At 40.8% G+C, this 72,089-nt stretch overlaps 3 protein-coding genes across 3 annotated transcripts; 1 reads left to right on the forward strand and 2 right to left on the reverse strand.

The window, feature by feature from the left end:
* Positions 1 to 24,353: 24,353 nt before the first annotated feature.
* LOC125197430 (S-adenosyl-L-methionine-dependent methyltransferases superfamily protein) lies at positions 24,354 to 27,926 on the reverse strand. Its single transcript, XM_048096167.2, has 8 exons — positions 27,610 to 27,926; positions 26,911 to 27,002; positions 26,681 to 26,821; positions 25,804 to 25,885; positions 25,367 to 25,560; positions 25,117 to 25,228; positions 24,830 to 24,934; positions 24,354 to 24,606 (listed from the first exon to the last, which is right to left on the reverse strand). The coding sequence occupies exons 1-8, from the start codon at positions 27,760 to 27,762 to the stop codon at positions 24,478 to 24,480; spliced, it is 1,008 nt and encodes a 335-aa protein (XP_047952124.1). The 5' UTR covers positions 27,763 to 27,926; the 3' UTR covers positions 24,354 to 24,477.
* Positions 27,927 to 48,320: 20,394 nt separating this feature from the next.
* On the reverse strand, positions 48,321 to 48,760 carry LOC148928584 (uncharacterized). The gene is made up of 2 exons (XM_089056714.1): positions 48,716 to 48,760; positions 48,321 to 48,629 (listed from the first exon to the last, which is right to left on the reverse strand). Exons 1-2 carry the CDS (start codon positions 48,758 to 48,760, stop codon positions 48,321 to 48,323), a joined length of 354 nt encoding a protein of 117 aa, XP_088912840.1.
* An 11,764-nt stretch (positions 48,761 to 60,524) lies between these two features.
* On the forward strand, positions 60,525 to 63,212 carry LOC148928585 (uncharacterized). Its single transcript, XM_089056715.1, has one exon. It carries the CDS (start codon positions 60,525 to 60,527, stop codon positions 63,210 to 63,212), a length of 2,688 nt encoding a protein of 895 aa, XP_088912841.1.
* Positions 63,213 to 72,089: the final 8,877 nt, after the last annotated feature.

A 72,089-nucleotide genomic window follows, 5' to 3' on the forward strand; every position in this document is an offset into this window, starting at 1 on the left:
AAACACACAACACAAAACCCTAGCCTCCACATTGGGAATTTTCGGCCCCCTCTCTTTATAGGAAATTCAAAAATTCCATTTTATGTGTTCTTGGTTTTCTTGTCTTCTCCTTCAAGATCCTTATAATTTCTAAGAGAGTCTTCCCACAAGGAATTTAGATCCATAGAATTAAGGGTCATAGGTTAGAAGATCCTTGGTCTTGCAATCACGTTCAAACATCAAGATCTTCACGTGGAGAAGTAGCAAGCCACTTCGATTCTTTGGAGAATCATACTTGTAAGTATTCAACATCATAATTTAATTTTAAATTATGTGATTAATTGCGCAATAATATGTCTCTACATGTTCAAGCATGAAATTGAATCGGTCCACATAATCACCTAAATAGATTCTTATATGGATTTATTTTATTTGCAATTTCTGCTGCGCCAATTCCCTAACATATGAAACATATCAAAATGACAAAATGACTCTATTATTATGGAACAGATGAAGTATATTATATAAGCACTACATGAATGTTATTGTAACATCCCGGATTTTAGAAACCTAATTTTTGAGCCCTAGAATTTATTGTTGATGACGTGGCATCGAGAATGCTTTTATTTCATGAGTTGATATGGTCAATTTGAGTTAGGGTTTGTGTTGAAAGTTTGAAAAGTCAAACCTATTTAATTTGATGATGTGGCATGTGATATACTAAGTTATGAGACTATGTGACAATTTAATTGTTTATGGGTGAGTGAGAATATTAGAGAAAATTTCCATAAATACTTGTCACCCCAATTCTTGCAATATTCGAACCCTAGACCCCTTGGAGGAAGAATTTCTATTTTTCCGGAATTTATTTAATCCTTGGGATATTTATCCAAATTAAATTCCAAGAGCCAATTATTTCCTTGTTTAGAGATGTAAAAATCGAGCCCCCTTGTTTTTCTAGTGATTTTCGAAAATCACTTAATTATGGGAAGGAAAGAATTATTTTATTTTAGTTAATCCCTTGTTTGATTCCTTCCATACCTAGAATTTAATTACTCTACCAAATCTTTCCATACTTCAAGAGATCTTGCCTTACTTTATTTTAGTCAATATTCAAGAAATCCATGCCTTATTTAAAGGGCATGAAATCGGCCCCTACCTTGTTTCATGGAGGATTTTCCTTATTTTTATTTTGCTCCATGATATTTTATTCTATATGGAAAAATACCAAAAATAAAACCATGGTTAATTACCTAGCCTAATTTTCAAAAATTAGGAGATATTGCCATGTTCTATTTTTGTTAATTCTTCTTCCCTACTTCACAATATTATTTTATTTTATTTAATTAATTGGGAGAATGAGATCTTACCAAATATCCTGTTCTAATTACCTAAAGATCTTGTTGAGTACTATAAATAAGAGAAACCCCTAAACCTAGCCCCCATATTTTCGGCCCCCTCACCCCTATTCAATCTCTCAATTTTTTTCCACTTTACTCCATAAATCCTTCATCTTTTGAGAAGAAACTGAAGTTTAATCCGAGGATATTGAAGAACCAAGTCTCTACTTTATTTCTACCGATTGATTTTCTCTAAAAAGATATTTTTTGCTTAAGAGTTATGTTGTTCTTCTTCTACCCCTTCTTTTCTTTTTCTTCCAACCGATTTAATCGGTGTTCTTGAACCTTCATGCATATTAATTGAGTGAAAAAGGGATAAGAAGGGATATGGGAACATGTGTGTGTGTGTGTGTGTGCGCCGAGAGTGTGTGAGGTGTGTGTGCCGTGTGTGTGTGTTATGTGTGTGAGTGTGTGTTGAAGTGTGTGTTGTGTAGTGTGTGCTTGATGGCTAAATACTTTTGTATGACATATGATGATAGATCTAGGGTTGAGATGCTAAGAAATATACGTATTCTAAGAGTGACTTGAAATTAGTAATTTATGATGAGTGTGACTTGAAATTTACAAGTTATGAAGATTAAGGTGAATCGATGGGAAAGAGGGAAGTAACGAGACATGCATAAGTTAAGAGTTATAGTTGAACCTAATTTGTGAATATGTGCCTATGTGAATTTAAAGGTGAAACCTCGGTTGCGAAGCCAGATAACGGAAAAACGAAACTACTTGAAATCTAAGCAGTCGAGGTGGGCTTTACTCTCAAAAACTCTCTTTTATTTTGTCAAAGATAATTATAGGAGCTATAAGGGTGGTTTAACTGTTATGCCATGCCTATGTTTGTTTTATTGTGAGATTGTGTGCCTGATGCCTAGTTTGTGAGTTCGCTCCATTGGGCTATGGATATGATATACGAATTCGGGTCTGAGTATGGGCCGCAAACCCTACCAGGCTGTGTACACGAGGGGATCGGGAGCCGTCCTAGCTAGTCGGCCGGTCTCGTGGGCGAAAAGCGTGGCCATGCTTTCGTCGCACCATGGAAAGATTGTGATATGTGATTGTGGAATTTGATGAGAAAATGTGGAGTTATTTTGACTGGCCAGTCTATGGAAAATATTTTGTGATACTCGTGATACTTCTCTTAACTGCTTAAAACTCGAGTTCACTTGGTAAGGGTGGCATAACTTTTGAATAAAATGTTTTGGCAACGAGCTCACTGAGTATTTCAAAATACTCAGCCCTGCATGTGTTTTTCCTATGTGCAGGTTGAATGATGACGAGCGGTGGCGGGTGTTGAGCAGCTCAATTAATTAATGGATATGTTGAACTCTAAGTGTAGTTGTGTCTCCATACATAGCTATGCTTTTTCTCTTGGTCGTTTTCCGCTAAGTTCTAATACTCTGATATTGATTTGGTTGATTGGCACCCTTCTTCGTTTTTGAGGCCTTATACTTTTCTCGTGACGTTATCTTGAAACCTATGTCATTCTCTTAAGTTTTGATCGTCATTTATAAAACTCCCTTTTGTTTACCTATTTAAGTTTCTAGGTTAAGTTGTTGCATTAAATACTCTGATATTCCTTCATTTCTTTGGTCACTACTCTTTAAATGAAACCCTAGCCTATGTTTACTTCTTCCGAGTCGGTTTTTGGGTAGCAGCCGCCGCATTTATTGTACCCTAGGAGGGCGGGCTGTTACAGTTGGTATCAGAGCCTCAGTTCTTTCCGCTCTGTACCCAAGAGTCTTTCTTCTTTTCGAACTTTAGGTTGTCCAGGTAGTCTTTTTGTGTAAGTGAACTAAATGTGGAAAGCTCAACACCGCAATTCGTCTCGTTCAACCGCAAAGAAAGAGGTACTAGATATTTTGTGACTTGTGCGTGAAACTTGATGCTTTTGGAAATATTGTGAATGAGAAGCGATGCTTCTTGAACGATGATTTGTGAAATATGAGAACTTGTGAAAAGCATGCCTTATGTGCTAGAAATATTATGAATGCGAAGCGATGCTTCTTGAATGATGAATTATTGAAAGTGTTGTGTGAGAACTTGTAAGAATTGTGAAATACGAATGTGTTTACGTGAAAGCATGTTGAAACGTTGCGATGCTTAGACTTGGACTTTTGGAACCTAGCATGACTTAGCTATACGATCACAACGCTTGTATTAACACTAGGAATGTGGAAGGACTAGGATAAGACCGTTAGTGTATGTGAGAATTCGGCGAAACGCGAACAGAAAACGCACGAGTAGTTGTTTTAGGGACGAGAACTTTGACGCGACACTACGCTTTGAACCATCACCCTTTGGACTTTTATACACTTTCGCAGCACCATTTGAGATCACACACTTTCCATTCTTTTCCACTTTTTGAGACGGTGCTGACTTGTTCCTTTTTCCCCTTTTCGTAGATGGTTCAACCCTATCACGCCCTTATGCGTCACCGCTATGCCAAGAATAGGAACTTTCCCGTGGAGCGCTTTAGAGAGATGGAGTGGGACGGAGAGCAGTTCCTTCTGAACTTCGTCACCGACTTCTATGGTCATTGGCTGGACGCCTACGCGTACGGAACTACCCATCACGAGGGAATCATGCGACTTATCCATATACTACCTTCCCCTTGGAGCGAGTGGACCGCTCAAGCCTCAGTATCCTACACTTGGTTTAGCCCTCCCAAATACACGCCTCGAGGAGACTTCGTCGGCCTAATGGGAGTTTTACTTCCGGCCATGTCTACCGCCGTTGATGGACCTCCACTTCACCCGCCTACGCAAAGGTACTCGCCAGGAGCAGCACGTCGAATGAAGTATCGCGATGACGAGGAACCGCACGTTGCTCGCGTTCCCCGTAAAAGAACCCTTAGGATGCGCGTATCAGCCCCTCGAGCAATCATAAGAGAGACCGAAGAGATGCTTGCTTCGATTCCGTCGCCCCTAAGCAACGAGGAGAAAGACGAGGAGATGAGAACGTTCGAGAGAGGAGAGAGTTCAAACGCGGAGAGTGTCGGAGAGTCGGGAGAACCCGAAGAGGACGAGGGCAGAGATGTCTAGTGCCCGAATAGGAATTTTGCTTTCCCTTTTCCCCACGTTTTGTTTTGAGTTCAGAAACTTCTATTTATGTTGTTGTTTTCCTTCCGCGATTGAATCGCTCTTTTCATTCTTTGTACCAATACCTTTTGGGATCGTTTTTGAAATTTTATGGGGAATTCACACCTTTCATTCTATTACATGGCAATGAAGCCGTCTTCACTCTTCTCTATCCTTATCGCATGAATATACTTGCTTGTCCCATTATCTTCCAACTGTTTTCCACCTTATCATACAACTTTATCGTGTTCTTCCATACACGACTGTTTTCCACCTTATCATACGATTTTATCGTGTTCTTCCATACACGACTGTTTTCCACCTTATCATACAATTTTATCGTGTTCTTCCATACACGACTGTTTTCCACCTTATGGTGCGATTTTACCGTGTTCTTCCACCCACGACTGTTTTTCCACCTTATGGTGCGATTTTACCGTGTTCTTTCACCCACGACTGTTTTTCCACCTTAGGGTGCAACCGTATTGTGTTCTCTGTCTACCTTACAACTGTTTTGCGTGGTCTTTCTTTAGACCCTAATTGTGAATGAGTTAAAGATTCCTTTTCCTTCTTTTCAAAAAGTACCCTATCACTGCCTTGAGTTTTAAATAAGTACGCTAACGATTCGAGTGTGATAAATCAGAATGCCGCCTAGACGCAACGTGAGGAACGAGGAACCTACCTCCCAGGCTTCGGTAGAAGAGAGTGTGACACAACCAAGACCGCCGTCGCCACCACCACCCCCACGAGTAGATAGGGAAGTCGTGAAGCTTTTCCTTGATCAAAAACCTCCTACCTTCGATGGGATGGGTGAGCCTACCAAGGCCGAAACTTGGATACGAGCCTTAGAACGCATCTTCCGAACCTTAGTGTGCAACGATGCGGAGAAGATGATCTGCGTGACGCATCAGCTGACTGGATCCGCCGATTTTTGGTGGGACACCAAACTGAAGACCATGTCCCAGGATCGCATAGACGAGATGACTTGGGAAGAATTCAAGACCGAGGTCTACAGCAAGTACGTACCCAAGAGCTACCGGAAGGCAAAAGCCGCTGAGTTTCACAACCTTACCCAAGGACGTCTGACCGTAGTCGAATACGACCGTGCACTCTGTGACATGACCCGTTATGCGCCGGAACAAACCGACACCGATGAGAAGCTGGCTGAGAAGTTTCGTGAGGGCCTTAGGCACGAGATTAGGATGGCGTTAGCAGTCCGCGGAACCCTTATGTACGCCGAGGCGCTAGCCCTCGCCCTAGATGTGGAGGCAGCGATGCCAAAGGAGAGGAGCGCGGGGAACACCGCAATGACATTACCCCCGCCACGTCCTAACCACGATAAGAGGGGATGGGAGGAGAATAGGGTCCCCTACGACAACAAGCGATACCGCCCCACTCAGAGCAGGCCGCCATACGGAGGAGGATAGACTTCGTACAACCCAAGGAACGACCCCCGTGCCAGACCGCCACAGTGTAACGTCTGCGCCAGATACCATTTCAGGGAGTGTAGAGGACCGAACCCGACTAGGTGCTTCAACTGCGGAGGGAACGGTCATTTCTCTAGGGAGTGTCCGAGTAGGAACGTAGGAACCGGGCCAAGGCAGAACCAACAGAGTTTCCGTCAGCAGCAGAGGGCGCCACCTACGGGCTCAGGAGCGAACCGGAACCAGCCACTGCGGCTACAACAGCCTGTCCGCCCCAGACTTCCCGCCCCGGCTAGAGCGTACGCTATAGAGCAGAAGCAGCCCAAGGTCAAACAAGGAAAGCCCGAGAGTGGAAATCTAGCAGGTATAGGCGAAATCCTTGATACCCCTATTGTTGTTTTGTTTGACACGGGCGCATCTCATTCGTTCATCTCTGAGTTATGTGTTCATACCCTTAGCTTGCCTACTAGAAAATGTGAACATAGGATGATGGTGTCCTCACCAGTAGGAGGACTAGTAGAGATTTCCCGCTTTTGCTTGAACATAGAAATCGTACTAGGAGAACTTAAGTTAGTTGCTCACGACCTGCGAGTTATGGCGATGAGAGACGTTGACGTAATCCTAGGAATGGATTGGTTAACTGCGAACTTTGCGACGATTAGTTGTAAGAAGCGACAGATAACCCTACAAACCCCGGGTGTGGAACCCGCCGTGTACCACGGAATCTCGATGAACCGACGAATCGCTGTAGTCTCTGCGTTACAAGCCACTGCTATGCTGAAGAAAGGACGCCCGGCCTACCTTGTCTATCTCCACGGAGAAGAAATGGAGGAAGCGAGGCTTGAAGACGTTGCTGTCGTACGAGATTTTCCCGATGTCTTTCCCGAGGAGTTACCTGGACCGCCGCCCAATAGGCAGTTAGATTTTACGATCGACCTTGAACTTGGAGCCGCACCCATATCAAAGGCGCCGTACCGCATGGCACCGAAGGAGTTGGAGGAGTTAAAGATCCAGCTGCTAGAGCTCATGGACTTAGGTTTCGTTAGGCCCAGTGTTTCGCCATGGGACGCACCGGTGCTCTTCATTAAGAAGAAAGATGGGTCAATGAGAATGTGTATCGACTATAGAGAGTTGAACAAATTGACCCTCAAGAACAAGTACCCTTTGCCGAGGATAGACGACCTATTCGATCAACTCCGAGGAGCCGGAGTGTTCTCTAAGATGGATCTGAAGTCAGGATACCACCAGCTGAAAGTGCGAAAGGAGGATATCCCTAAAACCGCGTTTCGTACCCGATATGGTCACTATGAGTTCGTCGTGATGCCGTTCAGTCTAACCAACGCCCCAGCCGTGTTTATGGACTTGATGAACCGCGTTTTCCACCCGTACCTAGATACGTTCGTTTTAGTGTTCATAGATGATATCTTAGTCTACTCGAAGGACGAAAAGGAGCACGCAGAGCACCTACGGATCGCGCTGGAGACGTTGAGGAAGGAGAAGCTGTACGCCAAATTCAGCAAGTGTGAGTTCTGGCTGAAGGAAGTCAACTTTTTAGGATACATCGTGTCAGCAGAAGGAATCCGAGTGGACCCCGCCAAGGTCGAAGCTGTGCAACAGTGGAAGTCACCCTCGACGCCGAACGAGATCCGAAGTTTCCTAGGTCTAGCAGGATACTACCGTAGGTTCATAGAAGGGTTTTCCAAGATCGCGAGGCCGATGACCCAACAGCTCAAGAAAGGAATCAAGGTGAACTGGACGCCGGAGGGTGAAGCGAGTTTCCAGTTTTTGAAGGAGAAACTGACCACAGCACCAGTGTTGGCCGTGCCGGAACCAGGAGCGAATTACGTAGTTACACCGACGCTTCGAAAGTCGGATTAGGATGTGTGTTGATGCAGAACAACAAAGTGATCGCTTACGCGTCGCGACAGTTGAAACCGCACGAGCTGAACTACCCTACCCACGATCTAGAGTTAGCTGCCGTAGTACATGCCCTAAAGATTTGGAGGCACCATCTCTACGGAGTAAGGTGTGAGATCTTTACGGATCATAAAAGTTTGAAGTACTTCTTCGAGCAGAAGGACCTGAACATGCGACAACGGAGGTGGCTCGAGCTGGTAAAGGACTACGATTGTGGTATCAACTACCACCCTGGCAAGGCAAACGTGGTAGCAGACGCTTTAAGCCGTAGGGACCATTCGCAACTCGCTGTTTTTCTAACGGAAGAGGAAGGTTTAGTGCGAGAGTTGAGTAAGTTGCGTATAGAGGTAGTTAGAACACCCGATACCGTGAAAGGTCGAATCGCCGCGTTAGTAGTAGAACCTGAACTAAGGACGGGGATCGTTGTAGCACAACGGCTAGATGAGAAATTAGAAGAGATTCGAGTCGAAGTGAGAACCGGTGAGTCCGGAAGTTTTAGCGAGGCTTCCGATAACGCTCTTACCTTCGAAGGGAGACTGTGCGTACCAAGCGACAAGGAACTGAGGAATGAGATCATGAGCGAAGCACACGAAACCCCATACACTGCACACCCCGGGAGCACAAAGATGTACCAAGATCTGAAGAAATCCTTTTGGTGGAACTGCATGAAGAGAGACGTCGCAGCTTTCGTGGAGCGCTGCTTAGCCTGTCAACAGGTGAAAGCCTTACACTAACGACCGTACGGGAAACTACAACCGCTAGAGATACCCGAGTGGAAATGGGAGCACATCGCCATGGACTTCGTGACGGCGTTACCAAGGACCCTCAAAGGGAACACCGCGATCTGGGTGATCATCGATCGACTTACCAAGAGCGCGCATTTCATACCAATCCCCGTAACCCACGGATCGGATAAGCTAGCTCGGATCTACATTCAAGAGATCGTGCGATTACATGGAGTCCCAGTGACGATTACGTCTGATCGTGACCCGAAGTTCACTTCGAAATTCTGGATTAGCCTACAACGCGAACTAGGAACTCGATTAAACTTTAGCACCGCTTTCCACCCACAGTCCGATGGACAATCCGAGAGGACGATACTAACTCTCGAGGACATGTTAAGAGCCGTGGTGCTCGACCGAGGCGGAAGTTGGGAGACCGCACTCCCATTGATTGAGTTCGCATACAACAACAGCTTCCAAGCAACGATCGGCATGGCGCCATATGAAGCACTCTATGGGAGAAGGTGTAGATCTCCACTCTACTGGGATGAAGTTGGCGAACGGAGAGCGCTCGGACTCGATGCAGTCGAAGAAATGGTCGGGATCGTTCGACAAATCCGCGCACGAATGAAGGAAGCCCAGGACAGACAGAAGTCGTACGCCGACGTTCGACGGACGGACCTACAGTTCCACGCTGGTGATAAAGTTTTCCTCAAGGTATCCCCGTCGAAAGGGATAACGCGTTTTGGAGTCAAAGGCAAACTGAAACCGCGATTTATCGGACCGTACGAAATTCTAGAAGGTGTAGGACCCGTAGCTTATCGTTTAGCGCTGCCGCCCAGCCTTGGGAACGTGCACAACGTCTTTCATGTGTCGCAGTTGCGAAAGTATGTGTTCGATCCGAAGCATGTGATTCGTTACGAGGATATTCCGAGGAGCAACCCCAGTTAGTCTTAGATCGAAAGGTCCAAACCTTGAGAAATAAAACCACTGCCTTTGTGAAAATCCAATGGAGAAACCACGGGCCCGAGGAAGCCACGTGGGAGCGTGAGGATAAGATGATAGAGCTTTACCCGGAACTCTTTCCGTAAAAGGTACCAAATTTTGGGACGAAATTTTTTTCTAAGTGAGGTAGGATGTAACATCCCGGATTTTAGAACCCTAATTTTTGAGCCCTAGAATTTATTGTTGATGACGTGGCATCTAGAATGCTTTTATTTCATGAGTTGATATGGTCAATTTGAGTTAGGGTTTGTGTTGAAAGTTTGAAAAGTCAAACCTATTTAATTTGATGATGTGGCATGTGATATACTAAGTTATGAGACTATGAGACAATTTAATTGTTTATGGGTGAGTGAGAATATTAGAGAAAATTTCCATAAATACTTGTCACCCCAATTCTTGCAATATTCGAACCCTAGACCCCTTGGAGGAAGAATTTCTATTTTTCCGAAATTTATTTAATCCTTGGGATATTTATCCAAATTAAATTCCAAGAGCCAATTATTTCCTTGTTTAGAGATGTAAAAATCGAGCCCCCTTGTTTTTCTAGTGATTTTCGAAAATCACTTAATTATGGGAAGGAAAGAATTATTTTATTTTAGTTAATCCCTTGTTTGATTCCTTCCATACCTAGAATTTAATTACTCTACCAAATCTTTCCATACTTCAAGAGATCTTGCCTTACTTTATTTTAGTCAATATTCAAGAAATCCATGCCTTATTTAAAGGGCATAGAAATCGGCCCCTACCTTGTTTCATGGAGGATTTTCCTTATTTTTATTTTGCTCCATGATATTTTATTCTATATGGAAAAATACCAAAAACAAAACCATGGCTAATTACCTAGCCTAATTTTCAAAAATTAGGAGATATTGCCATCTTCTAATTTTGTTAATTCTTCTTCCCTACTTCACAATATTATTTTATTTTATTTAATTAATTGGGAGAATGAGATCTTACCAAATATCCTGTTCTAATTACCTAAAGATCTTGTTGAGTACTATAAATAAGAGAAACCCCTAAACCTAGCCCCCATATTTTCGGCCCCCTCACCCCTATTCAATCTCTCAATTTTTTTCCACTTTACTCCATAAATCCTTCATCTTTTGAGAAGAAACCGAAGTTTAATCCGAGGATATTGAAGAACCAAGTCTCTACTTTATTTCTACCAATTGATTTTCTCTAAAAAGATATTTTTTGCTTAAGAGTTATGTAGTTCTTCTTCTACCCCTTCTTTTCTTTTTCTTCCAACCGATTTAATCGGTGTTCTTGAACCTTCATGCATATTAATTGAGTGAAAAAGGGATAAGAAGGGATATGGGAACATGTGTGTGTGTGTGTGTGTGTGCCGAGAGTGTGTGAGGTGTGTGTGCCGTGTGTGTGTGTTATGTGTGTGAGTGTGTGTTGAAGTGTGCGTTGTGTAGTGTGTGCTTGATGGCTAAATACTTTTGTATGACATATGATGATAGATCTAGGGTTGAGATGCTAAGAAATATACGTATTCTAAGCGTGACTTGAAATTAGTAATTTATGATTAGTGTGACTTGAAATTTACAAGTTATGAAGATTAAGTTGAATCGATGGGAAAGAGGGAAGTAACGAGACATGCATAAGTTAAGAGTTATAGTTGAACCTAATTTGTGAATATGTGCCTATGTGAATTTAAAGGTGAAACCTCGGTTGCGAAGCCAGATAACGGAAAAGCGAAACTACTTGAAATCTAAGCAGTCGAGGTGGGCTTTACTCTCAAAAACTCTCTTTTATTTTGTCAAAGATAATTATCGGAGCTATAAGGGTGGTTTAACTGTTATGCCATGCCTATGTTTGTTTTATTGTGAGATTGTGTGCCTGATGCCTAGTTTGTGAGTTCGCTCCATTGGGCTATGGATATGATATACGAATTCGGGTCTGAGTATGGGCCGCAAACCCTACCAGGCTGTGTACACGAGGGGATCGGGAGCCGTCCTAGCTAGTCGGCCGGTCTCGTGGGCGAAAAGCGTGGCCATGCTTTCGTCGCACCATGGAAAGATTGTGATATGTGATTGTGGAATTTGATGAGAAAATGAGGAGTTATTTTGACTGGCCAGTCTATGGAAAATATTTTGTGATACTCGTGATACTTCTCTTAACTGCTTAAAACTCGAGTTCACTTGGTAAGGGTGGCATAACTTTTGAATAAAATGTTTTGGCAACGAGCTCACTGAGTATTTCAAAATACTCAGCCCTGCATGTGTTTTTCCTATGTGCAGGTTGAATGATGACGAGCGGTGGCGGGTGTTGAGCAGCTCAATTAATTAATGGATATGTTGAACTCTAAGTGTAGTTGTGTCTCCATACATAGCTATGCTTTTTCTCTTGGTCATTTTCCGCTAAGTTCTAATACTCTGATATTGATTTGGTTGATTGGCACTTTTCTTCGTTTTTGAGGCCTTATACTTTTCTCGTGACGTTATCTTGAAACCTATGTCATTCTCTTAAGTTTTGATCGTCATTTATAAAACTCCCTTTTGTTTACCTATTTAAGTTTCTAGGTTAAGTTGTTGCATTAAATACTATGATATTCCTTCATTTCTTTGGTCAGTACTCTTTAAATGAAACCCTAGCCTATGTTTACTTCTTTCGAGTCGGTTTTTGGGTAGCAGCCGCCGTATTTATTGTATCCTAGGAGGGCAGGCTGTTACAGTTATACTAGTACGTAGTTAAAAATAACAAAAATAAAGCATTTCGGAAACTAGTAAACATATATCAATATTGTTTTACGAATACTATATAAATAAAAGTATGAGGAAATATATACTTTCTCAATACATCAAGCAACATGGTAATCAAAACCATGGAGTTTTATTCATAATAATACATATATAGTTAATAAAAACTGGAGACTCAATCTCACAGTTTTATATAGCTCCATTTTCAATGTCCACCTTGCTCCTCTGCCGCGGTGCCCAGGTTCGGATCCGGACCTGCTTCCGAATCAGCTTTGGCTTTGGCATCTGCCCTTGCTGTTGCTGTCGCCCACGTATCCACAACTACCATAAATGTGGGGCCACTCTGACTCATATGCCTCGGATCGCTGTCAATTCCACCTCCCAATCCATATTCCGAGCCATTCACCGAAACCATACTATCCACAGAGCCTCCTTCTGGACCAATGGCAACCGTAGTAGTGCTCTGTCCGAGCCTAGCTCCCAAGCCAATGTCCACAAACAGCACCACTAATATTGCTGCAGCCAAGAAGACATTGAAAAAACGTGACATTTTGAAAAAAAAAGATTAATTTTTATATATTTAATCTCTTAAAAGGTTTGTGTTGTTTTATTTTCTTAGTGACGAACTTTATTTATAGGAGTGGAACACTTGCATGGCTTTTCAAGAGTCTTCGTTGCATTTATGTGAGTGATGAGATATAAGAATACACTGCAATTATAACAACAAATTTGATACGATACTCCAGACAACAAAATTTAATAAGTACTCAATTTTGATTAATCTATTATTATTAAATCAAATTTGATTTCTCTGGTCGTACTAAATATAAACAACAAACTTGGTACGATACTCCGGATAACAACTTTATATTACTATCATATTCTTGATTCTAGATTATTAATTAAATAAAGTTATTATAAAATTTGCACAGCAAATTTGATATGACAATCCGCACAACACTATTGATTAGGAGAAAATTGATTAACTTATATTTGACTTTTGAGTTCTAATTAAATGTGGACAATTTTAAATTGTTATGCCCGAAAACAACATCATTTATGAGCTAGAATTAAATTTGAATAAAAATTTTGATTTGAAAAACCCAACAAGTATATGGAGGAAAAAGAGTGCATAATTGCTATTTACGGCAATTCCAAAATGAAGATGGAAATCAAAACAATAGAACTCTTCATCACACCTTATTAATTACTATAAGCACATATATATCAGTATTTGTCAATATTGTTATTAAGCGTTTCCGTTTAGATTTGGGTTTGAACAAATCAATTTATTATTTGTTGGCATGTATTAATCAATTCCAAATACACACTTTCTAATTAGGGATGTCTTGTAGACCAGTTCGTCGACTTTCAAGTTAGTCATATTCGAATTGTGAGCTATGATCAAGTATGAGCTAATCGAAATATGTTTTATCGGGTTTAAACTTTTTAACTATAATTATAACCATTCGGATTTAAGGATAGCGTAGCTAGCTAATGAGATAAATGCTAAATATGGAAAATCAACGTGCATATTTTTTTATACTTAGAGCATCCATATGGTGGACTAATCAACCGCCTCTAACACTAGGACTAACCATATTAACACCTCCTGCCATATCACTAGGACTAACCAATAGCCTACCACATTACTAGCACTAATCACATCACAAAATAGCCTAGCACTAGGACTAGCCGACATCCAAATCCCCAGCAGCTCCCCCGGTGGGGGGTATGATCCCCAAATCTCGCCTCATATCATGGATGAGGCTCTCCAAAAACTCCTTGTGTCTGGGATCCGTTGCCGCATTCCACTCATGTATGACCTCGAACAAGTTCCTCTGCGCTTACATACGTGATGTGAATCAAATAGTACATTTTTATTCTCATAACTTTACATGATTTATATGGTTTAATCCTTGCAAAAGTATGTTTTATAGTGTAGGAAGCGGAATAGATGGTGAAACGAGCCATGAAATGGAGCTTGGATGGAGAACAAGGTCATTGACAGATTGCCCAATTTGACAGATTGCCCAGTCTGCGTCGCTGATACGCTCGGATTTTGCACTGTTTAAGGCCATTATTTGGTCCGTTTTTGATGTCAAAGTCACTCTACACGTCCATTATTTACATATTTTGTCTATTTTGGTATTTTGACGTGTTTTGTGAGAAATGTGCATAATTGAGCCGAAAAAGGGAGCCAAAACGCCAAGTTTGGGAATCTGGAATCAGACGACGACCGGTGACCGCCGCGGATGTGTGCGGCGACCGCCGGTGCCCGGCGGGCAGATCAATGCAGCGGTCCGCCTCGGAAAAATGTGCTCGGAAGAGAAGTCTCGTCCGGCGACCGCCGGAAGATGTGCGGTGGTCCGCCGCCGAGGGAACAGACTTTCTGGACTCCAACGCGGCGACCGTCGGCCAAGGTGCGGCGGCCCACCGGAGAAAGGCGGTGAATCCGAGAAGCCCTAGATTTGCGCCCAGTTTTACCATATTTTGGAGATTTTTTTCCTTCTACAACAAGGCATGGCTTTCCCCTATAAATAAGGCCTCAAGCTTCATCAAAAAGAGAGAACTTCGAATTGCAAAATACTTCATAGAGATCAAGACTTAGAGTACTTCACTGGTGCAAGGAGTTGGAGCAAGATTTCAAGAACATCAAGAACGACAAGGATTCAACCTACGAGTTTTATTTGCATTAGTTTTATGTTCAAATTGTCTTCCCTTCAATCTATGTTTTTAGCTTATTCAATTATGTGTAACTAAACTCATAGGATTCTAGGGATGTGTTAGTAACGACTTTGGTTATACAAGTTCCGTTTTCTATTTAATATCCGTTTTGTTTTTACTTTGTTTTTTCCCTAAGTTAATCTTGATGCTTCATGATTGAGTGACACAATCGTGTATGATTTAATATAACTTGCTTCATAACTGTGACAGAGTTCTAGCGAGTTAGGTCCACTTAGTAGACACTACAGTTAGCTTCCTTTAAAACGGCACTGTTAATTGAGAGTGAGGACTTTTCAAGGGTCTTAGGAGCTTTTTGGAGTTACGTGTTAGGATTGACAACCCTAATCTTGTAATCAACGTTTGTTTCGCATGAGTATAATCTAGGTGACTCGTTCTATCAAAGTAATAACTGTGCTAAAGTATTGTAGTTGGAATTTTGTATAACCATAACCGTGAACACACATCCCTGGGATTCCCTTATCACTATTGTTCTTTCTCTTGATTTATTTGCTTTTAGTTGATCTATGCTCTTATTTGCTTTTAGTTTTTCAAAAGTTTTCAAAACCCAAGTGTTTTTCCAAATAGTAATTGAGTCTCAGTAGAGGATAGACACTTTGTGTTCGTCTTCCCCGTGTTCGATATCCGGTACTGACCTTTAGGTATACTATATATACTCTGTATACTTGCAGGTTTATTTAGTGTTAATAAAAAGTGCATCAGTCGCGAGTCTAGAATATGCTCAAAATGAGCCACCTGACCGGGTGAATTTCATGCCTAATAATTCACGCGGCCAGGTACGATGATGCAGTAACTGCTGAGTTCCGTTTTTAAATAGTTTTGATGCAGTTTTTGGGGGATATTCAGAGAGATTTGCACGAAAAATTGATTTTGTAAGAAGTTGGATTAGAGCTTACTATGCTTCCGTAGAAGTGATAATCCGATGAGTACGAATTTGATCTTAGTGTTCAACAAGGTTAAATTCAAGCATCTATAAACATGTTCAGTGTAAGTAGAATGAATGAGATTATTACAACTTTCATTAGATTAATTTTTAATCCATAAGTTAATTCACATCTAGAGCATATTAGGAGCAACTTTCTCAATCTCTTGGTTATATTTTGTGTTTTCGATTTATTTCTTCATTTATTATTGTTTCAATTTAGTTTCTCATTTCAAAAATTCTAAAATTTACTTGCTTTCGAATTAGATAACCATACTCCTCCCTGTGGTTCGACACCCTAAGTATTACAACTACAACTGTATTCTTGCAGTTAAGTTGTAATTTTAGAGTTATTATTTTAAATTTGATATCTTGTGTGGACTGAATTAGATACTTGAAAATTACACATCAAGTTTTGGCGCCGTTGCCGGGGAGGCAACTGGTTATTTAATTTAGGATTATTTTTGTTTTTATTTTTTTGTACAGTTTTCTAACAATTTTATTTTTTGTTTCAGAGTTGTAGCTAGAAGACTAAGTCGAGCCAACGACTTTAAACAAATGCGCTGGTTGGGAGGCAACCCAATGAGTTTTTAGTTTATTTATTTTTCTTTAAATAAATCGAGGGTTTTGTTTACTCAATTCTTTCCTTCGATGTATCTTTATGAATTGAGTGTTTTTTTTATGTTGTTTTATTTTTTATTTCGTGTAGGAGCAACATGAAGATAAGACTTACATTGGAGCTTAGGAGGAAGCACACCTGCAAAGGAATTTACACCCACCCTCCCACCCGAATGCACTATGGACATCATGCCATGTTTGGGGGAGTCTTCTTTTCCCTTTACTTTTTATGTTCTTTTTGCTTGCATTGAGGACAATGAAGCATTTAAGTTTGGGGGGTTGAATGAGTTTGAATGAGTTTCTATGCATGTTGTATGTTTGTGGGGTGTATTTTATGCCAAATGTGATTTTGAATCAACATAATTGACGGGTGCATGCTTTATCTTCGGCTTCTAGTTGGGAAATCTTGCTTAATTTTACTTGATTTTTGAAGCTTAGGATGGATGGAATTTGTGCATGAATTTATTTGAAAGATCATTTTGTGACTACAACCGATTTCTTGAGTTGAGGAGAGTATGAAAGTCACATGTCTTATGAAAATTATCTTGGATCGATTTGCTTTATTGAGTTACGTGCTTGCATTCATTTGTGTTAATGATAAGGGATGATAAGGCACTAGGATGAACTCCAAGGCCAAATAATCACATGTCTAGTCCAACAAATGATCCCCTAGAAGCCATTTTGAGCTTAAATCCCCATTGTTTGTGTAAACACTTAGCCAATCACTTAGCTACTAAAATAAGCCTCATTTTAGCCACATCATCAACCCTTGCTGCTATTTTAGTGGTAAATACAAGTTTGAGCTTTGTTGATTGAGTTGTGAGTGTTGGGTGGTTGATGCAAATCATATATTCAATGTTTATATCTTCAAATTTTGTGTGGTTTTACTTAGTTCATCATAAGAAAACTCCTTTGAAGTATTTTATCAAACACTCTGTGAGCATAACTTGTCTTTCAATGGTTATAACTCTCAAAGCTTCTCTTCACTGCACTTTACTTCATGTTGGTAATATAGAAGCGCGGAGAGCAGCTCGAGTTGGCAGGACATGGATGCAAAATCACACCGGCGAACCATCGGATCGGAGGCCAAGCTTAGCTGGCAACCTGCCGGAGTTTGCAAGCACCTCCAAAATCAACACAACAGCAGCGTGGAGGCAGAATCTCGCCGGAAGTGCACGCCCAATGCTCCGAACAGCTGCCGTTTCATGCCACAGCAGCAACCACCCGCCCGGGTGAGTTTTACACCAAAAACATTACACCCGCCCGGGCTGCTTCGTCAAGGCGTGGAGACTCCAGAATGGGTAGAATTTCCGTCACCTGGCCGGGTGATTTTTTAGCTTCAAAATCTACTCGGCCGGGCAGAGCAATTGTAACTGCAACTTTGTAGTTTTCTTTCGGCAGTTTGATATCTGAGAGGAGGCGATTGGCTGGAAAAAGGAGAGACGAAATTGGAGAAGACGATCTGGAGAGCAATTTGAGAGGAAAGAAGTGGGAGAACTTTTTCACCAGCCGTACCATCCACTTTCCCAAATTGGTTTCATGATTCCAAGTGTTTTCTACTTATTTGTCTTCATTCTTAGTTTGAGAATGCTTGGCTAGGATTATTAGTGTTGCTCCAAACATGTAGACGGATAAATTGTTCGTGTGATTTACTTAATGTTCTTCTTTATCTTATGATCATTTTTACCACAATTTAATTGCTTGAATCTCTATTACTTTTGGTGCATCATTAGTAGTAGTTCCATAGTCTTGTTTAAATGTCTCTTCAACTTTGAATAAGATGGATCTTTGTGGTAATGAATTATCAATTAGAATTGTTTAGATGATAATTTGATAATGGATTTCATGTGCTAATAGTAATTGATCTTTGAGTCTCGCGCATCCGTAGGATTCTTAGATTAATGAAAGCTAGTTTATAGAATATGTGTTCAGCTATTCTTAAACTATTGTATGTCAAGCATGTTCAATGCTAGCATCGTGAATTGATTTTTGTAGTTCCGTAATTCATAAGATAGAATTGAATATTAGAATAAATCACTGTTTTATCCGTGAATGTTTGGAGTAACAATCTCATCTCTTGTTTCATCTTGCTCGTTTGTTTCTTTTAATTGTTGTTGCTTATCTTGTTATCAAAATCTTCAAACCAAATCACTTTTTATTATGTGTTTTGTTTGCTTTAGAATTAAATAATCTTTGCCTTCCCTGTGGATCGACACTCGAAGTACTACATTGATGATGTATTCTTGCAGTATCGTTGTAATATTAGAGTTATTTTAATTAAACTTGTGTGAACTTGCACCTGATATTTGAACTCGAAAATTACACACCAGTGGTGTTCTTTAAAAGTCTAGAAATTTTGAGATTTGATGAAATGTTTAAGTGTTGAGAATGAAGTTCTCTGTAAGGAAAAAAAAACGGCCTTCAAATTGTAAAAGTCGAGGCCTTTGAAAAAAAAAAAGAAAAAAGAAAAAAAGAGAAAATAAAAAAATGAAATAAAGTTAGAACTTCTCTTGTTTGTAAAGATGTAATCTTGTCTAAAAAGATCTCAAGTTTGGGGGAGTGAAAGTGTGGGTTGTAAAATGTTTATTGTTTGGTTCTTTGGAAGGAAGTTGTAGGAGTGAAGAAATTGGCACTCAAATATGTAGTTTTTGAGCTACTATCCATATTTATCCTACCTCATCCCTAGCCCCATTACAACCTTTGAATAAAGACCTTGGACTTTATTGTTAATGCATTATGGGTGTTTTGTAAATGCCTTGGTAGAGTTAAAGATGTTTGATTTGAAATCCACGGGTCTATATGATAAGTATTACTTGACGAGTCAATGACGACGATTTGAGTTGTAGGATCTTATGCTTGGACTTACTTTGAATTGCACCTTGACTTGAAGTTCTAGGTGAATGAATGATGGTTCTTGAGAGTGGGAAATTTTGATTGGAGATGTTTGAGGGTTGAGATTTTGTCATTCATGTCCCTACTTGATTCGCTTCTATGAAAACTTTTGAAAAACTTTTGTGAGTTGAGCTTTGAAGTTATGTGCTTTACGTGATCTTGCTTGAGGGCGAGCAAGCAAATAAGTTTGGGGGTATTTGATGTGAATCAAATAGTACATTTTTATTCCCATAACTTTACATGATTTATATGGTTTAATCCTTGTAAAATTATGTTTTATAGTGTAGGAAGCGAAATGGATGGTGAAATGAGACATGGAATGGAGCTTGGATGGAGAACAAGGTCATTGAAAGACTGCCCAATTTGTCAGACTGCCCAGTTTGACAGATTGCCCAGTCTGCGTCGCCAGTCCAGAATATGCTCAAAATGAGCCACCCGGCCGGGTGAATTTCATGCCTAATAATTCACGCGGCCGGGTACGATGACGCAATAACTGCTGAGTTCCGTTTTTAAATAGTTTTTGAGGCAGTTTTGGGGGGATATTCAGAGAGATTTGCACGAAAAATTATCAGAGGAAGAGAGGAGGAAGATTGGAGGGAAATCACTCAACTTCCATCATCCCAGAGGAGATTTGCTACCATCCACACATCAATTTTATGAGTTCTATGGTTCTTCTTTATTGTGGATATGTAACTAAACTCTTACTTTGTTCCTAATTTGTGAAAGATGTGAATTACTTTTGGATTCTATGGATTAATATTAATTTATGATCTTTTTCTACGGTGCTTTTACATTGAATTATAATTCCAGCCTGTTTTATTATTCAATCATGACTTTTAGCCAATGTCTCTTTAACTTGGTTAAAAGGTGGAAACGTAGATAAAGAGTTTGAGATTTGTATTGTGTTAAGCAAATGAATCTTGGATAAGTTAATTTACGCGTCGTTACAATAATTGTTGGACATTTACCACGCTTCCGTAGGAATGTTCAATTGATTTTGTAAATGAATCATGTACGTTGGAAATTAGAAGTTGGATTAGAGCTTACTATGCTTCCGTAGAAGTGATAATCCGATGAGTACGAATTTGATCTTAGTGTTCAACAAGGTTAAATTCAAGCATCTATAAACATGTTCAGTGTAAGTAGAATGAACGAGATTATTACAACTTTCATTAGATTAATTTTTAATCCATAGGTTATTTGATCCATTAAGTTAATTCACATCTAGAGCATATTAGGAGCAATGTTCTCAATCTCTTCATTATATTTTGTGTTGTCGATTTATTTCTTCATTTATTTTTGTTTCAATTTAGTTTCTCATTTCAAAAATTTCAAAATTTACTTGCTTTCGAATTAGATAACCATACACCTTCCTGTGGTTCGACACCCTAAGTATTCAACTACAACTGTATTCTTGCAGTTAAGTTGATTTTAGAGTTATTATTTTAAACTTGATATCTTGTGTGGACTGAATTAGATACTTGAAAATTACACATCAATACGCGCGAGGTGATTGAGAACGAGACTGAGCTCGGTACTCGGAGCTGCAGATTGGACCTCCTGGGACCTACTTGAGGCTCCCCTAGACATCTGCATTGCCGTTTTTTACCCAACCGATCGACGGCGGTGGGGAACTGGTCGAGGGGCCTCTTCGGCATCGTCGGAGAGGTCGTGGGAACCTCCACGAAACTTGGGGGACTGCAACAGCTCCAAATAGGCATTCCAATATTTAAACTGGCCGAACTTTCTGGCCAGGGGAACTGCTGGAGCGACAACCTTTTCACATCCTCCATGGTTTGGACGTTGGTCATTTCGCGGGAGTTGTTTAAGTAGATGCCGGCAAATTTGGAGACGACGGCCTTTATTCGATCCATTGTTTTCGGCACTTCTCGTGTGATATTTCACACTCCTTAGCTTCAAGATGTCGTAGCTGTCGCGAATGCGAACCTACATCCTGTCGATAGTCTGATTACTCGACAAAATGGGATCATCACAAACATTGACCCGGGCCTTTGCCAGAGCCACGCACTCCTCCGGACTCCAAACGGTACTCCGGCCCTCACCATCCTCATCCTCATCCCCCGCGTGCGAAGAGTCCCCTGCCTGCGAAGACTCACCTGCCACCCCGTTGCCCCTGCCCTTCTTCTACTTCCCTGCCGAAGACGCTCGACGCCCTACCATCGGCTCTCTCATAGTGGGAGTTTCCCTAATCGGAGAAAGACCCAACTTCTCTAGTGAGAAAGTCCCAATGCTGGTGAACTGAGTCTCCGGTGGAGTAGAGATCTGGGAACCACATGTCAAAAATCAAGAGAGGGCCGATAGACATTGTCTCTAGGCGATTGGGGGACCCCTACTCTACTACCCCCGCAGCGGCAGGCATGCTCTGCATCATCCCGCTCCCCATCCCGGGCATCATCTCGCTCATCCCAGCCATCCCAGGCAATATCCCCCCCAATCCCGACACCCATCCAGGGCATCATCCCACCCATCCACGTCATCACGGCGGCCATCCAAGGGTACATATTGAAGTACCCGAGCATCATCCTAGTCATTCCGTCGGCGTTCCCGCCCGTTCCAGCCGTGTTTCCCCCTACCTCCAACGGGGAACGTCAGCGTTTATGACTCGATCGTGGCGGAAGAATCAATATCGTGCTCCATTTATCTTCAATAGAAATGAGATGAGAGAGAGAGAAACTCGTTAATACAAGCAGTACAAATGAAATGATGTGCAACGAGCCGTATATATAGAGTTGAGGAAAAAAAATCAAAAACGCGTTCGCCGGTTGCTAGCCGATTGCGTCACCACAATAGCGGACGAGCGATCGGCTAACGCCCTTCGCTCGCGGACCACCGCTAGACCTACCCGTTCGTCTGTCGCTCGTTAGCCGGCTCCAGTAATGAACGTCCTCACGCCCTTACCGCTAGTCCACTACCGTGGATGCTCTTAAACCTCTTATATTTGTAATATATAAACATAGAAAATGTGCAATATTTTTGTATTCATTGTTGAACAAAATATACAATAGTATTTGTTTCTTTTTGGACCGCACTCATACTCTATTTTATAATAGTGAAATACTTATTCGATGCATGAATTATTAATTTATTTTTATATAAATCTAAAATATAAAAAATTATGAAATGTTACATGGTGTAAAAAGAATAGCACTCCTTTTCGAATGTGTCACATAAATTGACACATTTCCCTTTTTTAAGCAAAGAAAGCAACAGTTACTTTCTCATAATTTACTCTATTTTATTTTATTTTCTCTTTATTTAATTTATCAAATATAAATTTTGTAAATCATATATTTAAAAATATACATTTCTTTTAATAGAACTAGGAGTATATTTTTTAAGAAATACAACATGTTATGCATGAATAAGTAAGACAATAGTTATATTTAATGTGTGAGAGAGGAGTGAGATAACCACAATAGGGGAGCCGCAGCTCGTGGCTCGGCCGCGGCTCCCTATTACGAGCGCCACCAAAGGCCGCGGTGGGGGGGGGGGGGGGGGGAGCCACGCTGGCAGCTTGGCCGCGGTGCTTGGGCACGAGCCGCGGCTCCCCTATTGTAGCGGCCGAGAGCCACGGCGCGAGCCCAGGTGCGATTGGAGAAGGTGAAGTGTAGAGAGAAATATGGAGAGAGAGAGGACGGCGGTTTTCAAAAATAAAAAATAAAGGGGACGGCGGTTTTAAAAAAAATAAATTAGCATTAATTTAGGAAACAAATCTCTAAAACTTAATCCCAATTAAAATTGGTCAATTTTTTGATTAAGGATTGTGATTTCAGTTCACACCCTAATTACGAAAATAATTAAAATTTCAATTTTCAATAAATATATTTACTTGTATTTGTCAATTTTTTTTAATTAATTTATATTTTTTTTCTAATTATTATAGTCCGATAATTTTTATTTTACTTAAATTAAAATATACAAAAAATACAAAAAATAATTAATTTGGTAGATTTGTCTACGTCAGTGTGAACAAGTATTTTTGGTGGGCCAGCTAAGTTTTGTGGCTGGGCTCAGGACTGAATTGAGAGGGAAGGTTTAAGAGTAAATAGGTAAAGCAAAAAGAAGATGGCAGGAATGTGGTGGGAGCGGCAGCTTAGTAAATGCGACGATGACGGCGTCCCATCTTCCATGTGGATGTCCACATCATGGCCCTACATTTGCCACGTGTCAAACCTATAACATCTAACTGCACTGCCTCTGGGGAGCACAAAAACACTCCCTGCTTCACCTTGCCCACTTAATGTTTTTATCATGTCTTAATTTTTATAATTATATTAGTATTACTAATAGATCAACTCACACATATCATATCTTCGTAATATCTTGTCCTTAGAAGCTATCAAATCTACAGATTTCGACATTGTTAGACTTATATTTTTTCTCATTATAGAATAAGGAGTACTATTATTTGATCTTCTAGACTTCTAGTGCAAAGAGTTATTGAATCTTGAATAAACTTTCTACTTGAAACAAAGAACGATAAAATTTCATTTGTTCATCGCTTGGTTGAATTCGTATTATACTTGCCTATATTGACTACATCTATTGGAAGAATTTTGTGTTTACAAAATATAAATATTGATAGAAGTCAATTATCGTGATCTATAAACAATGGTGCACTCAACTAAAAGTAAATAATAACTCAACCTCATAAATATAATACTCTCGTATGCATATGTATACGTTAATACGAAGGTTCACATATAATAACTCAACCTAATATACAACATTAATACATATAATATGTAGTAATGTATACTTTAATACGAAGGTGTAAAAAAAAGAGAATAAAAATGAAAGCAGACAAATGCTTTGTTCATAAAATATTTTCCATAATCTGCTTATAATTATAATCTTGAGAGAGAAATAGAAAGAGAGGCCGTTAGTATGCCCAAGAGTGATGGAATTAGACAACTATTAAGATATAGATTGAGAAAGAGAAGGCAACCACTTAATTACCTCCTACAAAATATTTATATTACAACAACGTTGGCTAGATTTGGGTGCGTTTACATACACATACATTTGGGAAGAAAGGTACCAAGGCAAGAAATCAAGGTTTTTGTGCAGAGAACATGATAAAAGACTGCTCCACTTTCTTGGTGTAATTAATGAGCCCACACGAGATGCATAGGTCCTCAATCTCCTCCTCTGTCAGGTAGTTATAATTCCTTGTGTTTCTCTGCCAAAACAAACAGACTAACAAATTTTAGCAGAGAGCATGCAAATCAGTCATAAATTTCATTACGAACAGTTTCAAACTTAACATTAGAGATTTCAGTGCTCCTAGCAACCACACACAATGAAAATCCACATCTCTAACCATTTTCCTTAAAACAAGTTAGTTAGGAATATGCCTCAATAATGATGAAATAGGGGAGTTGCATCATTGTAAAATGGACAACCTGTCTGAAAGGCCTTAAGAAAGTAGGCGTTGATGAAGTGACTCGAAGGAAAGTACTTCCAACAAAAATACCACCACTTCGCATTATCCGATTTATCTCAGCAACCTACACACAGTAGCAAAATGTAGTAACCAATCATATATCAAATGGAAACTTACTCATGCCAGAAATATATCATCTAAGAAACACACACACACACACACAAAGAAGCATTTGAATGAACAAGAATACAAAAGAAAATTCTCGTCTGAAACAGTTGGAAATCAGAGACGTCCTAAAGAACGTACAGCATTTGAAGGAGATGGCCAGCAATGTAAGGCTGCACCAGCATGAACAGCATCAATTGAACCAGATGAAAAAGGAAGCCTCGAAACATCAGCTCTCACAAGGGCAATGTTCCTGCCCAGTTCCAATCAAAATTTGGTTGAATTATTTTGTTTAAGATACAAAGTCCTAAATGAGCTGAACCAAAATGTTTCAAGTATCCACGTTCTAGTCAGTAAATAAAAAGAGGTAACTGAGGAGGGAAATGCTCACGAGCTTAAGATAGTTTCATCATTTTTTATGAAATCATAACACTGGCGAAGCATATTTTCAGAAAAATCAAGCGCTACGACTCTTGAATAAGCCCCTGATTTCGCAAATTTTCTTGAAAACAAACCACTGCCACAGCTCACATCTACCAGCACTCCACCTTCAGCTGGTTTAAAGTACTCCTGAGCCATAGTGAACTGTACACAATTTCAAAAGACAGATCAGCAAAAATCAGCTAGATTTGTAATTTGGTCCACCATAGATGCAATATGAGCAGAAAAAAAATGTTAATGTGTAACAATGCATTTTAAAATTCAACAGGAGAAATTAAAATACTAAGATAGTGTGCTCACTTCTCTTAATGCACTTTAAGAAAATTGCATGAATGTCATCCAATTTTCCAGATTTAAGCTCTGTGCTGCGTAAATATAGTACTTTACCTCTTTATCAGGACCAGGGAAACCGCTACGGTTAAAGTTTTGGCGCCAGCCCCTCTCATATACGAACGAAACAAGTGGACTCCTGGTAAAAGCCAGGACACCAACATCAAGTTTGAATAGCTAACCCGAACCCATATAATATATTTCATACAAATTTCGCAAAATCTAGTGTCATATTAAACTAAATAAGTATACAAAATCTTGGAAATTGATTTAATGTTCTGAAGGGATCAACTTCTGTACGCTCTGTTGCAGGGAGGAAGGAGGAGATTAAATGTCTCATGTCATCAAATAAGGTTTCTAAACCATGGCAGGACGAAAAACCTCAAATGGTGAGCTTTCTGCAGTAAACCCCATCAAACTAGACAGTACTGCCAGAAAAACCATCGAGACCCTGCAAATCAGAAGAGCGGTCGCCAGATAATTGATATACACGATTTGCCTCATTTGGTGGGGCTAAAGCAAGTCCCTCCAGTAAAGAGAAGATAAGTTCTCAAACTGCTAAGATCATATTTTATATTTAGTACCCCTAGTGGTTCTCTTGTGCAGATAGGTGCCAATTCTGCTACCTCTTATGAAGATCACATCATATGACCAGACATTGCTAAATGAAATGCAAGATTCTAATCTATTGTAGGAAAAATACTAAATAAAAAGTTTATTTGGGTTCATAGCTCCACATAGAGTACATGGAGACAATGGCACAAAGACCTACTCTGAAGCAGTCATTTCACAATCTATAAAATAGCATGTGGGAAAACAAAGCATCAACATAACACTTTAAACAGTTATGAATCACACTCGCAACACCAATATATATACATATAAGTACAATAATGGATTAGGACACGGTGGTAAGAGGATCAGTATAGTACACCTGAATAGCTCAGTCCCAGTTGGTTGGAACTCATTATACTCCTTTGTTCCAGATGTAACAGTAAGATCAAGATACATGTTCTTGCTCGAGTAAGACTTGTTGCATGTCCTACACTTAAAAGCAGACCTATAAATTGCTTGTCTGCATCATCGTGGACTTGAGTTAGAACTATCATGGCTGAATACATCACGCTGAAAAGCTTAGTCATTTAAAAAAAAAATTAAACTTACAAGTTGAATCCTGAAGGACCTTTTCGTACCAATGGTTCGTAACAAATTGGACAAGCAAACAAGTCAACGTAGGAAGTATCAGTGGTTGATTCCTGGTAAGCACAGATATATATTTAGCACAATGACACTAACCTCATAGAGATGCAATTTGTTTTACAATGTGAGATCAGATTGTTCAACATGAGTTAATTAGACAAGATTTCACTACTATCATTTGATTCATTTTCCTTTGTTTCTTCATTACCATTTTCCTTCTCCAAAAACGAAAACTTCTTTGTTTCTTAAACTTACTAGAAGTGATATATCCATCGTTCACAAATCAAGTCATTTTCATGCTAGTTAATTTTGACAAGACCTTTTAAGCTTGAAAATGCCTCTACATATACATCAAATCATTTATCGGAACAGCTTTTCTCCCTTTCTACATTACCACAATCAAAATATAGATTTCCAGAGCCTAAAATAAAACCAAACACAAGTTTCCACCTCCAATAGATGCATTACTAGCAAAGAGTCTGGCACGATTCATATATACAAGGTTCAGTTTTAAAAATTGAATGTGCTAATCGACATCTAATCAACCGAATTCAGAAAATCAATATTCTATTGATCATTCCGAGATGCGCGTTTCCCGCCACTACACAAACACACACTAAGAGACGCAGATAAACGATAAAAGGAGTAAGGAAAAAGACGCACAGGTTCCAGAGCAACAGCAGAGCTTGCTCGAATTCTCGCACGAGAGGAGCGGTGGGGAGGATGGAGCTGGGGATTACGGAAAGAGCTTTGATTCATGCGAAAGGAAGCATAATTGTGGTGGAGGCGGAGCGAGGGCTGTGCAGCGACGGCCATAACTCACGGCTGACGGCGGTGGCGCGCTTCGGTCTTCGATGAATCTCGTTGTGACGTGTATATGTAGATACACAGGCCTATATATATCGGTGATTTCAGCAGAGAGAGGAGAAGCGCAGGAAATTTCTGGGTTTTTTTCTTCATTTTCTGTGAATTCATAAAATATGTGGACAGATATATTCATTATAAAATGATTTTATTTGCCCACTTCGTGGTTTTATACCTGCCGGTTGATCAAATAGGAGTGACACTATTATATAATGCATAAAAATGAATAAGTAGTTGAATTTCTAATTGCTTTTAACAACTCTTTTCGAATTTTCATTTTCATTTTCATTTTCATTTTCATTTTCATTTATAAATAACTCACTTTCCACATACCAAATACCTATTCTTCAATTTTACTCCAACTTTTATTTATCCGTGATGGGGATTACTACACAGCAAGACCTTTCCACACCTAAAAACCTCGTTTGTGTAGATAATATAATGTATATGACACTTGCTTGTGATAAATTGTTTGCTTATTAGACTTCGTGTTCTGGTGCATGACCCAAATTTTAGAGTATCTAATTCAATCCGAACAAGATATCAAGTTTAATAAATTAACTCTAATAATACTACAATATTGCAAGAATACATCATCGTAATTAATATTTCAAGTGTCAATCCACATGGAGGTGAAAGATTGTTTAAACTTCTAAAATATAAAACATAACAAAGGTTTGATTTTTAGTTTTGAAAGAAGTTGACAAAATTAAAACAAACAAATAAAAACAGAAGGATTTCACCAACAGAAAGACATGTCACTCCAAGTTTCTCATTAGACTCAATAAATTTTACACCTACATAAAAAAACACATATTTTGGGATTAATAAATCAACCTAATCGCGTGCACTGAACATTTTTGCGATGTATAGTTCACAGTCAGCTGAACACTTGTTCCATGAACTAACTTTCAAAGGTATTAAATTCATGCGGAAGTGCGGGAATAAAAGATCATCTATAACGATTCAAACAATACACAATGATTAAACATCTATAACGATAGATGCCTCTAAAGTGATACTCCCTCCGTTCCATAGTAATAGAGTCATATTGCCATTTTGGTACGTTCCATAGTAATGTAGTCATTTTGTCATTTTGGTACGTTCCATAGTAATAGAGTCATTTCCCTTTTTAGTAAAAGTCAACACATTTTTCCACACCTACTTTACTCTCTCTTACTTTATTCTCTCTTCATCTCTCTACCTTTTTCATTTTGCACTTTACTCTCCCTTTACTTAACTCACCTAACACAATTTTTCTTAATCTCCGTACTGTAAAGAAACGCCTCCATTACTATGGAACGGAGGGAGTAGAATCTAGCATTAAACACATCAACGGTGTCAAAATGTGAATTCAAAGGTGTAGATAAACAAGCCTAAATCACAACTTGGAGCAACATTGAGAGTTTAACATAAACACATGGTAAATATCACAATGAAAACCATAGGAAGCATGCTCTCGTTGAGTGTAATTGAGTTTTGGAGACGGATAGTCAGAATGTTGGCCGGAATTTCTTCCTTCTCTTCTTCCTCCTCTCTCTCTCTTTTCCCCTCTCTTTTTTCGTCCAAGGAAGTCTGAATCTCCCTAAAAAACTGCTCAGAAACCTATTTGAAAACTGAAATTCGGCAGTTTCCGAGAAAAACGCCCGACCCTGGCGAAATGGTGCCAACCCGGGCGTTTCGCCGGGTTCGCACTGCTTCGCGCATCCTTCATCAAATGGCCATAACTTCTTCATCCAAGCTCCAATTGAGGCGTACAAGGTACACACGCGAACCTATTTCAAAGACGAAGATAACGATGGTAAGATAAAAGAATTTGGAATCGTCTTGATAGGCAACAAACAGTTTGAATCAGACTCCAGATCCAGTTTGGCTCATTGTATGCCTTCACTCCACATGTACATCTATCAACTAATATATAAAAATCAAACTTTAATGATTAATTGATAGATGATTTTAATATAAAAAATAGGAGAAATCTTGGAGAAGAGTTAATATTATTTGATTTAGATAAGTGCATTGTGCATATCTTTAGCTATTCTAGACTTATCAATATATTTGTAGTAATTTTCAGTATTAATAAATTGTCCACAGTGAGTTCCTTTTTTTTTTTATGGTTCAATATATTAAATTTAAAAAACGAAGAAAGTGGGGGGAAGATGTCACATGAGGGCCGAGCCCTCTTCGGAACACTAACACACACACACACCGAAGCATGAAAGCTTGGTGAAAAATACCTGTTAGGATTGGTATACTGAAAAGCATATTTCGAGCATGTTGCACAGATAGAATTGCTTGTATACAATAAATTCTACAATCCACTTTTAACCCAAGGCGAGAAGAAGTAATTTTATCGCATTGATGTTTGCTTGTGCATTTATAAGATGTTTCTCAAACATTTAAATGTATAAGAAGCAAATAAGTCTAATTCCTCTACATAGTAGACTGGTCGTGAACGACGTTCACAGAAGGTGACACAGCCGGTTCTTTGTAGAAGAGAAATAGAATTTCACAACCTAAATAGGCTTTGGCTACCTATCGTGAAAGGTTGTAGTGTTAGTCCGCATGTTTCCTTACCTTAGGAAATAAACGACACTGGTGTGGTATAGCACTGAAGGATCTAACAATTGAGATAAGTCTTTCTTGCTATTTACCGAAAGACGAGGTCTCGGTGATTGTTATTTCTTAATCATTGTTGACATAACATTGAGCATACGATATTGATTATGCACTACTTTGATTTATCAAATGGTGCGGATTTTTCGCAATCCAAGAATCCTGATATCTTGGGTAGTGGTGATCAATGTCTAGAGGTGCTAGTATTGTTATTGCAATGAATCGTGTGCTGGGTGAGTCCAGTTTGATAATATCGTCAAGAGGTGTTCAAAAAAGGTTTTATTATTCAGAAACCCGGCCGGTTGGAATTTATTCCAGAATAATGAATAAAGATTTTGAACTAGACAACTCTTGGAAAAAGATTTTAATTAATTAAAGTCAGATAGCAGACTTAAATTAATTAATGGATATTTATATCTTAAACACGAGAAATAATAAATTAAAGAGGTAAAGCCCGAATTACTCGTAATTTGGGATTGGACGGGCAGTCAATATTATTTTACTGTAGTGGCTGATTATAATATTCTGTTGGACTTGTATTAAATTGGGGCTCAATTTAATTAGTAAAAGTCCAACGGGTTTGGCCCAAGTCCAACCTCCATGGATCCTTAATCTGACACATCATAACTCTATATAAAAGGAGATTAGAAAGAAGATTAATTAATTTTTAATTGATAATTTTCGTTGTGCTCTCTGCAGTGAATTTTTTTTTAGTTCTCTCAAGATCTGAAATTCTATCTTCTTTCTAATCAAGCCCTTTTTGATTCTGACAAGCTTTGTCCACCCAAAGGTCATTATCTGAGTTCGGGATACAGATTAGAAGATTTGTGGTCGAGTACGAAGATCTTCATGTGGAGAAGGAGCAAGCAATCGTCGATTCTTTGGAGAATCAGATCGGTAACCCCAATCCGTAGAATATCATGAATTAGGGTTTAATTCCTTAAAGCATGATTTTTTGTGTTCTTGAATGCAATTTTGATTGTTTAACATGTGATTAATTGATCCCATAATCGGTCAAATAGATCTGTAGATCTGATTTATTTGTTTATGCATGACTTCCGCTGTGCAAGGGGCACCAATCCCCAACAATAGCCATGGACAAGCCCATGGTTTTCTAGACTACGCCCTAATTCCTAACTTAAGCAAAGCTATACATCACGGTATTGGCTTGCAGGTGGTACTCAAACAGGGGATCCCAAATATGGGCCTTAACTTCCGCTGCGGTGCGTGTAAGAAAGAATTCTGTCGACCTCGGGTTTAGGTGTCATCTAACATGTGACCCCGTTCACATGACCATGACCGTGTATACGCCGAGGGAAATGGTGGTATCCTCAAGCAGTCTTCGGACCCTTGACCTAGTAGTACATCGACCAGACCTTGACTTGTGGCGCGCATGACTCGCAACGCCTCTCAAAAAGCACAGTTGATCATATAAAACATCCTTATTACCATCGGTTCGGAAAACACAAGGAATTGTTGCACAAGGGATCCCAAAAGTGGGCCTTGACTTCCACTCAAGACGTGTAAAATGCCGAGGGAGATGGTGGTGTCTTCTAGCCGTCCTTGGACCCTCTACGTGGTGGTATATTGACCGGACCTTAAACGCGTAGCGCGCGTGGCGCACATCACACTTCAAAGATTACATGGTCCTAGGGTGTGCATTCGCGTTTTGGTTCGATTTTTCGCCCAAAACGAACCGAACCCGGAAAACCGAATTTAGGCTAAAACTAAAACCGAACCGAAACCGAAAACTGAAAAACCGAAAATCGAAAACCGAAAATCAAAAACTCAACTTAAAAACCCGAATTAAACCGAAAAACCAAAATTATATAGAAAACCAAAAAACCTAAAACCTAATAATAAAATCGAAAATCTGGAGGAAAAAAAAAACTAAATAGTAACTTAGAAATTTCTAACCTACAAAACATAACAATGATAATATTCACCTACAAAACATAACAATGATAATATCCATAATCCATCAAGACATCAACCAACAAATACAAATATGCAATCGACATTCCACAATAAAAAAACGTCTACCAAAATGTCTTCAATAGTTTCAACGTATTACATCAAAATAAATCCAAAATGAATTTACATGACAAGTCTTCAATATTGTCCAAGTGCAAGTTTCCAAAAATAATGGAGATTGATTAATTTGTTGAATCTTGAGTAGACATCAATGTAATACATACACAAAAAGAGTCATATAAGTAGTATAAATGAAATAATCAATAACAAAAAACTTAAATGTATAAAATTACCTTCTTCTATCTTTTTGACATCTTCAAGAATTTCTTCAACGTTAAATTTGGAAGACTTGCGAAGCCAATTTTGACCACAAACAAGATACTCGACAATTTTAGGACTTAAAGAGCTCCTAAATGGATCAAGAACTCGGCCACCGGTGCTAAAAGTCGACTCAGATGCTACAGTGGAGATAGGAACTGCTGTAATATCACGGACAGCTTGGTAGAGTACATGATATTCATATTCTTTATTTTTCCACCAGTCCAAAAGGTCAAATTTTGGCCCACCACTCTCAATATCCTCCTTAAGATATTTCTGTACATCATTGACTTCATCATGCCTTTGGTGAAAAGTCTCATACAAGGAACCCACCATTTTCATAGCATTCTTTAATACATCATTATCATCACGTGTAGCATTTGTCAAATTCAATTCTGCATGTCCTATATTTTGTTGGACAATTGGTTGTTTGTAATCACCACACATGTTAACTAATTCAGCCTCAACTTCATCTCCAAATGAGTTAGCCAACTCATCATCATACATATGTGCCAACACAAGTTTCACCAACTTCAACTTGTATCGAGGATCAACAACAACAACCATGAAAATGAGCTTATTCATCTTCCTAGGATTTCCCCAATATTTGTCAAATTTTTCTTTCATTTTATTTGCCATGATACTCAATTCAAAATTATCAGCCTCTATGAAAGCCTTCAACAATGCATGCACTTTGTAAATCTCATGACGAAATAATTTAGAGGTAACATATAAAGATCCAGAAATCTTACTCGTTGCCTCATAAAAAATCCTCAAGAAATTCAACATTAATTTTGCTTTCCTCCAATCTTCTGCACCCCCTGAACGCTATCTCCATCCACATCCACATCCTCATCCTCCTCCTCATCATCATCAACTTCAAGATCTTTTTGCTTTGCTTCAAGATCATTTTTATATGATGAGTCTATCAACTCATACCTATAGAAAGCTTTCTCAAATGTTGTTGCAGCTTCCAACATGAAGAATGTTGAGTTCCATCGAGTAGCAACATCTAAGCACAACATGCTCTTACTAGATATTTTTTCTAGTTCACAACACTCCTTAAATTTGCCCAACCTAGTAGGTGAGTGTTTAATAAACCGAACAACATTTCTGAATTTCTTCACCGAAGGCCCAATCTCTTTCAAGCCTTTTTGCACCACTAAATTCAATATATGAGCAATGCACCTCATATGCATATAGTCACAATTTCCAACACTTTCCCCCCATTTCCTAATAGTTCTTTTCAAATAAACAAATGCAGTATTATTCGAAGAAGCATAATCAACAGTAATGGTGAACACCCTATTGATTCCCCAATCATGCAAGCATTTCTCAATTTCCAAACCAATATCTATACCTTTATGACTAGAAATTGGATAAAAATTAATAATTTTTTTTGTTCAATTTCCAATCATTATCAATATAGTGAGCAGTCAAACACATGTAGTTCACTTTCTGACAAGAAGACCATGTATCTGTGGTAAGACACACTCTTTGGTTGGCCGATTTAAGCAATGTCTAGAGCAATTTCTTTTCATCTTCATAGAACTTAAAACAATCACGTGAAACTGACCATCTAGATGGAATCTTAAACTGAGAACATGACTTCAAACAAAAGTATTTAAAACCCTCCCCTTCAACAAACTTAAAAGGCAACTCAACCACAATGATCATATAAGCTAAAGCTTTCCTAACCTCTTCTTGCTCAAAATTCCAATTATTAAGGGATGAGCTTTGACCAGATTGTAACACCAACTGTGTTTGCCTAGGACCTGTAGTTGAAACTTTATTGTATTTACTCAAATGTTCTTTAAGTGATGAAGTGCCATTCTTAGATTCTCCATAAAATGTTTTCCCACAATGCACACCCTTAGCTCTCTGTTTCTTATTGTTATCTAAGAACGGAGTAAAATGATCCCAAACCTCTGATCTTTTCTCCATAGTTTTTCTCTTTTTTGCCTCTCATTTGTCTTGAGGATCCTCAGATGGAGTATCTCCAGTTGCATTATTTTCGATGGTATCTCCAACCGCTTCACTTTCATTACACAACATTGATGCACTTTTTATTAGCACTAAAAATACCTGCAAGTATACATGGTAGATCTAGTATAGCTAAAGGTTAGTGTCGGGATATCGAACATGGGGATAGAATCACAGATTGACTATCTTCTACTAACCTCCTTTCACTATTTGGAAGAACAAAGATTTTTGAAAACTTTTTGAGAACAAGAACACTGAAAGCAATAAACAACTAATTGCAACAAATTATAGAGATAAATATATGAGATATAAGAGAATTCCAAGGATGTGCGTTCACAGTTATGGTTATACAAGTTCCAACTACAATACCCTAGCACAGTTTATACTTCGATAGAACACGTCACACAGGTTATGCCCATGCGGTACAAGCGTAGATTACTAACACTAGGGTTGTCAATCCTAGATTCGTAACTCCGAAAAGCTCCTAAGACCCTTGAAAAGTCCTCACTCTCAATTAACAGTGTCGTTTTAAGGGAAGCTAATTGTAGTGTCTATTAAGTGGATCTAACTCGTCAACCTCCTCTCACGATTATGTAGCAAGTTATATTAAATCTTCATCGAATGTGTCACTCAATCATGAAGTATTACCGAACAACTTAAGGAAGAAACGAAGTAAAAACAAAACGGATATTAAATAGAAAAAGGAATTGTATAACCAAAAGTCGTTACTAACACATCCCTAGAATCCTATGAGTTTAGTTACACATGATAGAATAAGAAAACATAGAATGAATGGAAAACAAAGTGAACGTAAGAACTAAAGCAATAAAACCCAAGGGTTGAATCCTTGAAGCCTTGATCTTCTCTTGATTCCGTCATCAACCTCTTTCACAACGAAGAACTCTCTCAATTTTATGCTCTAGAATTATGAGGCAAAAAGAAGATTCTAATGAACAGGTTTGAGGGGGTATTTATAGAGGAAAAGTTGAGTCTTATGAGAATAAGGTAAAAGGTGGCTAAATTTAGTAAATTCTGGAGAGAAAGTAGGTCAAATAGTGCGCCGTGTTTTTGCAACGGGCCGCTGCACCTTGGCCAACGGTCGATGTGCATTGTCCGTAGCTTCTGCCCTTTTGGATAGCGGTTGCTGCATGATGTTGTAGCGGTCACTGCAAATATTCCAGTAGCTTCGGGAGCTTCTCGAGTGGTCGCTAGGCGTCTTCTGATTTTCAGCACAACTTTCTTCGGAGCGGACCGCTATAGTTGTAGTGGTCGCTAGGCTCCAGCGGTCGCTACGTATGTTGCAGTGGACCGCTGGACGGCATGATCACTCCAGATTTCCAACTTCGACTTTTTCCTGTCTTTTTAGGCTCAAATATGCACAAATCTCACAGAACATGTCAAAATACCAAAATAGAGAAAATATTCTAAAATATGGACATCTATAATAAGACCAAACAAATGCCTTAAAACAGTGCAAAATCCGAGCGTATCAAACATCTATAATAAGAAAGATTTAGAGATACTTAGCAATCAGTTTGCAACTTAACAATACATAAATTACATCAAAATTAATGAATAACTTACATTACAACTTGATGCTGAATAATCTATGTTGTAGATTGGAAAAAAACAGTTTGCCATTTACTTACTAAATCTGAAATTTATAAGTACAAAAGAAACATGTCAAAATTAGCATAACACTTTCTTCATCTACATAACAACAGCGGCTGCCACTTAACTGCTAAGCATGGTAAAACTTAAACATCTAAATGAACTCAAATCCTCATAAATGTATTAACTGTTCATACTCCTCAGCAAAACAAAAATCTAATAATCTGAAATGTAATTGACAGAATCTGGAAAAAAAATTAATTGAGATAATCTGGACAAAATTTCATTAATAGAATCTAAAACAGGTGGAACAATCTGAAACAATCTAAAATTTCATTGATAGAATCTGAAAAAATCTAAAATCTGAAACAATCTAAAAATTTCATTGATAGAATTTGAACTAATAATCAATTAATCATACTTCCATATTAGGAACTAGAGGGAGGGAGGAAGTTGCACATGTGAGTTTAGGGATGCAATTGAAGGTTTAAGTTAGAGGTGCCCACGGTTCAGGAACAGGCGGTTACGGTTCGGAACTGCCGATTCCGGTTTTGAAAATTGTTGAACCGGAACCGACCGCGAGGGTGTTTCGCAGTTACGGTTCCGGTTCCAAAACCGCCGTTTCAGTTTCAGTACCGAACCGATAGTTTTCCACGGTTTTGAACCGTCGGTTTTTTGCGGTTCCAGCTTGATTTCATGGTTTTTCGGCCGTTTTTGGCGGTTCCGATTTCGAACCTCTCGAAACCGATGATTCCGGCATGGTTTCAGTTCATGTATTTTTGAACCTGAACAAAAAATCGATGGTTTCGGTTTGGGTAAATTCTCACGGTTTCGGTTCGGAACCGTAACCGGCGGTTACGGTTTCGGTTTTAACCGCCGATTCGGTAAACCTTGGGCAGGTCTAGTGTAAGTAGAGTTCTACCTAGAGTCGGAGCTGTGGAGAGTGGAGACGACAGCGTGAAGGGGCGATGGGCGACGGCTGGAGGGGTGACAGCGATGGCTTGGAGGGGGTGGAGCCGGAGCTGGCCGACGGAGGGGAGACCGGCGACGGAAGGACGATGGAGTTGGTGGTGGATTGGTGGAGGGATTAGGGTTAGAGGGATTAGGAAAAAAACCAAATAATCGAAAAACTGAATTATATTTAATTATTTATATTATATATATATATATATAATATAAATAATTAAATATAATTCAGTTTTTCGATTATTTGGACCGAACCGAACCGAACTGAAAAATAAAAACTTTTCAATTATTAAAACCAAACCAAATCGTAAAACCGAATAAACCAAACCAAATTTTAAATTTTCGGTTTGGATCGGTACAGATATTTGGTTTTTGGATTTTTTGCTCACCCATACATGGTCCCCATCGTTTTAGCATCATCTAAGCCAGCGTGGCTAGGGAGAGACACGTGAACAGCCACACCCACTTAGTCATCTTGGCGTGTGGAGAATGAGGTGTGGTGAATTTTTTCTCTTTCCTACGAGACGTCCCTATCGGGTGTGGTACTCGATACTAGTCCGTGGCTAGGATGGAGCAGGATTGGTGAGTGTGTGCACACAACGCCCCTCAGTTGACTTGGCATGTGGAGAGTGGGCTGGGGATTTGTCTCTATCCTGCGAGATCTCCTGGTCAATTATGGTCCCCACTGGGATGCGCTGCACCGAGCTTGCACACCTCGTGCTGTCCCCTTCATGCACTGGCGTCGACTGTCGTTTCCCAGCGAATCACTGCCGACCGGATCTCACCAGAGGAGGTTGGTCAGCGTGGCACAATTGTCGTCTAAAGGTTGGGCGATGGTTGGCAGGACTCGCCAACGGTCATCTTTGCCTATGCGCATGGTGATTCCGGGGTGATTGAGATTGGACCATCTACGACCAAGACCTTGATGCAGAGGACGCTTAGCTCCCTTTCTTCACCGCGGGCAAGGGGACCAAGCTTCGGCTGTTGGGAATTGGCGAAAACCACAGGGGGTAGGTGCATGGCCGGAGCTTGTTGACCGACTCCCATCGAATTTTGTTTTTCAGACGTTGGGACTCCGAGGTGGCTGGGGCGGCGTTGGGGCCATTGTTGGAACTCTGGTGTGTGTGTTTAGTTGAAGGACTTCCATCTAACGCAGGATTCCGGTCATGGTGGGTGAAGGAGCTTAGAAGTGCAGTGCGTGCTGTGTGTGATATCACTCGATCTAACAAGTCCAGAGGATTTGACTAGGTCTCAGAGGCTAGAAGATCATGAAACTATCAGAAAGGGTTCGTTGGGTGCACTCTATTTCTTCAAAAACATCAACCCACTATACTACAACTAGCACAGGGAAGTAAAGGATCGATCCCACGAGGACGAAGGTGTTACGAAACTGCATTTGAGGGTGTTTTGGGAAAAGGGGGTTGGCTGCTGCCACGCAATTTTGTGGGTCGAGAACTTAAAACTACTGGGTCTGAGAGATAGGAAAAACTTTACTCTACCTACTGGGTCTAAGAAATGAAGACGTACGGAACATGCATGACTTTAGAGACAAGTATAAAGCGAAAAGTAGAGACAAGTTTCCTTAAACTACCAGGGTCTGGAAAAGCATGCAAAAAAGTAAAAAGACAAAGCAGATAGTACAAACAGGGTCTGGAGAACAATGCAGAAAAGTAAAGTACATGCAGAAAAGTACTGACATAAAGCAGATCTGGTTCTAACTACCCACTACTTCATCTTCTTCGGGAATTAAACGAGAATAGCAGATAAAACAGAGTATTAAACACCATGAAAACAGAGCGAACTTCAGATCTAACTTAAAACGAGAAATTTAAGCCTAAACTAACAGATCTATGCTACTGGACCTAAAGGATGCAGAAACAGAAAGTAAATAGCCATAATCATGCACAACGTAAACAGAAAACAATTCCAGACATCTTCATACACAAATCCACAACCTCCAACAACAAACCAACAGATCTCAGCTCCAAACATCCAACAATCAACAATAACGAAAGCTAAAAGCAAGAAATAAACATCAACTCAGCGAGATCCAACAAAAGCCAACATAAACTTCCATAATAAAGAGAAATAGGTTCGAATCCAGTAGATCAAAGGAAGAACTAGAGTTATGAAACTTAAAACCAACAAGTACTTGAAACGAAAACAAACTAAACAAAAGCAAGTAAATATTGTTTCTTCGCCTTCACAAGGCGGTGTTACACAACAGAAAAACGACGATGAGAACCACGGTGGCTAGAATCACTCCATCTCCAAGTGTGCAGCATGAGAAATGAGAACTTTGAAGTGTGGAACTAAGGCATGGAACGAAAGCTTGAGCTAAGAGTGTGTATAAGTGGTTGTCTTGTTCTTCAAGGTTGAGGTCTTTATATATGTGAGGCTCTGATCCCTAGGGTATCCCTCTAGTGATTTGACACTCTTGCCCTTGAGTAAGACTTTTAAAATGATCTGCTCTTGCTCCATTCTGCTCCTGTCGCCAACTTTTGATTCTCCCAGGTCCGAACGACGACTTCTGATTTTTACTTCAATTCCATCTCTTTTACATCTGCCCGGTCAGGTAACAATAACTCCTAGGTCCGGCAGATTACTACACACCTGAACTCATAAACACAGATCAGCGCCCCAAATGCACAGAATTTTAACCCAAAACTAATGCATGAAACGAGCCTTATCAAACTGCTCACACTTAAACCATACTTGTCCTCAAGTATAAAGACAAGAAAAAGGAATAAGGCAAGTTTCAATGCATGGTTTCCCCTTAACCGACTCTACTAAAAAGAAAAAGGACTCAAACTACTAGACCTAGACGCTAAAGGACTTAAGCAAAGAAAACAGACAAAAACACATATACTAAAACACGTTGACACATAAATGCATAAACTGGTTCATTTTCTAGCAGCCATCCCCACAAGCTTAAGGTCAATCCAAGAACCTACAGTCTCCGAATCTTCCCCTTCCCTTCTTCTATCTAATCGGCTTGTCCGTTTGTCAAGATAGCCTCTAACTTCACTAACTGTTGGATTCGCTCGATCACTCATTCCTTACTGATAAGGCTAATTTCATGCATCGGTTATGTGGTGAAAAATCACCTTTTTACTGGGTCTAACACAAGTTTTAAGCCAGGTGTGTGAAGGAAATCGCTAGGTCCGGGAAGAGCTGTAGGCAGTGGACCGGCGAAGGAAAGCGAAGGGAAGTGAGAAGAATTGAAGAGAAAAAAAAGGGCTAGACGAAGGAAGTCCACAGCTGAGGGTAACGAAGACTATTCACACCATGCTGGACCCACTTCCACGCCTATATAAAGAGGAGCATGCAGCACACGATATATACATGATTTTGCTCTCAGCTCACACACTCACACACACTTGGGAAAAATGGGAATTCTGGGGTAGTTAGGGGTTTCATCTTCAGAGAAAGTTAGTGGTAACACCTTCCTCACGAAGGGCGAAGATACAATCAGTTTACATTCAGTTTTTACACTGTTATTCCGTTGAACTTCAACGTTTCTGAAGTCGATTGGTTGTTTGCTACTTACCGTTATCTATGCATTTAGTTTACGTCATGATGGTGTTTATTTTGTGTTGATTTACGTTGATTCTACGTTTTTGAGGTTTATTTCAGAAGTTGAATGTTATTATCTGTTTTGGATGTTTCTGTGCTTGATGCTTGATCTGGGAAATAGGTTGTGGATCTGTGCTGTTGTTGTTGATCTGTGGTGAATCGGCGAATTAGTAGTTATGGATATAATTTTGGTCGGAGTTTGTTTCGGATGCTTGGATCCGGAGTGGATTTAGCATCCGAAGTGTGGATCTGAACAGGGGAAACCGAGTTTGCATGGATTTTGATCTTTCTGCCTTCTTTTTATTTTACTTCGTCTAGTAACCGTAGATCTGCTTTAGTTTTAATTGTTCTTCGATTTTGTCGCTTAAATTTCTGTTGCTTCGTTTCGTATTGCGTTCTCACTCTGTTCTTACTGATTGTTTCATGTCAACCACGAAGGATCTTTTGGTCAACCACGGTGACCATTCTCATCATTGTTTCCACAGCCTGGGCCATCTTGTCAGCTTGCGCAGCCATCATCTCCCTCTATGTTGCCGCTTCTTGGTGCAGCTTCAGCAAAATCTCCTGTTGCTGCACCGTATTTGCGCCCAGCTTCAACATCGTCTCCTCCATCCTTGTCTGCCACCCTTCATTTGCCACTCTTTCACAACCTTCTTCTTCTGCCTTTTCAGTATTTATCTTGACTCCATCAAACCTCCCCACTTCGTAAAATCTCAGCACATCATCCTTCATTATCGTCAATCCTTTGTTGAAGAAGAACGCGAGATCGAAGTATCGTGGGGCGCTACACATTGGCAGGTTTGCGATTGAGTCGGCTATCTTCATTGACACATTCCTCTGGAGGTACGATCCCAGCAAGTTGCAAGTGTAGAGATGGCGGTCGGAGTGGGTTCTGACTCTCTGGCACGCATAAGTAGTCCAGTACCCGAGGTGGACCTTCACATTGTTCATCATACACCACATGAAATACAACTCTGGTGTGGTGAGAGTTGCACCCACTTGACCCAAGAGATTGTACCTGATATATACTTGTGTCAATCGGAGTACAGAGTCAGTGATGTGTATCCCTTTTGATGTGCTCGTCTTGAATTTTGCCACCTTCTTGTGGGCAATCATCCTCCAGGCCTCCTCAGCATCGAAGCCTGCTGTATTCTTTGGTGCGCCGATCTCTCTTTCGTTCCAGGTTCCTTCTTCCTCTTCCTCGGGTGTGAGTAGCCCCATTCTCAGCGACCACTCCTTGATACTCATCTCCATCTCCTCATTGAACAGTCGGAAGGAGATTATGTCCGCGTCGAGATCCGTAGTTTTCTTGAATTTGAAGGATGTGAAGAACTCCTTCGCTAGAGCCACCGGTACCTCCTCTTCGTTGTGGTTAAGAAGCCATCGAACCTGATGCTCTTGAATTAGGAGATGAACTTCTTCTCCACTCCTAGATCCCTCAGGTCCGAGAGGCACAGTTTCTTCCCGGATTTCGCCGACTTCCCATTCGCGGCGCGTCCATCACATGCTCGCTGCAACTTGGGGTCCTCAAACTGGACCATCGCTTCCAACAACCTCTTGGTCACTAGGACCTCCATCGTTTCGAACGGGCTTTCTTCCACATTAGGTATTTTTGCCTCCTCTTCTTCTGTCGGATGGGAAAATGACACTCGGATCGCCTCCAGCTCGCTAATCACCACAATGGTGTTCGCGGGGTGAGATTTCTTCTTTTGGGACTTAGCAGTATGCTTTCCCTTCCTCTTCCTTTCCGCCTCATATCTCGTCTCCAAGGCCTCTGGAGAAATATCCTTCTCGGCTGGCAAAGTTTCCTGGACCTGGGGGATATCATCCCCTGTTTCCTCTATGTCCTCCAGCCTCAGGTTCTTGGCCCTGCCTGCCTCTGCCTCATCCTCCTGCTTTCTATTCCGACGGGACTGCCTCCTCGTTAACCTCTCATCTGTCGGGGTCCCTTGGTCATCAGTAGTGGTGTCGTCTACCACGACGATCTCAGTTTCTTTCTCCTCACTCTCTTTCTCGGCATCTTTTCCATCGCCGTCTCTTTCCTTTTCCTTCTCAACAGCCTCCTCATTAGCATTTTCTTCCTCCTCTGTCTCCTTCTCAACAACTTCCTCATCAACATCCCCACCTTCCTTCTCAGCCTTCTCATCACCAATTGCCTCACTCTCTTTATCTAGTCTATCCTCACTACCCTTCTCACCATCTAAAGCCTCCTCTACGTCCTGGTCTTCCATCTCTCCCACATCCCCTGTTGCTTCTCGCTCATCTTCCCCTGCTTTATCTCCCTCTTCACCACCTACACCCTCCCCCTTTTCCCCTTCGTCCCCTGACCCAGTGGCCTCTACATCCAGTGTTTCTTTTTGCTCAACTAGACTACCCCCTTCCTCCTCTCTTTCTGATTCCTCAGTATCCATCCTATCACTCTCCTCCTCTCCAGTTTCTTCTTTATTTACAGAGGACTCGGCTAGGGGCTCAGTTTTTGTTTGTGGAATAGTGTTTGGGGGGTTTGTCTCTTGGGTTAGGGTTTCGGGTTAAATTTGGGGGTTTTCTGGGTGTGGGCAAGGCTTGTGCAGTGGGTGTTTCGATTAAGGTTTTGGGCCTTGGTGGGATTGTAAGTGGGGTTAGGGCAGGAATTACCTCTTCTTGTTTCCGGCATGCCTCCGACATCTTGGCGAAGAACTTGCTCGCCTTCGGCTTTTTCCCATATTTCTTCATGAATTCCTATATGACTGATGAGTCTCGTTCTAAGCCTTGGTTACTGGTCAGTATAACGTGCTTTATTGGATAATATCTGCAAAATAGTTGCTAAAGTGTGCAGGTTGAGGTACTAAATTAGATGAAAAGGATTAGAAGGAATTCAGGTGAAAAAGCAGCAAAAGTGTACAAACTGGTCAGTATGAGAAAAAAGGTGCACACTAGCCAGGATGGATGCCACGGAACTGGACACGAGAAAGAAGGACTTGCTTGGAACAATCAACTACTAAAGAGGGGCAAAATTGTCATTTCGTATGAAGAGGCAGCCCTAGAAATTAGGGCAAGCCACCCTATAAATAGGAGTTGAACATAAGGAGGAATGACTTTTGACTTTTATCATCACTTTGAGAACACTTTTTGGGAGAATACCTCCATTAGCTCTAAGTTCCACTCTCTAAATCCAGCAGCCTGCCATGAAGATTCCGGCCACCAGCCGGCGGGGAGTCATCATGCCTGAATCATTCCAGCCACGGTAGTCCAGTTCCAGTTTCAGAAGAAGCCATCAGCCATTTACATGCTTTCTTTAAATGCTTTCTTAGTTTAAGAACTTTTTTTACTTGCATTTGTCTCGGATTTCAGTAGTTAATCTGTTTAAAGCATCTTTTGGTTTGAAAGTTTGAATGAAGTTAAGTTTTTATGGTTTTATTTGAGTTTCAGCTTTGTTATTGCTTTAAATCTCTCTAGTTAGCTAGATCTGATAGTTTTATGTTGTTTAAGTGCTTGAATCTGCCTAGCTTAGTTAGATCTAGTATTTCCAAAAGTGTTTACAAGTTTTAATATGGTTAAGTTTCTCAAAAATGCATGGAATTCGTTTCTGCTTGTTTCTGTCACCCTGTCCTGTTGACCAGTATGCGTAAATCTCAGTTTTTCTTGCGTTCGTTCTTGATTTCAAGTTAAATATTGCATTTACGAATTTTTGAGCTTGATCATTCATCAATGGAGTTTGTTAGATCTGGTTAGTTTAGCTTGGTGAAGAAGAAAATGTCACAATCAAAGATAAGTTGCTTTAGTTACTTTTTCCTTTTGAACTTGCACTTTTTTTCAGCTTTTCTGCAAACCCAGCAACCAATCTGCCAGCATGTCCTTTGATTCTCTTTATCTTTTGTCTAGCCATTTTCAGTAAGTTTCGTCTAGTAGCTTCTCATATGCATAACTAGGTGTCCAACTTTCACATTCACGTACACATCCAGTAGCATTAAGCATTTAGTTACCTACTGGTCAGTATAGGTAGAGTCTCATTTTAATTTTACGCCTAGGTAGAACTCAACCCCAAAAGCGTGGTAGCTAACCAACCCTTCCAAAATGTCTTTGCAATTGCACTTCGCCTACATCCATCTCTGTGGGATCAACCCTTACTCCACTATACTAGCCAGTAGAAGTGGGTTGAGGTATTTTTGTTGACAAGAGGTTTTAGGCACAGACCCAACGACACAACTAGGTCTAGTCACCCTCCTGGCCAGTTGACGCAGACACATAGAGTCGCCGCCCCTAATATAAAACGTCGTCTTGTCAAATGGCGCCGTTGCCGGGGATGGATGGCGTATCATGTGCTTTTGTTATGAATTTTGGTGTAAATATTGTAAATAAACTTTTTTTTTATTTTTTGTGTTCCGCAGTTTAAAGACACTGAGTCCAACTGGCTAAGGAGAGCAGGGGTAGATTCAGTCACCACTCATTCAGGATTAGCCACTGCCTTGCCTGTTGACTTGGATGCGAGCATTGAGGAAGATTGCTGCACAACCATCAAGAGTGAATCAGAATCAATATCCGCAGCTGAAGAGGAAGATGCTTCCAAGATGGCTGAGGGTCCGGACCTCGCATCTGAGGCAGTAGGAGATAAGAGCCCAACAGAACCGACAAGAGAACCAGAGGAGGAACCCGCCAAGCCAGTAGAGAAGGCGGAGTTTGAGAAAGTAGTGGAGACAAAACGCAAGGTTCCAACAGACCAGTTTGAGGCAGAAGTGTCAACCGTGATAAAGCCGAAAGTTGTGAAGAGAAAGTTGGTGCTAAAGGACGACCCGAAGGAGGAAAGGCAGAAACCGAAGTGCATATCGCAGAGGTGCATGGGGCGTGAAATGGCAAGGAATGCAGGGGCAACTACCGAATCTGAAGTGGTGGAGATCGCTAGCGAAGAAGAAGGGACTCCTACAAAACCTGGGGAGGATCCCGTCTTGACTACTACCCAGGAGGAAAGCCACCCAATTACAGATGCAGAATCGCCTGCCGCTACTGGCCAGGAAGAAGGGGATCCTACAAAACCTGGGGAGCACCTAACTGAAGGGCCAGAAGAGGAGGTGGTCATTGAAGCCAAAGAGAGCCAGCTTACTGCCCAGAAAGGTCCATTAGCATCCAAAAGCTTAAAGAAGGAGATCAAGAATCACAGGGAGGTCCTAACGGCCGTTATCATCAGAAAACTGGAACGATGGCCCAAACTGATCAGGAGCAAGGACCCCTCTAACCATCGTCTACGGCCCATGGAAAAGAGGAAAATCATAGGGACTTTCAAGAATCATAAGAAAAAGAGAATGACACCTCCGATGATGTACCACCTGAAATACCCAGCACAATAGCTACACAATGCACCTTCCCGAAGAGGAGCCGAAGGAAGCAATGACACACCCCCACACGGACCAGTTAGTTTTTCTTTTAGATTTTCGTAATTTTTAGTTTCTTTTCTATGTGTGTCAGTTTTACGTTTATGTGTTAATATGTTTGTGATAGCATGCGTATACCCCTTTTCATAACACTTAGCCTATTTCATAGTCTAAGTGTGAGAAGGCTGGGGTTTACACGAGATATGTGTTTAGGTTGTTTAGAAATTTTCATTCTGTTATGTGATTTTTGTTTGTTAAGTATTATATCTTCTCCCACTTAGCCTATTGCATAGTCTAAGTGTGAGAAGTTTTGTGGACATAGTATCTTTTGCATATCTAGTCTTTTGTTCTACTTTGTCTATAGGCTCTCTATGTTAGTTACTCTTCCCCCACTTAGCCTATTGCATAGTCTAAGTGTGAGAAGTTTTCATATATAGTATGTTTTCCATGTGTTATGTGTTTTTCTATGTTTTCTGTGTTTCTATGTGTTTGATACTAGCCGTCCTGTTTTCCACTTCACTGAGCTACTTGAGGGCAAGAAAGGATGAAGTGGGAGGGGGGAACCTAATGGCCAGTATAACTGTATATATGTGTTGTCACGTGTCGAGTCAGACCCTAGTAAGTCAGTTTAGGTTACGTTTTTTTTAGGATATGTGTTGAATGAACGGGCTTAAAACTCAACTATTTCAAACTGACGGTGAGGGGAATTGATGGAGATAAAGCATGCTAAACAATGGAAACCACCCCTCCCAGTAGATCCTAGTCAGTACAGATGATGCGAGTATGAGAGAAAAGCCCAAACTTAAGGCCAGATACGAAAGCACTTTTAAATGGTGAGTTAAAGGCCTAAAGTGGAACTACTTTCCGCTAAACACATAAAAAAAAGAGAGAAGAGTGGCTGCCACATGATGTCTAGGGAGAAGTGACCGCGTGTAGCAAAATCCTAAGGGCAGTAGGAAACCTCCCTCTAAAAAAAAAAATAAAAAAATCCCTTCCCTTAGAACCCTTTTTTTTCTAGGCCCTCTCCTTTAAACCCCGATATAACCCACTAGCCACTAGGACTGTGTGTATGAAAGGCATAAGGCAAGAAGCTACTGATCAAGAGCAGAGGCAGAGAACCAACTGGAGAAAGAAGCAAAAAATTGAAGAAAACTGACCAGGAAGAAATACTTGGTCCTAAAAAAAAAAAAAAAAAAAAAGTGAAAGAGAAAGTAGAAAAATGGAGAAAATGGCCTCAAAAATATTATCCAGACCACAAAAAAAGAGAAGAAGGAATAGGGTGGCTACGCCACAAAGGAGTCTACTGACCAGTTGGTGGTATGCTTTCGGCACTGCAGAGAGAAAAATAATTTATTTCGAGTTAGGTTTTAGGAGTTATGGGAATTTTAATTTAGGAGAGGGAAGTTAATTAGTTTTAGGGAAGTTATTTTAGGGGGAAAAAAAGGAAAATAAAAGGAAAATAAAAGAAAAGTAATAAAAGAAAAAGAAAAGGAAATAAAACAAAACGACATGATTGGCTGTAGGCGAACGGTCGCGTCCTGACGCAAGCAACCGTACGCCTCGCCAGCTTTTTGAAATTCGAAATTTTTTAACTTCTCCCTAATTTCTCTCCGCTTCCCTCGGACCGGATAATCCTCAACACTTAGTAAAAAACGAAATTTGCTGAACATCTGGGTCAAAGAGATAAGCTTTTCAAATTTGTGTTTACATCTAAATGTTTAAATATTCTTGGGAACTAACTGGTCTAGTCAGTTGATCGAAAATTTTACCCTATCTACCTGACCCAGTAATTTCTGAAAAATATTTAAACATGGCTTACTAGGCAATAGTGTAAGGTGTGTGGAGTGGAATTTCTTCCACTTCACACAACTCCGAGCTATCCCTAAATACCTTCACTCTATGACCATTAACAAGGAAAGGAACAGAGTTAGCATTGACTCCCTGAATTTCCACTGCTCCATGCGCTCGAATGCCAACAATTGTGTAAGGCCCTATCCATTTGGACTTCAGCTTTCCAGGCATGAGCTTGAACTTTGACTGAAAAAGGAGTACTTTCTGTCCGACCTGCGGCTCCTTGACCCGAAGGTTTTTGTCGTGCCAGAGTTTGGTTTTCTCCTTATATCACATGGTTGAATCATATGACTCCACCCTCAATTTCTCAAGCTCCTGCAGTTGCAGCTTCTTCTCTTCCGCACACGCATGAGCCTTCATATTCATTTCTTTGACTGCCCAATACGTCTTGTGTTCTATCTCCATGGGCAGGTGGCACATTTTTCCAAATACCAATCTGTAGGGTGACATTCTTATTGGTGTCTTATAAGCGGTTCTATAGGCCCAGAGAGCATCATCTAGACGCTTGCTCCAGTCCTTCCTTGAGGTATTCACCGTCTTCTCCAGGATGCTCTTGATCTCTCGATTTAAGATTTCAGCCTGCCCATTTGATTGGGGATGATACGGAGTAGATAACCGATGGTGGACTCCATATTTTCTCATCAGTGCTTCAATCGCCCTATTACAGAAGTGAGTTCCTTTATCTGAGATGATCGGTCGGGGAACTCCATATCGGTTGAATATACTGGCCTTTAGAAATGAAACTTCCTTCGCGTCGCTTGAACTTGTAGCCTTGGCCTCTATCCATTTGGACACGTAATCCACATCAACCAATATATATGTATTTCCATATGAAGATGGAAATGGGCCCATGAAGTCCATGCCCCAAACATCAAAGATCTCACAGAATATTATCGGAGTCTATGGCATCTCATCTCTCAAAGAAATCCCTCCGGTCAGTTGGCACCTATTGCAATTCTGGCAGAACTCATAAGCATCCCTATTCAACGAAGGCCAGTAGAAACCGCTATCCAGAATTTTCCTCACAGTTTTCCTTGGGCCGAAATGACCACCACATGCTAGTGCATGACAATGGTTTAGTACGTCTCTTTGCTCCCACACGGGAATACACCTTCTTATCACTTGATCTGAACCCATCTTCCAGAGGTATGGGTCATCCCAAAAGTAGTACTTGGATTCACTTTTAATTTTCATCCTCTGGGCCCTAGTGATTTCTTTTGAGGCAGGTAGTTCTCCAGTAACTAAATAATTTGCCAGGTATGCGAACCAGGGCTCATCATTCGGTTTGCCTTTCCGTTTCTCTGACTCCTCGGGCCCAGTTAATGCTAACACTGCTGCCCATCTGATGGGTCTAGTGGACCCTCCTAAGTAATAAAAATTTTCCTCTGGAAAAGCATCGGGTACGGCTTCCTCATCCTCTCCTTGGATAATTCTGCTTAAGTGGTCAGCCACTATATTCTCGGTCCCTCTCTTATCTCTGACTTCCCAGTTGAACTCTTGCAATAGCAACACCCATCTGATTAGCCTTGGCTTGGATTCCTTCTTGGCTAGGAGATATTTAATGGCTACATGGTCAGTGAACACTATTGCCCTCGACCCCAGTAGATATGGTCGGAATTTTTCAAATGAGTACACCACAGCCAACATCTCCTTCTCGGTAGTGTGTTCTTCTGGGCCTGGTTGAGAGTCTTTGATGCATAAAATATGACATAACTTTTTCCTTCGATCCTTTGGCCCAAAACCGCTCCTATTGCAAAGTCACTTGCGTCGCACATTACCTCGAAGGGGTAATCCCAGTTGGGCGAGCGGATTATCGGAACTGTGACCAGACGATCTTTGAGTAGCTGGAAGGCTTTTTTACACTTATCATCAAACTCAAACTCCACATCATTCTGGAGAAGTCTTGTCAAGGGCTGGGCGATTTTTGTGAAGTCTTTAATGAACCTTCGGTAGAACCCTGCATTCCCCAAGAATCCTCGAATATCCTTCTGATTCGTTGGGTGTGGAAGCTTAGAGATTACCGCCACCTTTGCTTGATCTACCTCGATGCCCCTCTCAGACACAACATGTCCTAGTACTATCCCCTCCTTGACCATAAAATGACATTTCTCATAGTTTAGCACCAGGTTCTTCTTCCTGCATCTCCAAAACAACATCCAGGTGCCCCAGGCAAGTCTCGAAAGAATCTCCATATATGGTGAAATCATCCATAAAAATTTCTATGCAGTCCTCCAGTAAATCCGAGAAAATGCTCATCATGCATCCCTGAAATGTCCCAGGTACGTTGCACTGACCAAAAGGCATTCTCCGGTAGGCGTATGTTCCAAAGGGGCAGGTAAATGTGGTTTTCTACTGATCGTCCGGATTGACATAGATTTGGAAGTATCCACTATAGCCGTCTAGAAAACAGAAGTATTGCTTTCCCGCCAACCTTTCCAGCATTTGGTCGATAAAGGGTAGCGGGAAATGATCCTTGCGTGTGGCCGCATTGAGTTTCCGGTAGTCTATGCACATTCTCCACCCTGTGACTAACCTTGTGGGCACAAGCTCGTTGCGGTCATTCACGACTACTTGTATTCCTGATTTCTTCGGCACCATGTGAACAGGACTCTCCCACTCACTATCGGGAATGGAGTATATGATTCCCAGGGCCAGCAGTTTCAATACTTCCTTTAAGACTTCCTCTCTCATGTTGGGATTGAGTTTCCTCTGGAGATCCCGGTGTGCCTTGGCTCCCTCCTCCAAACGGATGTGGTGCATACACAGATCGGGACTGATCCCCACTAGGTCAGATAGGTCCACCCTATTGCTTTTTGGTTCCTCCCCAGCACTTCCAATAACTTGACTTCTTGCTCCTGGGTCAGAAGGCTGTTGATTATGACAGGAAAAGATTCGCCTTCACCTAGGTAGGCGTACTTCAGACCTGGAGGAAGGTTCTTCAACTCTTTCTTTGGAGGGGGTACTTCAGGGGGCAACGGGTTCTTCTCCATACCTTTCTTGACCAGCTCGTCCAACTCTGGCAACTTTTCCATACTGGCCAGTTGGACTGATCCTTTGGACCCGGGGGATCCTGCTTTGCCACAGAAGTCCATTATTTCATTTGTGATTTCTTCATCAGATAGCCCTTGCTTAATAACTGCTTCACACCATCCTGCAACTTCTTTCTCATAGATTCGGTCATCTCCGAGGCATCAACTTATTCCTGCAATAGTTCGGTCTCAAGAAACTCCTGGACCAAGGGGTTAATGACATCAACAAAATGGAGGTTTTCCACGTCAAGTGGTTTCCTCATAGCTTCATCAATGCTAAAAGTGAATTTCTCCCCATTATAATCTAAACAGATGGTGCCATCAAAAACATCAATTATAGTCTTAGTGGTCCTCAAAAATGGTCTTCCTAAAAGAACGCCACTACACTCAGTAGTTTCATTGTCACTCATTTTTATCACATGGAAATCAGCAGGGTACAGAAATCATGAACTTTTACTATCACATTTTCTAACACTCCTTCAGTGCTAATGCATGATCTATCAGCTAACTGGATTACCACTTTCGTATCAGTCATTCTTGCTCCTACCAGTTTTTTTATATGGAAAGCGGTAACACATTAATAGATGCATCTAAATCACACATAGCATGCTCGACTCTGATACCTCCTATAGTGATAGGTAAGGTAAACATACCTGGGTCAGTTTGCTTCGATGGCATTATCCTCTTCTGAATTACCGCAGATACATTCTCCCCGATCACGATCTTACCATTGGATTTTGCTTTTCCCGCAATGAACTCCTTAATGAATTTGATGAATGGGGTCAGCTTCAAAGCCTCCAGGAACGGGAGATTGATCTCCAGTTTTCCAAAGATCTCCATGAAATCCACGGGGTTGTCCTTTTTCTTCCTGGCATCCCCTCGGTAGGGAAAAGGTTTCACCCTCTTTGTTGCGTTGGTAGGATCTTCCTTAGAGGGTTCTTCCGCCTCTCATTTCTCTTTTTCAATTTCCACCTCAGGCTCCGGGTCTAAGAAATATGGGTTAGCCATTCGAGGTAAAGGTCCTCCCAAATCACCGGCTTGGATATCATCCTCTGCTCTAACTTCTTCTTTTTGCTGGACCGGGTGGATAACATCCTCGCTCATCGGCACTGGCATTTCATCATTTACCTTCAGCTTGGGTCCTTCATATGCTTTCCCAGATCTCATGGTAACCTGGCTGATATTTGCCTTTTCTGGTGGCTTCACTGAGGCTGGAATTCTCCCTTCATTTTCTCGCATGTCGCTCAGGGACGTCGCGATCTGAGATAATTGCTTCAACATCAGATCCATCGCGGCCTTGTGTTCCTGCTTAACATCCTGGAGCTTGTGGACTACGTCTTTATTGGCCAGTAAGTTGTTCTGCATGTGCTGTTAAGAACTCACTAGGTCATGGACCATATCATATAGATTCCCCTGGGGCCTGGAGTTCGGTTGACTGCCACTTGGCCCTCGACCATGATTTGGCCCACTCCCTTGGTGCGGGCGAAAGTTTCCTTGACCTCCTTGGTTGTTGTTGTACTGATTCCCTGGCCCCTGATAGTTGTTGTTCCTCTGGTGTGGGGGTACATATGAGTTTCCCTGGTTATTTTGATTCCTATTGTTCCAGTTAGGCTGATTTCCTTGACCTCCTTGACTCCAATTACCTTGTCCTCCTTGATTCCAGTTGCCATGTCCTTCTTGATTCCTTCCGGACCAGTTGGATTGGTTCCCTTGGTTTCCTTCTGAGTTGGTAATCTGGAGTTGAGGGTTTTGATTCCCATCGGACCACCTGAAGCATGGATTGTCCCTCCACGGAGCTTCTTTAATTTTCCACTGGTTCTAATTACTGCCTTGATTATTTTGGTTCCAATTTCCCACAACATTTATATGGGCTGGACAATCCATCCCTCCTTGAGATCCGCAACAACTGTAAACATCCTCTGGACCCAGTGCTTGTTTATCTTTTTTTGTTGGACCCGGTGAGTCTGAAAGGCTACATGTTTTCTCTCGGTCAACGTATGTAATTGGGAGTGTATCCAACTGATCAGAAAGTGATTCCTGACCCAGCTGAGTCGTTGGTACGACAACCGGGACCTGACTTCAAACAAGTTTCCTCAACCCACTTCTACTGATTAGTATAGTGGAGGTAAGGGTCGAATCCCACAAGGATGGACACGTTCGGATAACTGCGGTGACTTTCCTGGGTGTTTTTGGTTAGCTACCACGCTGGGGTTGAGAATTTACCTAGGCAAGAAATAAAGATGGTACTCTACTGACTAGTTGGCGTGAAAATAACAGGCATGTGGTTGTGTTCGTGAAAATAGGGGACAAAGTGTCTCAGAGGTATACGAAAAGTAGACAGTTACTAAAAGGGGAAATTTAGACAACAAGATATATCTGGTGGCTGGTTGGTTTTCTGACAAGTCTGGAAGGTACAACTGAAAAGTAGGGGACAAAAGTAAAAGTAACTTAAAAGTAAAGTGGTCCAAACTAAAGTTGATTTTGACGTTTTCTTCTTCACCAAGTATTAACAGAAATCATATGAACATAAACACCATAACTAAACTCAGATTCATAACTTCAAACTCAAGATCCATAGATTAAAATGCTCAAACTTAAAATGAACGGCGAAACTGCAGTTTACCTCTACTGACTAACATGCAAGGTGGTGATTATAATGCAGAACGAAAGACTCATGCACGAAAATTAGACTAAAACATAACTACAACCTCAGGTCAACAACTCCAGATAAGACAACGCTTAGAAGTTAAAAGCAACGACTAGATCTAACTTTCCTAGGCAGAATGAAGCAAACTTGAACCAAAGGGACATTCGGAATAGAAATTTCATAATTAAAACGTTTGGATCTTCACCAAGTACTTCCAAAGGCAACAAAGATAAATGTTTGCATAGATCCAACGAAGAAAGCAAGTAAAGATTAAACTAGAAAGCGAGTAACGATTGTTTTTGCCACTTCGGGCGGTGAAACTGCTATACTACTACGACGAACTGGCTGGAACGGTGGGATGATGACTACTCCGGTAGACTCTTGGACGTCAAATGACCATAGCTGTGGCGAGGAACGAGAGATTGGATAATGCTGAAGGACTGGTCTTCTAGAGAGAATTCTACGAAGTGTGTATGAGAACCGAGAACTTGGAACTCCCAACCGAACTCTCTTCTTCTCTCTCCAAGTGGCTTCTTTTATAGGGAGGCTTTCCCTTGCTTTTAGGGTAGACTTCCTTCACGTTTTGACTTTTCTGCCCTTGTTAATGATCATCCCAGCTATCCTTCTTCTCCATCTCGAGCCTTTTCTCTGGCATGCATCCTGGTCAGTATTGCACCCTTCTAGCGCCCTTTTCACTTACGTCACCTAAATCGTCTCCTACTGATTTGGATCCCTTAATCCTGCACACTTGAGCAACTGTTTTGCAGATAATACATGCATTTCACGACATACTGACCAGTAACCAAGGCTTGGAATACGACTTATCAAACTGCTCACACTTACCACATGCTTGTCCTCAAGCGTGAAGACAAACAAAAAGAAATAAGTCGAATTCGAGCCTGGTTACTCCCCCTGACCGACTCTACCTAACTAGACTTAAGACTCTGACGCAAAGTAAAAGAAAACAAACAACGACACAAACACATAACACATATAATTAACTTAAACACATAGAACATGCTATATTTTCAACCACCCCTCCCCTCGAGATCAGGTGCAATCCGGCCTTAGGCAGCCTTGAACTTCCGCCGCCCCCCTTTTCCTCCCCAGTCAGTATATCTGCTTGTCAGGATCACCCAATCCTAAGCCAAACACTGGGTTCACTCAGTCACTCATTCCTCACAGGGGATGTTAGGACTGTTTTCTCTCAATGCTAAACCACAGATGTTTCGGACTCAGATCTCACGTGCAGCTCCTGAAGGTCTTTAAGGCTTGTAACGGGGCTATTGGTTTGTAATGTTTGGGGTAGTTGTTCCTAAGGCTCTAAGGTTAAAAAACTAACTACTTATTTGATGAGGGAGAACTGTGTGTATTCGGGCTTCTGGCTAGGGCTTCTTCTTTGGCTGGACAATTTCTGACGTTGGCTTCCAACTGGTCAGTAGCTTCCTTGTGGCTTCGCCACCCTTATTCCTTCTTCCTCCTTTCTCTTTTTATGGTCAAGTATCTGCGACCATTTTCTTCAGTTTTCTTTCCTGTGGCTTTGCCACCCTTATACCTTCTTCTATTTTTTTTGGATTTGGAATTTTTTCAGATCGATTTTCTCCTTCTTTCTTTGATTTTCTTTTCTTCAGCTGGTTTCTTTTGTATGTCCTCCTGGGCAGTTACCTCCTTGCCTTATGCCTTGCACACACACAGTTCCAGTGGTTGATGGGTTATTTCGGGGTATAGATCAGGTTAGAAAATGGGGTTCTAAGGATAGGGTTTTTTTTTTTGGGGGGGGGGGGGGCGGGGGGGTTTCCTACTGCCTTCAGGGTTTGCTACACGCGGTCACTTGCCCTAGACATCATGTGGTAGCCACTCTACTTTTTCTTCAGTGTTTAGTGGAAAGCAGTTCCACTTTGGGGCTTCTAACTCACCTTTTAAGAGGGCTTTCGTATCTGACCTAAGGGATGGGTTTTTCCTTCATACTTGCATCATCTATACTGACTAGGGGTTACTGGAGGGGATGGTTTCTGTTTTTCGGCATGCCTTATCTCCCTCAATTCCCTTCACCATCAGTTCGAGGCAGTTGAGTTTTAAGCCCATTCATTAAAAAAAAAACACATAACACATAATTCCTAGACCTAAACAAAACCTAAAAAAAAACTAACATGCACTGACTCAAATAACACATACATACATGTCATACTCGCCATTTGCTCCCCCCTCTCACTTCACAAGTGTCTGCCCCAGATACGGGCTGTGAAGTGAAAATTGGGAATGGCTAGTATGACAAACACACATTTACATAGATTTACAAAACATAGCAGAATATTTACAAACATGATATATAAACATATAAACTCCTCACACTTAGACTACGCAGTAGGCTAAGTGTGAGTTAACATGCTTATGACAGAACACATGCACCGAAGTAGCAAACCCTTTACTTCTCACACTTAGACTATTGAATAGGCTAAGTGTTATGAATGGGGTTTGCTCACATTTAATACACATAATTCTACCTATTTAACAAAAGTAACAAAAAAAAAAAAAAAAAGAGAAATGAAAGAAAACTAAAATTTAAAAAGAAACTAACTGGTCAGTTTGGGGAGGGGGGTCGATCAGACATTCCTCCTGCTCCTCCTTGGCACATGGGTCTGTGCAGGTGGTTCCTTTGGTTCGTTCCTCTTCAGTGGATTCCAGTTGGTTGTCATCTGCCTCCTCTTGTTCATCACCTTCTTCTTCCTTAGGTCTGGTGGTTTCCTCGTTCTGTCCTCCATGTCCACTTGTTCCAGCTCCAGTGCTTTCCTTTCCTCTCGCCAATTCCTTTAGGATACTCTCCATTAGGGTTGTCAGCTTTCTTTGTCATCTCTGCCCGTGATTGTCTATTCTCCTCCGCTAGCTCAATGACTGCCTTCTCCAGATTTTCTTGCCTCAGCCTTTGCGTTTGGTCGATTTGCCCAGCTTGCCCCTCTTGGCCCTGTTGTGACCTTCCACCAGGGGCTTCTCCCATCGGGTAGAATTGGGGCACTCCTTCTCTGTAGTATACCAAGTTTGTGCGGACGAAAAAGGGTATATCGAACAGGCCAGGAGCGTCGACCATGTACATCGGAGATAGGTCTTCTGCCTCTGTTATGATGATGTTGTTGCGCACGAAGGCTCCTAGTATGTGGCAGAGGGACAAGTTCCTAGCTGGGTGGGTGGCTATCAGATGGCATTGGTAGACTGTCCAAAATCTCAAACGCAGCCTCCTACCGCGATTAGCGCACCACACCATGTACAATTCAGTCATAGATGTTCTGGCTGCCGAATTACTCTGTCCCAGTAAGTTGTAGCCCAAGTAGAGTTGCACTAGTCTCAGCATGGAATTGTTGAAATGGGGGGATCTGGATGTAGTGGAGGCGAACTGACCAGCATCAGGGTGGGTTAGTTCCTCCCAGGCTTCCTGGGGCTCAAAGTCTATGTGTCTCCTCGGTACCCCCCTCTCTCGACTTCTCCATTCTGGTCCTTTAGCCACCTCCAGGCTACACATTCCCAGTCGCACGGTCCACTCGATCAGACTCATGGACAGCTCTCCACCAAATATCCTGAAGGAAATTGACACCTCGTCTAGGTCCGTTGTGACTTGGAATCTAAACGTGGTAAAGAACTCCTTCGCTAATCTCACAGATATCTCCGGGTCCCTATTCTCTAACAGCCACTCAAAACCCAATGCTTCCATACTGGCCAGGAAGGAATCACGAACAGATAACTCACCCAAAGAGGGTATGTGGAGTACCTTTCCGCATTTGACCTGCTTGCTGCTACCTTCCTTGTCGTCAAATGCGTCCTGAAGCTTTTTGGTGTTGTAGTGCTTCATGTCCTCCATAAGCTCATCAGTGAGCTCTACCATCCACCGTCAGTACACGATCCTCTCTACCGGAGAGTGGACTAGTTCTTGGTGGTTGTCGGGGAGCTGCTGCCCATGGTACTCTTCCCCCTCTAGAGAGATATTACTCTTTGAGTCAGACTCTTCACTGGACGTGTAGTCGCTGTCACTTAACCTCCTTCTTTCTTCCCGCTCTCTGATCACTATGCTGGCATTGGCAGTGCGCTGTTTCTTTACGGCTTGTTTCTTCTTGGCAGGGGCTTTCCCCTTTCTCTTTCTTTCTTGGATGTACTTGGCTTCTTCGATTTCCATTGCCTCTGCTTCTTCGTCTGCTTGTGTTGAAACGTCCTCCTAGGTGGTAGGCTCGGTCACCACACGGGTACTAGTATCACTTCTTGTCGCCTCCTCCCGACCTACTGACTCTGATGCGAGGTCCAGACCCTCAGCCACCTTGTCAGCATTCTCCTTCTGGTCAGTCGGCGTTGATGATACTGTCCCTGTTGCCATTTGGGTGTCCTTCTGGCTAGCTTTCGAGGGCTTCTCCCCGGGTTTTGTAGGAGTAGTCTTCTCGTCTTCGCTAGAGACCTCCACTGCATCTGCTGCTGTGTTTGCTCCTGCCTTGTTGGACTACCACTTTCCTAAGCATCTCTGTGACACTCTTTGGGGTTTCTGCCTTTCTGCCTTGGGGTTGTTCTTCAACACTAGCCTCCTCTTTACTGGCTTTGGTTTGGTTACCACTGGGGCTTCCTCTTGATGTGTTTCTGGTTCTTGCCTCTCCTCCTCAAGTTGCTCAGCTTTCTCCGGTTGTTCTTCTGTCATCTCCTCCACGGATTGGTGGACTACCCCCTTCGACTCATCTGCTTCCATGGTTGTTTCCCCCCTTCCTACTGCCTGGGATGCGAGGTCCAGTACCTCAGCCACCCCTTCAGGGTTTACCACGATCCTATCTCCCTTGCTCAAAACCGCTTGGAACTCATCATCCGTCATTAACCCTTGCTTCTTGGCCATTTTGTTCAGGTCTATCTCCTCCTTCTTTGCTTCATCGGCTGTGGCTTCAGTGGCCATTATCTCCTCTGCGTTGTCCTTCTCGCCCTCGCTTGCTGCCTCTCCGCTCTCCTTTTCCTCTGTTTCTCCCCAGTTGGGATCTTGATAGGCAGAAAGAGGGCTAACGTCGAGCGGCTCTATTTGGGGAGGTCTTTTCGGATGTCGGATTTGAGGTTTTTGGGGTGGTGGTGGGTGGGTTTACTGTGGTTGCAGTTGGGGTAGGGTTTGGTGTCGCCGGCATTACTCTGGTCAGGCTAAATCCGGCCAGGGTCGCTGTCCAATCTTTGTTCGGGTCTTGTTGCCTTAGATACGTGACATACTTGGATTTTACATGGTTTTAGAGGGTGGTTTTGTATGAACTGGAGCATATTTCGTCTATTATTAGGCGTGTTTATATCTACTTCTCTATTATGTTGGTATGTTGACCATTTTGTTAAGAATGTGTAGAAAAAGGTACAAAATATGTGGATGTGCAGCAGCCTTGGTTTGAGACAATATTTACGGGAGATTTTGAAGTCCAATCAGCCCCTAATGCATACCAATCTCTTCGTCTTCGAAAGAGCTTCGCGTAGGTATCTCACACGCCTCAACCGGAGTTCGGTAGAAGAAGTTATGGCTGTTATACAAACACTGCGCTGTCAAGAAAATCTCACCCGACCGGGTGAATTAATGCCCTATAATTCCACCCGGCCGGGTGGCGTAATTATGCCTGCGAGATTCCAGAGAGTACCAAAGAAGTCCCACCCGGCCGGGTGTATTTCCAGTGGATTAATTCCACCCGGCCGGGTCCGTCATTTTGGCGTTTTTCAAAGCAGAAACGCTATTTTTGAAGAGGAAAATAAGAAGGAAGAATTAGGTCAATTTTATTCATTCTCTACATGCGACAAAACACACGCTCTCTTTTTGTGAAGAACTCTTGGAAGAAGATTGAAGATTCAAGCTTCAATTCCTCCGCCAATTGCGAATCGGATCATGATTTCCATTGTTTTGCTTAGTTTCTTTTTGTTTTCTACCATGAACATGAGTAGCTAAACATCTTTTATGTAGAATTCTTGGTGAAGATGCATTGATTCATAGTTTTAATCCAATTAACTTCGTTTTTATCTAGCTCTTGTAATTGTTTGGTTTATTCCTGTACTTTTTCCTGTCAATTGCTTGATCACCAATTGGTAGTGTTAGGGTTTCTTAGAGTAATCGGGAGGTGAAATAATTAATCTTGAAAGAGGGATACTTCACACCTTAATTCAATAAAACTCGGGAGAGTTGAGGTTTTGAGTGGGATCTTTAATCTAATCGAACTATTAGGAGTTAGGTCTAAGAATTAGAAGGGGACTTCAATTATTACACCTAATCTACGGATTTCTCACCTCGGGAGGGGGTTTAATCTATATTTGTGATTGATTCAACAATTCTGGAGACTTTAAATGGTAAATCGGTTTCAATTGGGTTAGGCTATGAGTTGTGCATCGGATCCTTGAATTCTGCATATTTCTCTATCATTTTTACAACTTGCTTCTTTGTTTACTTGTTTAAGTGCTTATTTTAATCTCTGTTTTTAAATGCTTTTAGTAGTTGTTAGTTTAAAACCAAAATTCTCGATCGTCTGGATAGTAGTTGAAATTGGTTCGTGGTACTTAGGTTTACACTTAATTGTCTCTGTGGGATACGATATACTCTTGCTTGCTGTTTGCTACGATAGCCCCGTACACTTGCGGGTATTAATTGGGTAAAATAAAGTTGAGTCAAGTTTTTGGCGCCGTTGCCGGGGATGATTTTTGTGTTATATAGCTTGATTTCGTGATAATAATCAAGACTACTACTTCAGACATTACTCCTTTATTTTTATTTTTTTTCTTTTCTTTTAATTTTTCGAGTTCTCACAATTGTGTTTCTTATTCAGGTGTATGCACACACGTTCTAAAGGCTTGCCTCTAGAACCTTTCGACTTTGAGATCGAAGCATCGAACCGGAAGAGGAACGCATATAGGAGACTCACAAAGAAGATTCAAGCTTCTTCGCCAAACCGCGTAGGAGCATCTTCAGATCGGAGGGACCTCTCACCTATTCGATCACCAGTTCAGGATCATCTTCAGCTTGATCCCGATTCTCCTTTTCTGATGGAGAACGAAGAAGGGAACAACAACGGAGGCAACAATGGCCCACCACCCCCTCCTCCCACTAATGCTGAGCTCCTACGACAGCTGGAGGAATTGCGTCGACAGGTTAATCGTGAACCAGCTGTGCCGGTGCAGAATCAATATGTATACCACGGAGTGGCAAACCCAACTGTATTTAACAATATTGACGCCAACAACTTTGAGCTGAAACCAGGACTGATCCAGATGGCGAAAAATAATGCTTTTAGGGGCAAATCCTCAGATGACCCTAACAAGCATATTACCAAGTTCATTCAGATCTGCAACACGACGAAAATGAATGGAGTGACAGATGATCAGATTCGATTGAGACTGTTTCCTTTTTCTTTGGAAGACGCGGCAAAGGATTGGCTCGAGAGTTTGACACCGGGGTCCATTAGAACATGGGACCGGATGGTCCACAAATTCTTGGAGAAGTTCTATCCCCCTAGTGAGGCTATTAAGAGGCAACACGAGATCATTGCCTTCCAGATGATTCCTGCGGAGACTATTAAAGATGCATGGGGGAGATTCAAGGCCCTGCTGAAGAGGTGTCCCAATCATGGCTTATCCCCAACAGTGCAAGTCATTACATTCTTCAAGGGATGTATACCTGAAGCACAACGGGAGTTAAATCTCAGCGCGGGAGGTAATCTTCTCAAGAAAGGAGAGGAAGAGGCGATGGAGGTGATTGAAGAGCTTGCATCCAGTGATGAAGGATGGAGCAACGAAAGGAGTAAGGTGCATAGGGTGGCTTCTACCACGGATCATGATACAATGAGCACCTTATCCGACAAGCTGGATGCCTTAACCATGAAATTTGACTGCATGGCGATGAGGCAACCGTCACAAGAGCCCCAAGGAAGTATGGAGGATGTGAATTACGTGCAGCAGGGGAGCAACATGTATTACAATAACTCACGCCCGAACTTTAATGGTGGAGGATACAACCAGTATGGGAACAAGGGGCATCCAAATCTCTCTTACGGGAATCCAAATAATGCTCTACAGCCTCCTCCGGGATTCACAGTCTCTGATGGGATGGTGAACGACCCCAAGAAGATGACCACGGAGGACATACTCAAGTCCTTCATGCTACAATCTAATAAGGTCATGGAGCAGAATAATCAGAGGATGGAGAAGGTCGAGACAGATGTACAAGGAATGACCACTCATTTGAAGAACATTGATATTCAGATCAGCCAGATTTCCCAGACTGTGAGTACTCTTACTCAATCGGGAAAATTCCCTGCTACCACCAGTGTCAATCCCAAGGACTGCAAAGCTATACATCTGAGGAGTGGAACAAACTATGAGGGACCTTCAATGCCATCCGAGAATGAGGGTAGAGTAGCAGAAAAGAGAGCTGAAGAGGATGAATTGGTCGAAGAAGGTGAGACAGTGCAAATTTCTACTCCACCTAAGGAGAACACGACTATACCTTCACCCACACCACATACAGCTCATACTCCAGCTGAAGTGAGGATCCCTTATCCTCAACGTGTTCAGAAGAAGAAGATAGATGCTCAGTTCTCGAGGTTCTTAGACATCTTCAGGAAGGTGAACTTGAATATCCCATTGGTGGAGGCACTTCAAGAAATGCCTAAATATGCAAAGTTCCTAAAAGATGTGCTCTCCAAGAAGAAGAAGTGGACTGACTATGAGACGGTGAACATATCTGAAAACTGTAGTGCCATAATTCAGAAAAAGCTACCGGCCAAGCTTAAAGATCCTGGGAGTTTCAACATCTCATGCGTCATTGGAAATGACAGACAGACAAAGGCACTTTGTGATCTGGGGGCGAGCATAAATTTGATGCCATTATCATTTTTCAGAAAGATGAAGATCGACACTCTCAAGCCGACTACAATCACACTGCAGATGGCAGATAGAACCGTCACCTATCCTAAAGGAATTGTTGAGGACGTTCTTGTGAAGGTACACGACTTCATATTTCCCGTCGATTTTGTAGTGTTGGATATGGAAGAAGACGTGAATGTACCGCTTATCCTGGGGCGTCCATTCCTTGCAACGGGAAAAGAATTAATAGATATAGCGAGGGGAGAGCTCACTCTTCATATGGGCAACAAACGCCACATCTTATCTATCTACAATGCTATGAAGAGTCGTGAGGAAGAGGAACTGGTTACGAAGAAGGAGTGCAAAGCTGTGCTTGTTGTAGAAGTCCAAAAGGCACAAGAAATTGAGTCCACATTTGAGGATTTCTCTTTGCCGCAGTGGATGTTTGGTTCATGTGGTGGATCAATTTCTAAAGAAGAGACTGCATCAAATGCCAAAGTGAAGGAGAAGAAAACAAAAGCTGAAAATTCACCCAAAGTGGAAACCAAAATTTCTGATGGAGCTCTGAAGAATACTTGGTGGAAGAAGAGATTGGCGAGATCCTATGCTTCCAAGATTGGCAGAAAATCCAACACCACCATTTATGGCGTGACATGATGCAGCTCATGGAGGACGTCGAGCCAACGACGATAACCAAAGGCACTGTAGGGGAGGTAACCCCTAGTAGGTAACTTTTAATTTTATCGTTTTAGTTTATTTTTGGTGTGTTTTGTGTTGCTTTCATACCATGTAAGTCTCCCTTCTCCACCAACTTTTCAAACTTATTCTTTGCATAGCTTTGAATAAGTTTGGGGGGATGATATGGTGGATAGGGATACTAACGAGGTACTTATCTTATTGCTTTAGATTGATTAGTTGTCTTTCGTTGCTTTTTATTTTGTTTTAGGATAGAATTGTTTTGTTTGGTTGTGATTGATTGAAAATTTAGAGGCTTGAAGTGAAAAAAATTTGGTTTCTTGGGGTAAAGACTAGTTGTTAATGATAAAAACATCATCCATCTTTTAAGCTATCATGGTCTTTGACTTAAGAGTTTGAGTAATAGGTGCATAAGTAACGAATTGCTTGTTTGCCTTGATTCATGCTATTACCTGGGTGAGATTTGAGCCAAAACTTCTTTTTTGTGTGATTTTTTTATCATATGCTTGTTATTGTTTCTAGAACTTGCTCCTAATCATATTAAATCTACATAGTGAATGTGAATTTAGGAGATGACGTTAGGCATTCTTTGTTCTCCCCTTCACAAATGTATATATTTTTGTCTTAATCCCTAGTTCGCCCTCCTAGCCTAAAAAGTGTCACAATGTCAAATATTTGTTAAGTCACCGTCAAGAGTGATAAGCCTACAAACTTGGAAGCACATATGGGGCGTTGTAAAAAAAAAAAAATGTAATGGAGGTATAAGCTAGACGAAGTCTAGAGGAATAAGGAAAAAAAAAACAATAAATTTGTGGAGGTATAAGCTAGACGAAGTCTAGAAGAGTTATTGGTTGGGTTTCTAAATAAGTGGGGACCGGATGGGAGGAAGAAGTTCGACAAAGTCTTACTTATCTGAGATTTGTTATGAGAAATGGTCTTTTGTTGGGATTTGTAATATGCGAGTACTTGGGCTTATCTTACTTCTCAGCCACTTTAGCCAAAATGTTCCCTACCGTCCAAAAAGCCACATTACAACCTTAATAAAGTCCTTTCTGATTTTAGATTCACTTTCACATTCTAGTAGAGGATATGTTTGATTTTGAGCAAGCCTATGGTAAACACTGCTTGTATTTTGATTTGAGAGTATTATTTCTATACATACACTTTTGAGAGTGAGATACATATACACATATCTTGAGAGAAGCATGAATCCAAGGTGATATACGAGTTAGTAGTAAAAGTGCATTCGACGGCTTGACTTTATAGAATTTATATTGTGATATGCTCTTGTCTTCCATACTCTTTGAAACAATGATGATGTCTAAATCCCTTTAAATCCAAGTCTTCTTTTAGTTCTTTTTTCTTCATTGCTCGAGGACTATCAATTATGTAAGTTTGGGGGAGTTGACATACTTGGATTTTACATGGTTTTAGAGGGTGGTTTTGTATGAATTGGAGCATATTTCGTCTATTATTAGGCGTGTTTATATCTACTTCTCTATTATGTTGGTATGTTGACCATTTTGTTAAGAATGTGTAGAAAAAGGTACAAAATATGTGGATGTGCAGCAGCCTTGGTTTGAGACAATATTTACGGGAGATTTTGAAGTCCAATCAGCCCCTAATGCATACCAATCTCTTCGTCTTCGAAAGAGCTTCGCGTAGGTATCTCACACGCCTCAATCGGAGTTCGGTAGAAGAAGTTATGGCCGTTATACAAACACTGCGCTGTCCAGAAAATCTCACCCGACCGGGTGAATTAATGCCCTATAATTCCACCCGGCCGGGTGGCGTAATTATGCCTGCGAGATTCCAGAGAGTACCAAAGAAGTCCCACCCGGCCGGGTGTATTTCCAGTGGATTAATTCCACCCGGCCGGGTCCGTCATTTTGGCGTTTTTCAAAGCAGAAACGCTATTTTTGAAGAGGAAAATAAGAAGGAAGAATTAGGTCAATTCTATTCATTCTCTACATGCGACAAAACACACGCTCTCTTTTTGTGAAGAACTCTTGGAAGAAGATTGAAGATTCAAGCTTCAATTCCTCCGCCAATTGCGATTCGGATCATGATTTCCATTGTTTTGCTTAGTTTCTTTTTGTTTTCTACCATGAACATGAGTAGCTAAACATCTTTTATGTAGAATTCTTGGTGAAGATGCATTGATTCATAGTTTTAATCCAATTGACTTCGTTTTTATCTAGCTCTTGTAATTGTTTGGTTTATTCCTGTGCTTTTTCCTGTCAATTGCTTGATCACCAATTGGTAGTGTTATGGTTTCTTAGAGTAATCGGGAGGTGAAATAATTAATCTTGAAAGAGGGATACTTCACACCTTAATTCAATAAAAGTCGGGAGAGTTGAGGTTTTGAGTGGGATCTTTAATCTAATCGAACTATTAGGAGTTAGGTCTAAGAATTAGAAGGGGACTTCAATTATTACACCTAATCTACGGATTTCTCACCTCGGGAGGGGGTTTAATCTATATTTGTGATTGATTCAACAATTCTGGAGACTTTAAATGGTAAATCGGTTTCAATTGGGTTAGGCTATGAGTTGTGCATCGGATCCTTGAATTTTGGGTAAGAGTTTGTGGGTGAGAGAATGCAGGTAAGGGTTTGTAAAGTGAAGGGGAGTAGGCGGTGGGGTATTTTATAGTGGGGTGGGCAGTTGAGGGATTTGACCGGTTGCAGGCGGTTGCCAAGTTGCGACGCTTCGGGTGGGAGGCATTTGAGCATTCTCGCAGCTGATTGGACGTCTCCTGTCACGTCTCTGCTCCACGTGGCCTCCCAGTCTCTGTACTCGCCTGCAAAGCTGCAACACGCACTAAAATTCAAATTTCACTCTATACCTCCCTCTCAACTAGCTAGAAATAGAAATATAAGCAAATAAATGGCTCTTAATATAATTCAGAGATTCACCCAAGTGGTATCTTCGTGGTCAGAACGGACTCCAAATTAATATTTAAGATCCGAAAATCTTTTTGGTGTTTTTCTTACTTAACTTAAGTTAAATTACTAAATATTCACAACATTTACATCATTACTAAGGGTATTTAAAGTTTTACCTGGTCAACAAGCACAAATCATATTACGTTGACCAGGTGGAACTCCAAACCCCTTTTCTACTGGTCATTTAGACGCTATTGAGATGTAGTGGAATTTCTTCCACTACACACATCTCTTCATTTTCCCTATATATTTTTAATCGATGCCCATTAACGACAAAAGGTTCAGAGTTAGGGACACTCCCTGAAATCTCGACCTCTCCATTAGCACGTAGTGCAGTGATAATGTAAGGTCCTGCCCATTTTGACTTGAGTTTCCCAGACATTAGCTTCAATCTTGACAGGAAGAGTAGTACTTTCTGACCAACTTGGAGATCCTTGGTTCTCAGATTTTTGTCGTGCCACATTTTTGTTTTCTCCTTGTACCACATGGCTGAGTCAAACGACTCCAATCTGAGTTCTTCCAGCTCTTGTAGTTGCAGCTTCCTTTCCTCTTCACAGGCCTTAGCATCCACGTTAACCTGCTGAACTGCCCAGTACGTTCGGTGCTCAATTCCTACTGGCAAGTGGCACATCTTTCCAAAGACGATGCGATATGGGGACATCCCGATAGGAGTTTTGTAGGCTGTCCGATATGCCCACAGAGCATCCTCCAACCTTGTGCTCCAATCTTTTCTGGAGGGGTTGACTGTCTTCTCTAAGATGCTCTTTATTTCCCTGTTTGAGATCTCTGCTTGCCCGTTGGCTTGAGGGTGGTAAGGACTAGATAGGCGGTGATGAACTCCGTACTTCTTCATCAATGCTTCGACCGTTCGGTTGCAGAAGTGAGTCCCTTGATCGGAGATGATTGCCCTTGGTATCCCAAATTGGCTGAATATATGACTCTTGAGGAACTTGGTGACTTCTTTAGATTCACAAGTGCTTGTGGCTTTGGCTTCTATCCACTTTGATACATAGTCAACTGCCACGAGGATGTAAGAGTTCCCATAAGATGAGGGAAAAGGACCCATGAAGTCCATACCCCAGATGTCGAACACCTCACAAACAATTACTGGAACTTGCGGCATTTCGTCCCTTGCGGAGATCCCACTGTCAGTTGGCAACGGTCACAGCCTTTGCAGAACTCGTATGCATCTCTGTTCAGGGTCGGCCAGTAGAATCCGCTATCCAGAACCTTTCTGGCGGTCTTCCTTGGCCCGAAATGTCCTCCACATGCCAAGGAGTGGCAGTGTGTTAGTACATCCCGTTGCTCCCAGTCAGGAACACATCTCCTTATGACCTGGTCGGTTCCTGCCTTCCACAAGTATGGGTCGTCCCAAAAATAATACTTTGCTTCGCTCTTAATCTTCATCCTCTGAGCCTTTGTCACGTTTGGCACCATTGGTAGCTCTCCCGTCACTAGGTAGTTGGCCAAGTCCGCATACCAGGGTTCCTGTTGTTGGGGTTTGGTGCCCCTTGCACAGCGGAAGACTTGTACAAAACAAATAAATCAGACACGGATCTATTTGACCGATTATGCGATTAATCAATTCACATGTTAAACAGGTAATTGCATAATAGAACGCAAATAATTCATGCTCAAAGAAAGCAAAACCTAAAACATGAATTCTACGGTTTAGGGTAACCAATTTGATTCTCCAAAGAATCGACGATTGCTCGTGCCTTCTCCACGTGATGATCTTCAATACTAGACCACGGATCTTCTCTCTGGTTCCCGAACTGTACTCCTGTTAGGATTGGTATACTGAAAAGGCATATTTCGAGCATGATGCACGGATAGAATTGCTTGTATACAATAAATTTTACAATCCACTTTTAACCCAAAGCGAGAAGAAGTAATTTTATCGCATTGATGTTTGCTTGTGCATTTATAAGATGTTTCTCAAACATTTAAATGTATAAGAAGCAAACAAGTCTAATTTTTCTACATAGTAGACTGGTCGTGAACGATGTTCACAGAAGGTGACGCAGTCAGTCCTTTGTAGAAGAGAAATAGAATTTCACAACCTAGATAGGCTTTGGCTACCTATCGTGAAAGGTTGCAGTGTCAGTCCGCATGTTTCCTTACCTTAGGAAATAAACGACACTGGTGTGGTATAGCACTGAAGGATCTAACAATTGAGATAAGTCTTTCTTGCTATTTACCGAAAGACGAGGTCTCAGTGATTGTTATTTCTTAATCATTGTTGACATAACATTAAGCATACGATATTGATTATGCACTACTTTGATTTATCAAATGGTGCGGATTTTTCGCAATCCAAGAATCCTGATATCTTGGGTAGTGGTGATCAATGTCTAGAGGTGCTAGTATTGTTATTGCAATGAATCGTGTGCTGGGTGAGTTCAGTTTGATAATATCCTCAAGAGGTGTTCGAAAAAGGTTTTATTATTCAGAAACCCGGCCGGTTGGAATTTATTCCAGAATAATAAATAAATAAAGATTTTGAACTAGACAACTCTTGGAAAAAGATATTAATTAATTAAAGTCAAATAGCAGACTTAAATTGATTAATGGATATTTATATCTTTAACACGGGAAATAATAAATTAAAGAGGTAAAGCCCGGATTACTCGTAATTTGGGATTGGACGGGCAGTCAATATTATTATACTATAGTGAATGATAACAATATTCTGTTTGGGCTTGTATTAAATTGAGGCTCAATTTAATTAGTAAAAGACCAACAGGTGTGGCCCAAGTCCAACCTCCATGGATCCCTAATCTGGCCCATTATAACTCTATATAAAAGGAGACTAGAAAGAGGATTTTAATGAATTTTTAATCATTAATTTTCGTGCTCCCCTCGGGGAGTGGACGGAAAATCGGTTTTTGACAAAACTGATATTCTGTCTTCTTTCTAATCAAGCCCTTTTCGATTCTGACAAGCTTTGCCCACCCAAAGGTCATAATTTGAGTTCGGGATACAGATTAGAAGATTTATGGTTGAGTACGAAGATCATCTCGTGGAGAAGGCGCAAGCAATCGACGATTCTTTGGAGAATCAGATCGGTAATTCTAAACCGTAGGAAATCATGAATTAGGGTTCTTATTCCTTAAACATGATTTATTTGTGTTCTTGAATGCAATTTGATTTGTTTAACATGTAGATAATTAATCTCATAATCGGTCAAATAGATCTGTAGATCTGATTTATTTGTGTATGCATGTCTTCCGCTGTGCAAGGGGCACCAATCCCCAACAATTGGTATCAGAGCCATTTTTTAGCTCTGATTATGTGGATTAATTTCAGGTTATGTGATTTGTATGAACGCATGAGTTTCTTCATTTGGTGTGTGTTTTATTTAATTTTCGAATGAAACCCTAAAATGAAGAATGGCGGCGCCTCGTCGAGAGAGGTTTAGGTCACGCATCGTGATATTAATAATTGCTTTATAGCAATTTAAGCGCTACATTAGTTTTTCCTCGGAAACTAATTTCCCCAATATGTAATCTTTAGTCAATGTAATGATTACATGACTTTATTTAATGATTATATTGTGGATTTATTTAATTCTCAATTCGTAATGTTTGTACGTAATTGTGGCGAATTGAATTAATAAAGTAATGAAATCATTACTTGGTTGCGGTGATTAATTTCACAATTTTTATAATTCTTAACCATCGCTGCTTGTGATGCTCATGCGTTATGTTTGGAGTATAAATATATGGGAGCAGCATCGCATGAAGAAGACGGCGATCCTGCAGGAGTGGCGACGATGGAGGATCTGGCTTGGGCGAGCCTGTCGGCTGGGCAAGCAGTCAGCTATGGCAGCCTGTTGAGGTTAGCCAAGCTGTGATGCAAGTCGTGGCTGGCAGCGGCAGACCCTTGATCGGTGGTGCGAGTGGGAGCCTGCCGCTGGCGGCTGCCCGGACTCGTGCAGTGTCGCCGAGCATGGTTCGGTTAAGATTGCTTCCAAATTTGAATTAGGATTTCATAAACCCTAAGAATTTAATTTGGATATAATTCAAGATATAATTTAAAATAAGTTTTGAATATTCTTGAGACTGGATTATGGAATTCATCCTTATTTTATGGATTTGGATAGATTAAATTCTATCTAGATAAATCCTAGATAAATTCGGATGATAGTAATTAATTTTATTTTGTCTTATGGATTTATATAGATTTGATTCTATGTGAATAAATCCTAGATAGACTAGATAAATAATTAATTATATTTGGATTTTATCCTTATTTTATGGATTTAGTTATATTTAATTATATCTAAACAAATCTTAGATAAATTTGGATAATGATTAATTTTATTGTCTTATGGATTTATATAAATTTATTATATGTTAATAAATCCAAGATAGACTAAGATAAATTTTAATCATGTTTATCCATAACTTGTAGATATTGATAGATTTATATCTATCTAGAATATATCTTAGTAGATTTGGATAGTTAAAATCCATGATTATCTTTTTCCTGTGGATATTTATAGAATTAATTCTATTTAGAAAATATCCTAGATGAATTAGATAATTAAGTTTATCTCTATCTTATAGATATTGATAGATTTATATCTATCTAGAATATATCTTGGTTGATTTAGATACTTATTAATCCAGTAATGTATTATCATTTGGATTTAAGATAGATTTACTTCTATCTAGTTAAATCCCAGTTGAATTAATATTAATTCTAGTTTATCCTAATTTTATGGATATAAATAGATTCATTTCTATTTAGAAATTATCCTAGATAAATTTGGATAAAGATAATACAAGATAATCATTATTTAATTGGATTTTGATAAAATTTATTTTATCTATAATAAATCCTAATAGATATGATATATTCTAGTTTCTTATTCTAAATAATCTAAGATTTTTGTTAATCTTGGAATGACAGGATTTTATCTTTATCTTATGGATTCGGAGAAATTTATTTTTATCCGAAAATATCTTGGTATGATTTAGATAATGATAATCTAAGGTCAGTCTTATCTTGAATTTTAGGGTTTGATTTTATTCATGTAAAATCTAGAATAATCCTAAGAGGATTTAGATAGATTCTATTCTATCTAGATAAATCCTAATTAATTTGGATAACCATTATCCAAGATCTTATCAAATCTGAAATTCCTACTTTGGATAAGATAAGGGATTAATTATTTAAGTAAATCTCCCTAGATTTATTAAATAATTTAAATAATTATCAAGTGTGATTAATTACCAAGGATTAAATGGATTCATCTGTTTATTTGGTATTAATCTGCTTTAAGTGGATTATCTGCCTTATCTGCTTAATTGATAATTATGCAAAACCCATGTTTAAAATGACTAAGCGATAATTACAACAGTGTGTGGTATATGGTCTCCATAAATTGGTCTATATATGAAGCAGTTTCTAATATTATCGCGACCCACCTTAGTGGGAGCAATAATCCTACGAAATAGCAAGTTCATTAGATTAGACTTCTTAACAGTAAATTGTTTAAACTAGAAGCATGTTTCTAATATTATCGCGACCCACCCTAGTGGGAGCCATAATCCTACGAAATTGCAAGTTCATTTGTTTAAACTTATTTATAAGATAGCTATGGAATTTTGTTAGTGGCGTACGACCTTCTCTAGAAGGAGTATCAAAATAGAAATGAAATTCCTAGATGCAAATATTTATGGTGAAAGCTTAGGCAATATTTGGCGGCCATGCCACCTTAGTGGTCTCTGGACTATTCGTCGATATTGTGACCAGGAAATTATTGGAATCCGAATTTCTATGACCTCCCTAGAGGCGTACTTATTTTGGTTTTGGCAGTTGCGAGATACATACATTGTTTTGTGGCTGTTTGCGATTATGTATCAAGCATAGTATGTGATAAA

The sequence above is a fragment of the Salvia hispanica genome, chromosome 4, assembly GCF_029641045.1.
Source record: "Salvia hispanica isolate PSC_SH4W2 chromosome 4, Shi_PSC_v1, whole genome shotgun sequence".
Taxonomy (NCBI): domain Eukaryota; kingdom Viridiplantae; phylum Streptophyta; class Magnoliopsida; order Lamiales; family Lamiaceae; genus Salvia; species Salvia hispanica.

Bases quoted from the DNA above. Each gene is read 5' to 3' on its own strand.
- LOC125197430 (XM_048096167.2), bottom strand. From the start codon at position 27,762: ATGGCCGTCGCTGCACAGCCCTCGCTCCGCCTCCACCACAATTATGCT. The intron at 26,822-26,910 runs GTAAGTTTAATT...ACGATGATGCAG, and splicing joins GGTCCTTCAGGATTCAACTT to ACAAGCAATTTATAGGTCTG. The intron at 25,886-26,680 runs GTGTACTATACT...GGCTTTTACCAG, and splicing joins ACTGGGACTGAGCTATTCAG to GAGTCCACTTGTTTCGTTCG.
- LOC148928584 (XM_089056714.1), bottom strand. From the start codon at position 48,760: ATGGAGTTCCCCGACCGATCATCTCAGATAAAGGAACTCACTTCT. The intron at 48,630-48,715 runs GTAATAGGGCGA...TCAAATGGGCAG, and splicing joins AGATAAAGGAACTCACTTCT to GCTGAAATCTTAAATCGAGA.
- LOC148928585 (XM_089056715.1), top strand. From the start codon at position 60,525: ATGCACACACGTTCTAAAGGCTTGCCTCTAGAACCTTTCGACTTTGAG.